Source organism: Oryza sativa, chromosome 11 (assembly GCF_034140825.1).
Source record: "Oryza sativa Japonica Group chromosome 11, ASM3414082v1".
NCBI lineage: Eukaryota > Viridiplantae > Streptophyta > Magnoliopsida > Poales > Poaceae > Oryza > Oryza sativa.
The window spans coordinates 21,484,435-21,556,523 of record NC_089045.1 but is presented as its reverse complement, the minus strand read 5'-3'; the positions used below and the strand labels follow the sequence as shown (position 1 = coordinate 21,556,523).

The following is a 72,089-nucleotide window of genomic DNA, read 5'->3' as shown; positions in this document are numbered from 1 at the left end:
ACCATTATTTGTGAATGGAATGAATAGCAGTTAAGCAATCCACTCTCACTATATTATTGATTAAGTTGCCCATGCTTACGGTAATACGATCTTGACAGTGAGAAAACATTGCAAGTTTTGACCTGAATTTGGGAGTAATTAATATGATGTAAAAATATTCCGATGGCAAGCATCACTGCTGTGTTTGTTACTACTCCACTAGTCAGATCTTCTCTTGCTTGGAAAATATCTGAAGAGTTATCTGACCGTAGGATACATGAAAAAGATTGCTAATTACTCCTATATTACGGGCGACGCTAATGGGCGGGTGATTGCTGCCAGCGATCACCCCCCATCCCCCTGTACGTCCTCTCCCCTTTTTCTCTTCCTACTACACCATAAATTTTAAAATAATAAAAAAACAAATTTAGAAAATTTTATATATAAAAATACTATATATAAAAAATATTTGAATTCAAATTTAAATTTGAATCGTATATAAACTTTTTACTTATAAACTTTGGGTCTATAAACTTTAGGTGTATAGAAATACTATATATAAAAAAATGAATTCAAATTCAAATTCAAACTTGAATCGGGTATATAAACTTTTAACTTATAAACTTTGGGTCTATAAACTTTAGGTGTATAAACTTTAGATGTATAGAAATACTATATATAAAAAATATTTGAATTCAAATTTAAATTTGAATCCAAATTTAAATTTGAATCGGATATATAAACTTTTGACTTATAAACTTTGGGTATGTAATATTTAAGTGTATAAACTTTAGATGTGTAAATTTTAGGTGTATAAACTTTAAGTGCATAAATTTTCTAAAATAGAAAAGTAATGTGGTGTAAAAAAAGGAAAGTGGAGAGAGGGGGGGATTGATCGTCCGGAGCGATTTATCGCTTGTTAGGATTCTCGCTATATTACTACTCGTATTAAAGATTTGGGAATGGTTTATGGTTCCAACTCCCAAGTCGTTCGTGCATCATTCGATTCCGACATCCTCGATATTTTCAATAAATGGGATTCTTCTGATGTTCTTTTCTTTAAGAAGAGTACTGCTGCATAAAATTTAATTATACAGAAGAGTATGGGAAGAAATCCAGTTTCATAACAAAAAAATTATGTTAAGAGCCCTATGACCATAAGTTCCGCCACCTACCCATGCATAATTTATAAATAATCAAATCAAGGCAATGAAAATTTTAAAAACAACATTCAATTCTGATACTATCAACAAACTGATGGAAGGGATAAGTTTTAAAAGAATACATTCTAGAGCAAAATTAGTTGAGTTTTTTTTTCTCTCAACCAACATTTCCTTCAGTCGATAAGATTGATTTTTTTTCAAACTCTTCAGCTGAAGACAGCTATTTTCATGCATGTGTCCAGAAAAAAAAAAGAAGTTCCTTGTGTGATTTAATTGGGAAGAAAATTGGTCTAACAAGAGAAAAGAAAAAAAAGTCGCTTTACCGGTGCCATTACGGCCCTTTTTGGGTACCTCATGATAGTGGCAATATTCAATTTGGTTCAGAGAACTTAATTTCAAGTTAATGAACTGGATGCCTCTGTTTGTCATCTTGCATCTGCAGGATTAGAAAGATAGTCTATTCGGCACAGTCTAATTCTAGGTCTTGATATTTTCAACACTCACGAAAACAACTTATATATACAGTTGATTTTTTTTTCCAAATAATGAAAATGATACATTCAATTGATATGGACCGTATTTCATCACCATGAAAAGAAACTGAATTTTGACCACACCATCTAGACTTGAAGAACTTTGGCGCGCATATGGTTGCAGCATTGTTTGAAGCAGAGAAGATGACATTTTTTTGGAAGAAACATCAATTTCCAGTCAATTGTAGATGCGAAAATTGTCTCGAGAAGAGAAAAAAAACCAAACCTTAATGGAATCGCTAGTATAAACATCGTCCTCCAAAAAAAAAAAATTTTTATACTACTTCTAAAAAAGTAGTGGTGGTGGTGAGTCTGCCAACCACCACCACCATTGACATGTGGACCATAGTATCGATATAACTTGTGAGTGCTCAGTCAGCTTTATCATGTGCTGGTATGGAGTCATTAGCTGCTCTTGCTACAATACAGTTTTTTTAATTTTCTTGCCATCATGATTTAAAAAACTTACAAACTTTTTAGGTTTTTATTGCAGTTTAAAATGAGATAGACAACACAATTTATTGACAAGTACATATTTTATAATAATATGAAAATGGGATATCGTTAACACATATATACAATCATCGATTTGTACAAAAAATCTAGCAATGGCATTTTTCTTTTTGCTTTTTCAGACAAAAAGTATTGTTTGCATCAAGTAGAAGCTAATATTTTTTTTCAACAAGGACGTATGCGATATTCTTTTTCTATTTTGAATAATCCGTTGCAACACACAAGTTTTTGGCTAGTAAAAGGAATAGACAGAAATAGGGAAGCATCATCGGCGTGACAGTACGTAGAATATGAGTAAGCTCTCGTCTCAATCGTGAGAATTTAAATTTCTGATACTCACGTTTACACACATAATTAATTATGATGCCAGCATATTTACCACTGGTTATATGTTCGTTAAGTGTATATTAACCAATGTTTTAAATAGCGGGCTAAGACATTTAGAGTTGATCTTCTCAAACAGCTATAGCGGGCTAAATGAAGCTATAACGGCTAAATTGTACTCCCTCTGTCCTTAAATATTTGACGCCGTTGACTTTTTTAAACATATTTAACCGTTTGCCTTATTCAAAAAATTTAAGTAATTATTAATTTTTCCCCATCATTTGATTTATTGTTAAATATACTTTTATGCATACATATAGTTTTACATATTTCACAAAAGTTTTTAAATAAGACGAACGGTCAAACATGTTTAAAAAGTCAACGGCGACAAATATTTAGGAACGGAGGGAGTACATATAAGCAAATAGCTAGAACTCTTCTCAAACATCTATAGCCGAAGATTTAAGACCTTGATATTAACACGCAATAAATCGCTCTCTTTATTTTGAAAATATTAATGCTTGACTTCTGAATATTAATTGTTTGACTATTTGTCTTTGTTAAAAATATAGGATGTAATTGTATACAAAATATAAGTCGCACATAAGGGAACTTTAATAATAAGAATGTTAAAATACGAATAGTCAAATGTCTTATGTCCAAAAGTTACCAAAGAGAAAGATAGTGTGCTCACGCGAACGACTATTCACCCTAGCCAAATGCCAATACGTGCTGGACAATCCATCCATCCATCTGGCGAACAGAAAAGGTAAAGCACTATGGAAACACCAGTGATACGGTAATACGGCAGTAGAGTCGTGTGAGTATATGGCTTTCAAATTCCAGTGCTCACGAATATTAAATATATATATAGGTAAATTTTCAATCAGATATTTTTAATGAGATAAAAGATGTGTTGTTGGTTTATGTCCCTGCATAATGTTGGAGAATATATTTGCAGGGTTTGCAATTTCGGAACTTGTGTTTTTGTCCATGGGGACCAAAAGAACCAAAATCACCGAAATCGGAATTTTTTGGCCAAATTTTTTGAATTTTTACATGTTTTGACCAAATTTACAAATGTTTGGCAAAACTCGAAAATTTCGGAGAGATTTTGACCTTGCCGGTGGGTGCCGAAATTTCAAACCATGTATATTTGTGGATGTGTGAGTGTGTGCTATTACGTGTGTATGTGTATGCCATGTAATCGAAGAAAAAGAAAAGGCAAAGCACTCACACCAAACCCTAACACGCGCCCCCATTTTGATCGCCTTTCAAACAGAATAATATATGTAACACATCCGTAAAAGGCGCGCGCAATCTGCAGTAGCCATCGCCGGGAAATAAAGGCGCCAATCATGGCGCGCACACCGCCTCTCCCCAACCAAACCGATCGAAGGCAGCTAAAGCTGGCCGGATGAGAGGACGACGACGGCGATCTCACCCCCTTTCTTGTGTGATCAAGCAGTTGGATGGCCTTCGCCGCCGCCATCGACGCCGCCGATCGAGGCTGCTGCTCCATCAGTAGTGTGAGAGCGACCTCTGCCCATGGTGCTCACCTTTCTGCTAGGTGGCAACGCGGTCAGCACGCGTACGTTCGAGAGTCGTCGTACGTTGAGACTTGGCATGTTCATGATCGATCGATCGATCGATCTCACGGCTAGCTACAGCGATGTGCACTCAATTTGCAGATGCATAGATCGATCGATCTGTTAAGTTTTTTGGCAAACTTTTTGACTAGCTAGATAGAGACGACAAGAACAGAGCTTCCAGTAGCACTAGCAGGTGTGTACAGCAGCTGGGAACACGATCGATCTCAACTTCTCTGAAGCAGACCGGCTCGGACCGTGTCTTCGCTAATCGATTCCTGCAGGCGACGTAATGTAATATTCTCTAGATATTTGATGCCGTTAATTTTTTTAAACATGTTTGACCGTTCGTCTTATTAAAAACTTCTGTGAAATATGTAAAACTATATATATACATAAAAATATATTTAATAATGAATCAAATGATAAAAAAATTAATAATTACTTAAAATTTTTGAATAAGGCGAATGGTCAAATATGCTTAAAAAGGTTAACGGCGTCAGATGTTTAGAGACGGAGGGAGTAACTCGGTTTGGACTTTCTTCCCTTCTTTCCCTCTTTTGCTAAATTATCCATTTATGAACTTCCATTAAAAATCTAGAATTCATCTTTAAACTTTATTCCACAGAACAATGTTTAAACATTATTCCATACCATTCACTTTCCATCCTTGACCAGATTCAAAGTGGTTTTGGGTAGCGTGAGACATTGTGACTCGAGACTGAAAAAACTTTTCAATTTTCAAAAATTATAGAGAAATCAGAAAATTGTTAAAATATTATGAGTATCACTTACTCTACACGGTGTGTACAACCTAAATTATTTTTCAAGCTATATAAGAATAATTGGCCTACAGAAAATAATTCTACCTTATATGAAAGTAAATATTTTTATGCTTGAAATAACTTTATTTATGAATTTTCTCATTTATTTAGATTCAATATGCAACAGAAATTCATTTTTAGATTTTTATTAGTCTCTAGTATTATAAAAATTGAAAATGTTTTTCTGTTGTTTTGGTACGTCATACATATTTGATTCGGTTGTTAAGTTTGCTCGTTTTTTGAAATACAGATCCATAAGTTGGATTTTAAGCTTGTTTCTTTTTGGAAGTATAAAAGGAGTTGTATAAGAAATCTTTTAAAAAAACTCGCATGCTAACTTAAGATGAAATACGGACTCTTAATTGCAGCTCATGATTTTTTGAAAAAATATTCATGCAAATTCCTACGGTGGATTTTACCGTAGCTAAACTATATAACAATAATAAAATTAAAATAGCATTTATCTATTACAACGCACGGGTATTTTTTTCTAGTAAATTATAAATGTTAAAAATTCAAATGTAATTTCAGCTGTCCGGGAGGATTAAATAAGTTTTGATTTTAGAATTTAGTAGACAGCTTTCAAATTTTGTGGAACAATTTCCACTAGCACATGGGGTATTTATAACTTAATGAATATCGTTAGAGTCAATAAAACACATATAATCTGCAAAAGGTACTTTTGAAACTAACTAAAAAGGTTTTTCCATGGGCCGAACTAAGCTTTTTTTTTATAAGGAAATGTAATGGGAGTTTTTTTTTGCGAGAAAGAAGGGTGCCTTATTCATAGTTACAAATAATATAGTTATTATGATATTTGAGACTAGTGAACAAGATCTTGAACGCAGATGGGAACATGCTCATGTCAGACCACACAATGCCTCGTTCTAACTGATGCAGTACTGTTTCATTGCACTCTCTTTCGACGTGATGAATCGAAGTGAAAGCATTTATCCTTCCTACTCCATATACTTGTGCAATTCCATAAAAAAATCAGATTGTGTAATACATACGCTCCATATTTTCTTATCACTTACTTTCTTCGTTTATAAATATAAGTATTCTATAATTTTAAGCAAAGAATAAAATTAAGCGAAATGACTCTCATTCAATTATTTCATCGATCAGATTTCGAATTACTTGCATTCTTCTTCTCCTACACCTGATCAGTTAAAAAATGCTTGAATTTCGTGTGCATCAAAACAATATCATCGAAATATCTACTCTTTTCGTCTCACAATATATCAACATAAGATTGAATAAGATATATTTTAGTACCATGATCTAGATTTATACTTCTACGATGAGATACGTTAAATACTAAGATAGTTATATCTAGAGACGATGGAAGTAACAAAGGCAGACTTGTGTTCCTCAGACAAACGAGTCCAAACTCACCAATCATATCCCAGTTTCTTTTGGAACCCGTGACCCCTGCTGGTAGTACTACATGCTAGTGCACATATTTATCTCCTGGTTTCATCAGCCTGAATTTTTCTGTTCACCACATGCACGTACGTTACCACGAGATATCCCTAACCCTCGATCGTCTCGTCTCGTTTCATCCCAAAATATCCCATATCTGCCATTCGGTGGCAGCGCACCATGCATGCGTGCAACCGCGAGATGTGGTGGCCGGATTCCATTTGGTGCCCAACCCCAACCCGACACAATATCTCGGGCATGTTTTAGATTGGAGCTAAAATAAATCTTATCAAGTTTTGATAATACTAAAATTTTAACAAGATGGTAATATTACCAAAATTTTGATAGGATTTCTTATGTATTGATCAAATTTAATAACAAACTAAACGTAGATATTTTTTATGGTAACTTTGCTAAAAAAAATAGTATGGTTAAAAATAGCATCAAAGTGAACATACTGACTCCAACTTCAATTCAATTCCTAGCTAGAACGGCGGCGAAGCTACGAATTCATAGCTACTAGTGCTAAATACTACTCCCTTCGTCCCATAAAAAATCATGACAGAATATAATGGTTTCTGGTACGAATAAATTTGGATATGTCTTTATCTATTCAAATTTATTATACTTTGTGACGGAGAGTAGAAGAGATAGTATCTTAATCTAGATTGGTTTTTTTATAGAGAGAGTAACTACATAGTAGTACGGTAAATTGTACTGGTAGCAAGTCAGCAGCTGCAGCTTGTCTACGAGTAGAGCATGTGATCGGTCTGCTCACATAGATAGATGCATGGGTTAACGTGAACCATCCATTGTAACTCTATCCAATTATAAAAACATCACTGTTATTTATAAAATCGGCTAAGTGCTATTTACTTTTTTCTTAAAATTAAACCGTGGTATTATTTATGCCTTGGACACAATTAGATCAATTTTTTTTGCATATCGTATTTTTTGTAAACCAATATTATCCCTAACTCATATAGGATAATATTAGTGGGACTGGGTCGACACATCTTTAACCTCAACCCTTCCTCTAGTTCGGCAAGGCCAACTGCTTGTTGGGAGCAGGATGAGGCCAAGGCGTACGTGCACCGGTGTACGGGAGCTCATGAAGCGGCGACCAGCGCACGTGGAAGTTCGTTGTGGCCAGCAGCGGGACAGGAGCTTGACGAAGCAAGAGCTCACGGTGTGTTTAGTTCACGCTAAAATTAAAAGTTTGGTTGAAATCGGAACGATGTGACAGAAAAGTTGGAAGTTTATGTGTAGGAAAGCTTTGATGTGATGGAAAAGTTGGAAGTTTGAAGAAAAATTCTAGAACTAAACTTGGCCTGAATCAAGATCAGTTTACAATGATTGGGCCGCCCGCTAGGAGCTTGAGGAGGCTAGTGGCGGGTCAGGATTTTGTTGAGCTCCTGCCCAGCCGTCGGCCACAACAAACTTAATTCCACACGTGCTTTGAGTAGGGGTGTGTTTAGTTTCACCTTAAAATTAAAAGTTCAATTAAAATTAAAATGATGTGTGATGAAAAAATTGAAAGTTTGTGTGTGTAAAAAAGTTTGATGTTGTGATGTTTCCAGGGGTTCAAACTTTAGAACTAAACTCGGCCTAGGCTGGCGGAGGGTCAGGAGCTCGATCGAAGAGGCCGGTTGCAATAGCTAGATTTAGTCTCCCGCCGGTTGTAGTAGCCACCGGCCGGCAAGCTCCAATGTCGATCGGGCCGCCATAACTTGCCTGCCACCGACCCCGCCATCACTTGCCTATACCACACACATGATAAAATGCTTGAGGTTAAAGGTAGGTCTAACAGATGGGTCCCGCTCATCATCCGGCTGGAGGTATTTTAGTATATTTGAAAATACGGTTTGTAAAAAACTGGTCCAACTATGTCGTCCGAGACGAATATAATGGCATGGTTTAAATTCTTACAAAATACTAATAACAGTTAGCCAATTTCGTAAATAGTAGTAATATTTACAATTCGACAAAATTATAATGGCATAGATCCAATTAACCACGGATAGATTGACTCAACAGATAGTATATTATTTTTTAAAACATAGCATATCTCACAGACAATCATATACACATGTGTACACTAATCTCTATAAACATATACCATATTCCTATGAGCATCTCCAAATACTAGGTCTTGGTACCTTAATATCGACGAACTCATCATAGACGCCTCATTACGGTATGTCAAATACCACTAAAAAAATATGAGTATAGGTTTCACCACAAGAAATCCAACCAGTTAAGGTACGTTCAGTTCGCACCATTAACCTAGGTGGATAGGTTTCATCATAAGAAATTTAACTTAACCAGTTAAACTATGCTCGGTTCGTAATATAGTACTCCCCCCATTTCATATTACAAGTTATTTAACTTTTTTTTAGTAAAAATTCTTTAAGTTTGATCAAGTTTTTAGAGAAATATAGTAATATTTTTAATATTAAACAAACATTGAACCAAAATTTATTTAATGTTAAATATAATGAAACTAATTTGGTATTATGGATATTGCTAGTTTTTTTTTAATTTTGATCAAACCTAAATAATTTTGGTCAAACGACTTTAAAATTTAAAATATGATGAAACGGAGGGAATACGTTATATTATTAACATGGCACTTGTAGCCACGGTACCTCCTTAATTACCCTTATACTACAAGAGAATCGCTATTGAAAATGAGGAGTACGTCGACCGGCCGGGTATACAAGGAAAGAGCATGCCATTGTGTAGAGATAATATTCTAACATGATCCGTACGATGAGGCGTATATGCATGGAAACTATATATTGACTATTGTACGTACGTACGTATATGTGTTGTACGTACGTGTATGTATGTGCTTGGTTGAGGATACGTACAGGAGACGTACATGGACTATGTGGTATGGTTCCACACTCTGCTGGTAAGCTTTTGACCGATGAAATCTTTAGAAATAGTGGAGTCTATATGGATGAAAAATATCAAAATACACACAACACGCAATCATGTTTGTTGTAATATTTAACACTTATTCCTATATTAATAAAGTTTGATCGGGGCTTGTCTTTCCCGCCCACACCCGACGAAAAAAAAAATAAAACCAAAATACAACTCCAAGAGTCTATACATATACATACATATACATACATATATATATATATATATATATATATATATATATAGTTTAAAAATATCAAATTTTGGATTAAAAAACACATTAACACGAGAGTACATGCAAAAAAAATGATATGAGATTTAATAAAATCGAGAATATATAAAATGAAATCTCAACAATTTGATTTGCAGACAATTATCCACAAAATATATGAAAGTAGGCTTAAAAAATAAAAAGAACAGGAAGATGAGTCAGTTTGGAAATAATTCAAAATTTTGGGGAAAAACTAAAAACAACGATTCTATTACATTATGATCCACAAAGTAAAACAAAAAATATCATAAAATCTAAGTACAAAACTAAAATGATAAAAATTGTAAAAAAAATGCCATTACCAAATATGTACCAGGAAGAATAGTCCATATCAAAATGCAATTTATATATAGCAGAAATTTAGACTAAAACTTCATTTTGTCTAATTTTTCACTACGTCATTAAAAGAAACAGAACCTCTAATATATTATAGATACCAGTTAATTAAAAAACTGTACTTATAGTATATCATAGGTGCCCCTTACCAAACCGAGCCATTCTTTATTTTCAGATTGTATGCGTAAATATAAAAAAAAATACTCCGTTGTTTTTATTGTATAGGTTAATATTACAAGTCAGTTTTGCCTGAGATCGATTGAAATTTCAATGTATTTGTAACATATTATTGAGTGGATTGTTAATACGAATTATTTATTTAATTATAACTAGAAATTATATATTTTGAAAATTATACTTAATAAATAAATAGCTTTACAAAGTGATCCAAAAGTAATAAGTAAAAGAATTTCTTTTAAGAAAATATAGTTTTTGAAGTGTGAAACAAATAATTCGTTTTTTACTCCCTTATTTTAAAATATAAGGCATGCACAAAGCATCACTAACGAAAAAGCCAACAAAGAATTTAATCACCTTATACCTGCAAGTAATGTGATTGGGGGTTTGATGATAGAGGATTTATAACAACACGAATTTAGAGGAGAAAATGGTGATAGATAATGTATGCATGCATGTACGTCTAATATTACGATAATACATGGAGAAAAAGTGGTTATGTTTGAGATGGAGACACCTATAATATTAATGCCGGTTTTTCCTATTGAACCGGCACATATAATCCTTTGTAAGATTGTAAGACTTTCTAGCATCTATATAAATGTGGGCAATGCTAGAAAGTTTTATATTCTGAAACAGAGAAAGTATTTTTTTATCACGTAAAGATAAGGAAAAGCTTATAGATACTGATTTTAAATGAACCTACACCTACTCGATTTTAAATGAACCTACACCTATGGAACGATACGTACGGGGATTTTTATAGTGGTGATGGGAAACGTTGTACTGTTCTCCTCAAGATTTTTAGTCCGTGCTCAAAGAGAATAAAAAACGCGGGTTCGGTGATTCTTGTACTGCTACTAGTATACTCCTCTGGACAGTACTGAATGAGTGAATGCCCCCACACACGGGAAGTCGTACAATGCAGGTAAGAATGCAATTACTCTCCTCGATCGAATGGATTGACCTGGTAATGAGAACATCCATATCCCAGTGCCGTTTCCAAATTAATTTTGCTCGAGGAACATCGTAGTGTATAATTAAGGACATTAACGAAACTTAATATCCTTTTTTTCTCTCACGAGTATGTGTTTGATTATGATCGATGGTGGCTCAATTTATCTGACAGCCTTACAAATGATAAGTTAATTAAATTTCTCTCTCTACATGCAAAAAATGTCTCTATGTCTACAGTTTTTGAACGGAACGACTTCTGAAATTTCAGAGTTACCAGCGCGTCCTTGTACGTTCAATGTGGCTCTAGAAGAAGAAAACATGGTTCCTTTACTTTGAAAATTTATTGGGATTATAATTTTATTTCCAAAATGTCATAATTATGATTCTTAGGTGGTACTCCCAGCTCCTTCTCAAATTGATAATCATATAATAGAATTCAAAATTTCTTAAATTGATCATCATATACATACATTGTAAGAGAATGTTATGTATGGTGTTTTGATTGATGTAATTTAAATTATCCTTCGTCGATTTGGGAATAAGTGAGTATTTGAGATAGAAATTAAGATGAATATGAAGACAAGGCACGCAAAACAAAAAAAATCATTAGCGCGTAATTAATTGAGTTTTAATTATTACAAATTGAAGAAATAAATTTATTTGATATTTTAAAGAAACTTTTATATATAAGAAAGTTTTTACCAGAGATACATTTGTACAGTAGTTTAAGAAAATAGTGACGGAAATCAAAATAAAATCTACATCATAATTGGAACAAAATTTGAAAAATAAGATTTCAAGGGAGTATTGTTTCTTAAATAGTTTTTAAGAAGAAACTGCGAGCGGGGAATGAAGACAGGATATCAGGTTGAAACCACACTTGCACTTTCTAAACGGCACAAAATGGAGCCTCCCTTTTCTATGCCGAAACGTAAAAGTCCTGAATGCTACTGCACAGGAGCACGCGCCGCCAAACGCTCGACAACAAAAAAAAAACGCATCCTCCAAAAAAAACAATAAAAACGTATATACGGAAAGCGTATATACGTACGTACACCAGAGATACCACCACTGTACTGTACAACGACGCTGCAAAATACAAAAACCTGAGCTACCCGTACTCTTCTGTGGTCCGAAACAGAGCAGTCCAGAAAAAACGAAAGCGAAGGGAAAAAATGGCAAGTAAATAGATAAAACAAAACACGAGCCCAAATTCAGCCCAAGAAATATATTAATTTAACGTCGTTCGTTTCCGCGTCAGCCGCCGCTTGACCGCAGAATTTTATTCCCACCCAAAAAAAAAAAGAAAAAAAACGAAACGCAGCGCAGCAGCTACTCCCTTCCTACCCTAATATGGATTTTAATATTTGCTTGTACTATTTAATCATTTATTTTATTAAATTTAGAATTATTATTTATTTTTTACTTATTTTATTATTATCTAAAGTGATTTAAGCATAATTTTTTTTAATATTTATATAAATTTTTTAATAAAACGAGTGGCCAAACATTAGTCCAGAGCGTCAAAGAGGGAGCGAGTAGTGCAGAGTGTAACGCAGCAGCAGAGCAGTAGACGCGCACACACGCGACGCACCTACCCCACGAGCCGACGAGCGGCCTGAGCCGACGACCATGGCGACCATGGCGACTGGTAAACGCCACACACCCCTCCTCACCCACCTCACCTCCGGTATATATACCCGCCAGACGCCCTCTCCCACCCCACCATCCTCCATTCCTCCTCCACCCACACGAATCGAAACCGCCATTGGAGGGAGCAGCTGCCGTTTCTTGGTTTCATTTCTTGGGAGTTCAATTGGAGAGCGCGCTTGAGGTGTTTGTTGTTGTTGCGCCATGCACCATACCAGGGCTGGCGCCGCCGATGGCGCCGGCGGCGGAGGAGAGGACATCGTGGAGGCCGGGGCGGAGGCGCCGCCGCCGCAGAGGGAGCGGCTGGTGCCGCACAGCGGGCCACTGAGCAAGAGGTCCGGGATGAGGAAGAGCGCGAGGTTCGCGGAGTCGGTGTCGGCGCCGCTGTCCGCGCCGTCGGGGGTGGCGGCGGCGCGGCGCGCCGCCGCCGCCGCCAACGACGACGACGAGGAGGACTACGTGGAGATCACCCTCGACGTGCGCGACGACTCGGTGGCGGTGCACAGCGTGAAGCCGGCGGGCGGCGGCGGCGAGGACTCGGACGTGACGCTGCTGGCGCGGACGCTGGAGAAGCGGTCGTCGTCGTTCGGCCACTCGGTGATCCGGAACGCGTCGTCGCGGATCAAGCAGGTGTCGCAGGAGCTCCGCCGCCTCGCCTCCGTCAACCGCCGCGGCGGCGGCGGCGGCGGTCCCCGCTTCGACCGCTCCAAGTCCGCCGCCGCCCACGCCCTCAAGGGCCTCAAGTTCATCAGCCGCGCCGACGGCGGCGCCGGCTGGCCCGCCGTCGAGAAGCGCTTCGACGACCTCGCCAAGGACGGCCTCCTCCCCCGCTCCAAGTTCGGCCAGTGCATCGGTACCATCTCGAACACCTTCTCCATCGTCGTCGTCTTCTTCCTCTCATCAACTAATCAATCACTCTCTCTGGCTGGCTTCAGGGATGAAGGAGCTGGAGTTCGCCGGCGAGCTGTTCGACGCGCTGGCGAGGCGGCGGAACATCTCCGGCGACAGCATCAGCAAGGCGGAGCTGCTGGAATTCTGGGACCAAATCTCCGACACCAGCTTCGACAGCCGTCTCCAAACCTTCTTCGACATGTAAGTATTTAGCAACCACACTTCATTAATTATTTGTTTAATCACCAATTAAACCAACAGTTAATTTTTGACTAATTAACTCGTCAATGGCTGAATTAATCAACTGTCTTGTTTGGTAATTAATGGACCAGGGTGGACAAGAACGCGGATGGCAGGATCACAGAAGAGGAGGTTAAAGAGGTAATTCAAACATACCCAGCTTTTTTGTCCCTCCAAGAACAGAAAAATTTGCTGATTTTCTCTGAAATTCCAAGCGGTTTTCGATCAGTTTCGATCTCTGTTTCTTGTTCTAGTTAAGATAGTAGTAGCTTGGATAGCTTGAAGCTCAATTTCTTAGTTGGCACATGCACATCAGCATCATCGACCAGTTCTCCACAACTGCACATCCTGCTCTCTTGAGGACAGCAAAGTTCTTGCTTGACTTTTTTTTTTAATGTGACTTCTAATTCAAGTTCTTTTCCTCGTGTCGTGTCTCGATCGCAATGGCCAACCAGACTCGCATTCTTAAATTGATTATTGTTACCGGATCAAATTTTGATAGAGAAAGATCGTGTTTCTTTTCCCTCCCCTTTTGGATCAAGTTCTTGTTTTCTTTTGTAGAAAGATTCAATCCTTTTTTTTGACTAATTAATTAGAATTATAATTAAAACTATTGTGTTCTTCCTTCCAGATTATCACGCTGAGCGCGTCGGCCAACAAGCTGTCCAAGGTGCAGGAGCAGTCCGAGGAGTACGCTCGCCTCATCATGGAGGAGCTCGACCCCAGCAACCTCGGCTACATCGAGGTACATATATTCAAAATTCAGTCAAATTTCACTAAATTCTCAAACAATTTCGGTCCAGAATCGACGTCACCGTCAATGTCGCCGGCAACCATGGCCGATAATAATTTTATGATTTTGCAGCTGTACAACCTGGAGATGCTGCTGCTGCAAGCGCCGAGCCAGTCGGTGAGGATCGGGACGACGAACAGCCGGAACCTGAGCCAGATGCTGAGCCAGAACCTCCGGCCGACGGCGGAGCCCAACCCGCTCCGGCGGTGGTGGCGGCGCGCCTCCTACTTCCTCGAGGACAACTGGCGCCGCGTCTGGGTGCTCCTCCTGTGGCTCGCCATCTGCGCGGGCCTCTTCACCTACAAGTTCATCCAGTACCGGCACCGCGCCGTGTTCCACGTCATGGGCTACTGCGTCTGCGTCGCCAAGGGCGGCGCCGAGACGCTCAAGTTCAACATGGCGCTCATCCTCCTCCCGGTGTGCCGGAACACCGTCACCTGGATCCGCAACCGCGCCGCCGTCGCCCGCGTCGTGCCGTTCGACGACAACCTCAACTTCCACAAGGTGATCGCCGTGGGGATCACCGTGGGGGCCGGGCTGCACGTCATCTCTCACCTTACCTGCGATTTTCCACGGCTGCTCCATGCCACCGACGCCGAGTACGAGCCGATGAAGAGGTTCTTCGGCGACACGCGGCCGCCCAACTACTGGTGGTTCGTGAAGGGGACGGAGGGGTGGACGGGGCTGGTGATGCTGGTGCTCATGGCGGTGGCGTTCACCCTCGCCACGCCGTGGTTCCGCCGCGGCCGCCTCCGCCTCCCCCGCCCGCTCAACCGCCTCACGGGGTTCAACGCCTTCTGGTACTCCCACCACTGCTTCGTCATCGTCTACGCCCTCCTCATCGTCCACGGCTACTACCTCTTCCTTACCAAGGATTGGTACAAGAAAACGGTACGTACCACTAAACCTTTATCTATTAGTCCATTGTACATGCCCTCGTCTCTCTATCCTACGTGGCGGTGCTGATGGTGGGTGACGTGGACGCAGACGTGGATGTACCTGGCGGTGCCGATGTTCCTGTACGCGTGCGAGAGGCTGACGAGGGCGCTCCGGTCGAGCGTGAGGCCAGTGAAGATACTCAAGGTTGCGGTGTACCCCGGAAATGTGCTGTCGCTGCACTTCTCCAAGCCACAGGGTTTCAAGTACAAGAGTGGGCAGTACATCTTCGTCAACTGTGCCGCCGTCTCGCCGTTCCAATGGTAAGCACACCGATCGATTTGAGCCGTCCGATCGGATTATCAGAATATATATATATATATATAATGGAAGTAGGATAGTGCATAAGGATGCCTTTTGGACTAATAATTAATTAAATCACCTGTGGGTCTAGTTGATTTGATTAAGCAATTAAAGTTCCTTAAGTGGGAATGCTTTGAGCATCATCTTTTATATAATTATTAGGACGGCTAAGCCAAAGCAGAGGAGATAAGCTGGATATATGTGTATATATATATAATCTGTGATAAGGATGTGATGCTGACCATGTGACCCCACCTGCAGGCACCCATTCTCCATCACGTCGGCCCCACAGGACGACTACGTCAGCGTCCACATCAGGACGCTCGGTGACTGGACACGGGAGCTTAAGAACGTCTTCTCAAGGGTACTCCGCTAGTCCCATCTCACCATCTATTTGTCACAAATCTCACAATCTTATCCAACCTTAAGCCCCTACAAATCTCCTCCTCATCATCATTATTATTATCATCGCTGTCACGGTTACTATCACTAATATTTTAGCTTAACAAATGACTTGTACATTTTTTTGCAAAGTAAAAAAGAATTAATCATGACAATATTATGTTTTTCAGGTCTGCCGGCCACCGACGGAAGGGAAGAGCGGGTTGCTCCGGGCGGAGTACGACCGCGACGGCGCCATGACCAACCCAAGGTGAGAACACAACCCCGAACGCAAAACAATCCCCCCTTCTTCTTCTTCCCCGCTACGAAAATTCCCCGCATTTCCCTCAAATGTCAACCACATTTTCCCCCTTTTTTTCAAAAAACCACATAAAAGAGACCAAAAAAAAAAAGAGAAACTAGTCGGCATGGTCCAACATGATGGGGTCCAGCCTTACAACGAGCGTGTGGAAAGTGATTCAGCCGGTGAGGTGAGGTGAGGTGGGTCGGACCGGACCGGGTCGCCGGTCAGGGTTGCGACCGAGCGATCGGGTCAGCTTGGTCACACATTTACACTTGTGTGGCTCAGGGTAGGTTGGTGGTTGGTAGTAAGTGTTAGTGGCCGTGTAAACATAATTACCACTACTAGGTTTTTGATTCACACATGATGGGGATTAGTGTAAAGTGCTAGTGTGATATGAGTTGGTAGCCACCATCTCTGACCTAAAATAATTGTTCCTTTCAATGGAATATCTGTCTAAATAGTTTTTTTTGTGCGTGTATGTATATATGCATGGTATGCATGATCTCTGACCTAAGCTTGCACTGGGTGTGAGAATGAGATCATCTCTTGCATCAGGCATGAGCAAAATGTAGTAGTAATAGTAGTAGTACAAAGCATGCTTTCACATGGCTTGTTTAATTATTGTGTCCCTTCTGTTGGTGACACTTGTGTTTGTTATCCTCATCATGTGTGTGTATATGTAGTTCTTGTGTAGTAGGGGTTGACCTTTGCTGTTCTGCAGAGCATGATCTTTGACATTTGTAGATAGGGTGGTGATAATTTAATTAGTCGGTGTAATGGTAATTAATTTGGTGAGATGGTGGTAGTACTAGTAAGTTAAGTAGGTTGCAACTAACTGAATAATGATGATATGAGTGTGGAAGAGAAGATAAATAGAGTTTTTTCTGTGTTGTGGAAGACGGCCCTTAGTTGAGGATAAGGTGAAGGGGGGATGTTTTTGCCAAGCCATATATTCCATTGATTTTGTTTTTCTCTTTGTAGAACAAGAATGGAATATTTCTTGTCTTGTAGGGAAAAACAATGAAATCTTTTTGGTGACTAGAGAACAAACACATATTCTCTGCTCATGTTCTATCTCCATCCTAGAAATGTAAAATGTAGGACTAAAGATTCCCATTTTTTTTCTAGCTGAACAACAGTGAAGTATCCGTCTACAAAACCGTACCATTTCAATTTCCTTATCAAAATTAATCAAAGATAATATCATAATATGGTAATAATTTAGCTTAATTAATAAAATTTTAAGAAAATCAATTTTTTTTCCTACTGCAGCTTCCCCAAGGTGCTTATCGACGGGCCGTACGGCGCACCGGCGCAGGACTACAAGCAGTACGACATCGTCCTCCTCGTCGGCCTCGGGATCGGCGCCACCCCGATGATCTCCATCATCAAGGACATCATAAACAACATGAGGCAGCTGGACGGCGACCTCGAGGACGGCGACGGCAACGATAACTCGGTGTCGTCGTCGTCGGCGGCGTTCAAGACGCGGCGCGCCTACTTCTACTGGGTGACGCGGGAGCAGGGGTCGTTCGAGTGGTTCCGGGGGGTGATGGACGAGGTGGCGGAGACGGACAAGAAGGGGGTGATCGAGCTGCACAACTACTGCACCAGCGTGTACGAGGAAGGGGACGCCCGGTCGGCGCTCATCGCTATGCTCCAGTCGCTCAACCACGCCAAGCACGGCGTCGACGTCGTCTCCGGCACCCGCGTCAAGACCCACTTCGCCCGCCCCAACTGGCGCAACGTCTACAAGCGCATCGCCCTCAACCACCGCGACCAACGCGTCGGTAAGCTCCACCACCACCACCATCATCGTCGTCGTCATCATCATCATCGTTGTTGTTGTTGTTGTCTAGTTCTCCCAACATTCCGTTAAGTTTCGATCAGAGTCGCATCTCGAAAACCGTAAAAAATTGGGTTTCAATTAAAATTGCATCTTGAAAACCGTAAAATGCCGGGTTAGAGACTTTACAAGTTTTAAATCAAATTTGCATATTGAAGACTGTGAAAAGTCGGGTCGGGATATTTTTATTTTTTAATCCCCAACCGATAATTTTTTTTTCGAGCGAGTAGGGGAAATTTTAAATCTATACTACATGCTTTGGGAAATTAGACTTCTTGATATAGTAGGCTGAGCTGGTTTTGAGCTGCATTGGGGTTGGCATAAGTTGCTTCTGGGGATCTAGCTGATGGGGACAAGCATGATCAGAGTTTTGAGGTTGAGTGTTCAATTGGAAGTAGTGATGGACTGGGTGCAGCAGTTATCAAGGTTGAACAGGAACCTGCTGGTGAGATTAGGGAATGGGGACAGATCAATCACTGTTAGTTGTCACTGATAATTAGATTGCAATGAATGTTGAGTAACATTTTTTCTCTAAAAAAAATAGAAGTTAGTGCTTCCTGGTAGTTTCAGCTAATAAGTAAAGGAATACTAAATACTTCTTCGTCGAAGCTTTTGACAAGCAATACATGCATAGCATTAGCAACATCAGACTTTTGAGATTTGTTTATTTATGCACTTAGTTTGTGGATTGGGGAGAAGTTTGTTAGGTTGAATAGGAATCATATTAGTACTATATAATTTATGGATTGACCAATCATTGTTACTTGATGATAGTTACAACCGCTTGGCATACAGTCCCTTTAGGCTCGAGCTATACATTAAACAATACATAGTCAGGTATCCTAAAATTCTTCACCCATAAAGTTCAGTTCATATGCACAAAAAGATTCCCAAGATATGCCTGTGCCATGTTTTCAAGAAGTGCTCCCTTACCTAACTGTATCATTATCAGGCATGATGCTATCATCTCAATCCAATCCTATCATGTCTTCATGCACTATTGGAATTCTGAATTTTTACACTAAATTTGATTCTTCTTTGACATTACAGGGGTGTTCTACTGTGGCGCGCCGGTGCTGACGAAGGAACTGCGTGAGCTCGCTCAAGATTTCTCGAGAAAGACGAGCACGAAATTCGACTTCCACAAGGAGAATTTCTAGTTATCTGGAATCAAAACCAAAGTTTTCGCACGGCCATGTTTAGTACATACAAAGTTCTATACATATGACAAGTATGATGACATACATATTGGAAATGTAGAGGGATTAGATCAAAGTAGGTATTGCTTGATTGTGGCCAGGCTTGGCCAGATAATTTCATCGGTTTTTTGCTCTGGAAGAATAATCCAATGCCCCCCTTTGTACAGATCTTCTCCCAGATAATACTTTGTAATACTTAGAGTAGCCAATTTGATAAAATCAGTTTGTATCTAGTAACATGTAGAGAGTTTCATGGAGGCCTAATCAGGTCAAAAATATCACAAATGTTTGGCCAAGAACAAGAAAAATCATGCCCATTGCAAGAAAGAAATTGCACTTTTTGTGGCTGGTACTGAATTGCGGACCTGAAGAACACACCTGATATTGGAGCACTGCACATGGTGGTGACCAACAAACAAGAACAACCTCATGTCCTATGTCCACAACCAATGAGCACTGCCAACATATTAGGGTTCTAGAAGATGATGAGCATGATGGTACCCTCCTGGCCCACATAGCAACTAGAGTAGTTGTCTTTGGTTTTTACTTTTTGGAATATCTGTTCTTTCTGTTCCTTCAATTTTATTCCATTGTATTCTGTGAAGTGCATGATAAAGAGGGGATTACGCAAAATAATACTTTTTGCAATTCATGGCTGTAAATGCACTGTTGAACAATAAAAATCTGAGCTTTTTTTTTTAACTTTAGTTCCATTTAACTATTTCAACAACTATTCTATCTGATCCTGATCCGGTTATGAACTTGTCTCAAATTCTCCCAAGAAAAAATTGTCTCAAATTCTGCCAAGTGTGCCGGATAATCCAAACTTGATGTCAATTTTTTAGTTGTTTATTACCGAGATCAGATAATGAAACATATTTTTCATATACAGTTATCTTGGTCAAGATTATGTAGTATCATACTCCTTTTGCCATCTAAATCTCATGATAAAGAAGTTTCAGCTTGACTTTGTGGGAAAACCAAGTACTTGACTAATCCAAATCTTGCGTATTTTTAATAAATAAATTATTGCAATGCGAAGTAGCGTACTCTGACTGTATTTACATTAATAACGATGTTGATGATTCTATAGCAATTACGACAGAACCACATATAAACTGACAAATTCCTGTTTGCAGGATCAACTTGGAGACTGCTAGTTCCTGAACATCAATCATATTTTTTTATTTAAAATATTTTTATTAAAAATAACACTTAGGTTCAATATTTTATGTTTTAATGTGCTTTCCATTCTTACTACTTAAGAGAAAAAAAATTGCACACCTTTGGTTGATCTTTGGAGAGTTGGTCAAGCCTAGAAATGTTTCTCATCCATCATTTAATTAGTAAGCTCTTCAATAATCTGGTCTTCTGTTGTTTAATTCTTGATCAATATATATTATTTAATACTACGGTCTTCATTTCAATCTTCCTCAATTTTTTGCTTGTGAAAACAAGAAAAGCCATTAATCATGGAAAATCACTATCAGCGAGGAAATATGTCCTGGAAGCAAAACCGACGTTTCAAAATCCTCCAAAATTTGCACCCCAAGATGTCAATGATGAAGAATTCATCCCTGAAAAAGATGGAGGAACCAAGTCATCTACTAAAATGAAAAGCAGAGACATGAAGTCCACAAGTTTCTCCAGGTGACCACCTTCCACACAAGACCCACTTTTACTGTAACTGATCAAACAGAAATTAAAAATAAATCGCTTGACAAGAACATGAGGGACTCAAAATTGATGTTATCTTCTATCTCCCAAGACAATTGATCACCTAACAAGTTATCCACACATTCATGTGTGGCAGCAAATCAGCAATATAGCACAGTGACCCTCAATGATTAACAACATCAGTTACAGCACCATCTCACAAAGCAGTGTGTGGCATATACTTCCTCTGTTACAAATGTAAGGTATATTTTATCTCGTTATGACGAGGCTTAACCAACAATTATTACTCTATTGGGATATTATTTATGTTATTAAAAGCACATAACTAAATATTTTTAAATACGAATATAATAAATTCTATTTCATATCACAAAATTATACTATAACAAAGTTATTATTGGTCCTAACGAAATAAAATATGCCTTATATTTTGAAATAGATGGATGGAGTATATAACTAGCCAGGTGCCCAAGTTGCCTGGCTTAATCAGAGAGAGGAGTTTTCAAGGGTGAAAAGGAAGGCATGGAAAAAGAAAGAGAAGCTCCTCACTTTCAAGAAGCAAAAGGCAGTACTAATTACACTAAACAAATGGTGTTGAGTTCCACCGAGTAAAGCAAAAGGCAAAGGAAGGCTACTTGTCCAGAGCATGCCAAACTTGCCTGGTGATGATGAAGCAAGGAGGATGGCTTGGCTGTTGCTTGACGCACTTTTCACGTCACAATTGACATCAGACTGGACACTGCAATTGGGCTTGTGAGTGAATAGTGATGGCAATTGTGCCCGTTTGACCGTTTACCCGTGGGTAAAAACCCCATTAGGGTTGGGTTTGTTCTCCATTTTATACCCATGAGTATCTTATTGGGTCAAAAGCTATGCCCGATGGGTAAATGGGCATGGGTATGGGTAATCACTACCCATGCCTGCTTTGCCCATTTACCTGCGAAATCGAACTTACATGTAGGCTAGGAGCAAAATCCACTAGAAACATAAGCCACGTTCTTTGTTTTTTACAATTTCCCTTTTATTTCCCTTATTATTTCTCTCCCCTTACTCTATCGCCGCCAGAGGAGAGACACGACACCGAGGCGGAGAATATTTGATGTTTTAAGTTCGATTCGAACTTAGAAGCTTGTAGACTTTTTGTCAGCTGCTTTTGTTGTGGCGGGTAAACGGGCACGCCCGCGGGCATAAGGCGCCCGCGGGCAATGGGCATGAGCAATCATTCTTACCTGTCATGTAGTAATGGGTATACCCACGGGCACAGATAATCTCATGGGCATGGGTATGGGTAGGCACTACCTGTACCCATCGCGCCCAATTGCCTTCACAAGTTGTGAAGAACAAATGAGATGGCAGACAGATAGAGATAAGGCATAAGATCTATGTTTTAGCCACCTGTAGGGGGATAATATATAAAAAATTTTGGTCTTAATCCTTGTGTGGTGAGATGCTGATCTTTCATACTCAGGACCACAACAGCTAGAGAAATGAATCAACTGCATCACATAGTACAAACACTGTTATACACCAAACTGACTGAAATCGTCAGATAGAAACTAGAAAACATCATCCATCTAGCAATTTCATCCATGTTGTATCTACTACTATATTGAATAACCCAATATGATCAGTAAAACCATGGTGAATCAACACTACTACTGTCATCCATTCCCATATCTCTGAAACTCAACATCCTGGCCATCAGCCCTTCAGCTACCTCTGAATCTGGCGCAAACATCGCATGGGTGATCCCAACAACACCAGGGTTCTGACTGTTGAGTACCGAAAAAGTTGTCGCAAGGCCAAAACCATAGTTCATGATGAAATGGACCAGACCTCTGGGGAAGATGAAGACATCCCCCTCAGCAAGGGTCTTCTGAAACAGCTTCCCCTTGGTGTCAAAGAAGCCTGCCACCACACTTCCACTGTGAACAAACATCATCTCTGAAGCTCTTGGGTGGGAATGGGGAAGCACCGCCCCGCTGACCGCGATGTCGGTCCGCGCCATTGAAATGCCAAGGGTGTTCAGGCCAGGGAACTCGGTGGCGGTGATGATGTTCGCCGATGACCGGACCATGTTGTCCAGGTCCCCGGCATGGTTGAGCAGCAATGTCTTGAAATCAGAGGCCATTATGGTGCTTGGGCTCTTGCAGAAGAAACCATTCATGAAGAGTTTCCTCTCACCCTGGGGTGCCATAGGGCATACATCCTGAAGAGGAGGGCTATCTGATATGATTTCTGGAGCAAAGAGACCAAGGAGAAGAAGGTAACAACACAGGACAGTGGAGAGCTTCATGTCATGGAATTGTTGGACAAAAATACAGTGAAGCAGAACATGGGTTAAATACTGTGTTGAGACAGGAGTGCAACCAAAGTCAGAAGACTGAGTATCCTGTGCAACATTCTTGGAGTTCACTGCATAATTTGCTTTGGATTGTGGCTAAAGAAGAGTATATATATATAAAAAGGTGTGATACAGCTGTTCTACATTGCAACAGCAGAAACAGTTCTGAATTCTGGTCCATTAGAACACTGAATTCTACCAAGTCATATATGGGTTCAGTACAAGTAGGGAAGGAAATCAAAACCGGTTTCCTTAGATATAATTTAACAAGAAAATCCTAGACCACCGTAACTACCCAACTTAGATGTACAGCATATGAACTTCTACCATGTTTGCAAGGTGAAACATCTGCATGTGTCAGAAAAAGAAAAGCTTGATGGCAGAAACAAGACAGTAGCTGACTGCGCATCTGCTAAATGCCCCCAAAACAATGGCATGAAACAGACAACATAGTTTACTATAGTCATTGACCAATGTGGAATAATCTTGATCTGCATCTACTCTAAATGTTTGATAATTCGTAGTAGCTCCTCACAGTAATATGCAAGAAATTGTGATGGTCACCTCCTTTTCCTAGTTTCCCCAGAGTTGGTATTTTCAGACACTGCCTTGTCATCCACATTAGCCTTTCCATTAGTAGATGAATTTTTAAGCTCTTCAGGAATAACAAGGGCAGAAGAATATTGCTTAATCCTCCACGAAATGAGAATGCTAGACATGATACCAAGTACTGGAAACAAGTAGGAGTATATCCGAGACTTCTCAGATCCTGTGGTTGAGGCAACTGCAGCACCAGCAAGGCTAACAATAGAAACATTCTGTAGGATCATCGGTAAGCAGCCAACAACTGTGGGAAGTAGAAAATCTTTGAAAAATCCAACGTCGGTGGCAGATAGAGCATAGTTAATTATGTAGGAAGGTAGAGGAGAGAATCTAGCAAGTAGCACAAATTTCCAGCCATCACGTTCAACCCCTTTAACCACAATATGGAAGTACTTGTTACTCTTTAGCCAATCCATTGCTGAAGTAAAGAGTCTGAAAATTGCCCTGAAAATTTTAAGAAGATACATTAGCAAAGAGAGCCAAGACTAAAGGTACTAACCAAGAAATAGTAAGTATTTTAAAAACAATATTGCAAGGGAAAATATATGATGCATGAATGATAACAGCACAAACCCATGGGTACAGCCATATAGAAGATGATGGACAACTGAGAAATGAACTGACCTATAAAACAATTTACCTAACCACACAAAGATGGGGAAATTACTTTCTTTATCTAGGTAAAAAAATTGTGATCCAGGACAAATAATAGGATGTACATCCAAATCCCATTACAGCGTTATACACTAGACGGGTTGACGTAATGATGTTATTGTGCCTGAAAGAGCATCAGTATAATTGAAGATGCTGACTGCATGGCCACTTTTAACTGTATCAATATTCAATATGGAACCAGCATAACTGCAAGAACCCACTTGCATGGCATCACAAAGCAAACTATAACACTAATTTTTAGTTGCCAAGTTCACTTATTCAAAACATGTAAAATGGGATTTTACTTTCTTTGTTTAACCAGAAAAAAAAAAGTATCCAGGACATATTGATGATCAATCTGCAAAATAAAGCAGATCATAATATCAAGTTATCAACATATAGTGGGCCTTATATCTAGATGTCTAGATTCCTGCATAGTGTGATTAGGATGGGCTAGAGTAAAGAGATTATTATTTCTTATTAGCTGAAATTTGACCTCATTTATTGATCCAAATAAAAAGCAAAAGTGTCAAAAATGTCCATAATGGGCTATTCAACTTCCATGGACAGAGGAACAAGTGAACCCGAAAAAGTTTACGTACTTCGCAAAACATGAGAATGTCTGGATTTGCTGCAAAAATCATGTTAGTGCTAAATGTTATGGCAATAAACAAACAGCATATACTTCCTTCTGACCGTCGACAACTACAGCCACTTCATGTGGGTGGTATTGCTCCCTATCAGAAATCCCGATGGATCGACGGATAAAACTTCGAACAAACACAGCACACGCGAACTGTAGATGATCCAAAAAACAAGGAAGAACTTTTGTGCTGCATTTAAAGCCAGATTCTTACAAGGAAATAACGGCCTAGAGTGATTCTCAAACCACGCTTAATGCCGCGTCCATCCCCATGGCGCACGTCATTCATCTCGATGAGATGTCGTGCGTAGATGTGTAGATTGTGTAGATGTCGTGCATGTTAGTTTTGGTGGAGGGCATTCGAGGCTAGCTCATGGCTGCCCGCATCTCTCACCATGATTGAGACAAACGACATGCGTTGTGGGGATGGACGTGGCATTAGGCACAACGTGAAAATCGCTCTAGGCGGTTAATTCTGGTTGTAAACAGAAAAATTCATCCTTGTTTTTCGAATCATCTATAGTATGTGTTTTGTGTTTGTTTAAAGTTCTATCCACCGATCCATCGGGATTTCTGACATGAGGCCCTTTGGGCTGCTTTAGGCCATTGGGCCGAGCTGGCCTCAAAGGCCAAACACATGGAGCTAAAGGAACCTGCGAGGATTTCCCCTAGCTACCAATAGCCCTCCCAATCAACATAACCTGTAGTAATACTTGTTATGTGTTATCACAATTATATTGTTGCCATGCTAGTTGTATAAATAATATCAGTGCTTATTTGTTTATAAGGCAGCAGAAGTTCTTGTCTCTTTTACTTCCTTGGTTTATACAATTTGGATTTTTTTTCATGTATGTAATCAAATTCTGAATTTAATATGCTCAAATATTGCTTCATCAGCATTCCTCTAAAACTATCCAAACAACTCTCTTTAAAATGGTTCAATTGAACATAGTAAACTAACCATATCTGAAAGTTATCTTAAGTATAATTTAGTAGAGGGCAGGTCGGTCTTGGAGCAACTTGAAGAGATACAACTCCATGGGGAGGACCTTGACAGTATGACTGCAGCCTTCTGGAGAGCATTCATACATGTGTTGTGTTGGCAAAGTTGCCACCATCTTGAGTGATTTTGTGGCTGCTCATAGATGCCAATTGACAGAAGCAGGTATCTCTCACTAAGCTAATGGATGCGATTAGTATCGAAGAGATCACTGAGATGACAGCAGCTATAGATGCCAAGGAGCAAGTGAAGCAAAACAAGGCTTACAAGTGCCAGATGGACCACAAGGTTAAGAAAAATAAGGGTAAGAACTTTTCCCAGAACAAGAAGGGGGCTATTGGAATTGTAAGGGAACATATTCTGCGAATTATTTGTAACCTTTTGTAAACACAACCTTAATATGGTCAGCATGACCGCGTAGAGTTGATCAGGGAAAAATTCTTCCGCTTCTTGTCTTAAACTTGTTCATTTGGGACTTTTAACCCTTTGTTTTTTTTGCTTGACTTGCTCCTTGACAGGGTGGCTCTTCGATACTAATCGCATTCATTGCCTTAGTGAGAGATAGTTTGCTTCTCTCATGTCTATGAGCAGCCACAAAGTTACCAAAAAAGGTGGAACTTTGCCAGCACTACATATATTTGAAAGTTCTTAGGCAAGCTGCAGTTATACCTCTCAAGGTCCTTTCCGTGAAGTTGTAGCTCTTCAGGCTGCTCAACAACCAACCTGACCTCTACTATCTATGGTTAAGATAACTTTCAGGTTTGGTTAGTTTATTAACTTACTCAGAATTAACATGTTCAATTGGAGCCGTTTTCTAAGTAATTGTTTATTGGATTGTTTGAAGGAATGATGTAAGCAATATTGGAGCGCAATGATTCAGAATTTGATTATGAAAAAATTCAATTATACAAACCAATCAAGTGCAATATGACTAAAAAGTTAGTATTATAAACAATAAGCATTGATCCATCATTTATACATAGCATGGCAACAATATAATTGTGACAGTATGTAACCAGCATCATCGCTAAAGGTATGTTGATCGGGAGAGCTCTCAGATGTTGGGCTGCCAAATTAGAGGCCTCCTCACCACAAAGGTTTATTCTAATTAAAGTTACGTGTGACAATCACATGTTTATATCACAAAGGATCCATTTTCTTATTTAATCTTACCAAAGATGTATGATATCAAAGATTAAAGTATCAACCTAGTATTGTTCTGTAGTTATAAACAAGGTGCAACTAAACATATGATATCAAAGATATCGTATGATATCAAAGATAAATGACAATGTATCCTGGGAACAGAACAGGCCATATCCCCTAGCATTTCAATGGAACTCCTTTGTTCCAAACAGGAAATTTCAACCAGAATCAATCAATGGGCCATATGCTAAGTTACAGCGTACTCTTGGTTTCTGTTCCCAAAACCATTAAATTGTCCTCCTGAATCTCATGTTCAAGTTCACTTAGCATTACTACTCCATTAACTATCACCAGTGTACAAAAGTACGCTTGTACACACAAGATTGCATAGCTGATTAGCTTTTCATCCCAGCAGCTCCTGAATTTATATATTCTTATACAGTTTAACAGACTAAGGATGAGAGTTTCCAATTTTATTTGCAATTTTCAGTTCTTGAACCTACCAACCACCTTTCACCCCAAAAAAAAGTGCAAACAAATCAGTCTTCCTTCGGCCGCAGTATTTCTCTAACATCATAACCAGATTCCATATAAAGCAAAAAAATTCCAACAATTCTACACAGACAAGCAAAGAATCTCGCAACGTTCCTCCTCGAAGGACACGAGAAAGCACAAATGCCAGCCTATTTTTTTTCCTCCAACCCATCTCCGATCATACGACTCTCATCACAATTCTTGTCAGATCTTCTCGATCGTGCGAAACAGGAATCAAATCAGGGCACGCACGAACTGAACACGGTATGTCTAGATCTCGACGTCTACAAATCCCTGCTCAACATCCACCACGAGCGCTACGAGCAACCGAAACGGAAGCGAAGAAAGAGGAGGAGGAGGAACTCGTCCCGTACCTCCCGATCCAGAAGGAGAGCGAGGCGCCGAGCACCTTGGCGGAGAAGACGCAGGCGACACCCGGGAGGAAGCCGAAGAGGAGCGCCGCGGCGCCCTCGAACAGGATGGCGTAGGGCGGGCACAGCGCCAGCGTGAGCGCGTGCGCCGCGACGTACGCGGGCGCCGCCCAGGGGCCCAGCGCGTCCCTCCGCCCCCGGAACGCCGCCACCGCCGCCTCCCCGTCCCACCCGTACCGCCTCCCCACCGCCACCGCCGCCGCCACCGCCGCGAACGCCACCGCCCCGCGCGCCCACCCCTTCCTCCTGCTCCCCCTCGCCATGTCGCCGCTGCTCAGCTCGTCTCCCTCTCCTCGCCGCGTCGCGTCGCATCGGGTCGCGCCGCGCCGCGCCGCGTCGCGTCGTTTTATTGGCGGCGGCGTGCGGCGAGATGGGAGGAGGAGAAGCGGGGATTTTTTACTATTTGCCATCTTCTCTCGCAAATGCCATCTTCCCAAAAAGTTTGGGGAGGCGGGGGACACGTGGCCGCGTGGAGGTGGAGGTGGAGGTGGAGGTGACGTGGCTGGGGCGATGTGAGCGGTCGGATCTGGATCGGACGGTGGGGAGTTGTGCCAGGCTGTCCCTCGGGGGGTGGGGCGAGTGTGAACACGTGGTGTTTATCCCTCGGGGAGTGGAGGTGGGCCCGGACTGGAATGGGTCAGTTGGGCCTACGATGAATCGGCCCATGAACGATTTGTCATAGGCTGCAATGTTACCGGAAAGGCTAATTCGCGTGTGAGCGTTTCCGGCGCGCACGCCGGCCCACAAGTCCCATGCACGTGCGCTTGCGCTTCTCTCTTTTTTTTTCTTTTTTTTTACGCCCGCGTTTCTTCTTTTTTCATTTTTTTTTCACCGTTTGTTTTTCCTTGCCGTACGAATAAAAAAAATCGTAATTAGTTTATATTAGTTTCCTATTTTTGTAATTTTTAAATCTTAACTTTAAAATTTTCAAATCTCAAGTTGAAAGTTTCAAAATTTTAAAATTTGGACTTGAATGTTTTCGAATCTCGAGTTAAAAGTTTTCGAATCTGAGTTGAAAGTTTTCAAAACTTTTAAATCTGGACTTGAAAGTTTTCGAATCTGAGTTGAATGTTTTTAAATCTGAGTTGAATGTTTTCAAATCTGAGTTGAATGTCTTCAAAATTTAACTTTAAAATTTAAATCTTAAATCGAAAGTTTCTAACTTGAAAAATTTTCAATCTGTTAGTAAAAATATCTCCAAAAAAATCTTTAAAATCTTTCCTAATTATTGTTATTAGTGTTAAGTAATGTTAACTAATACTAGTATAGGTGGTTAGATGGGGAAGGTGCGCGCTAGCGGCGCATACGCGCCAGCTAGGCGCCCCCCAATGTTACGGTATGTTTTCCCTTTTCTTTGAATAAGTTCACTTTAGGTTCCTTATCTTAAAGTCGAGTTTAAACCGCAATACCATATATATAACGCATCCTTTCATCTTTTAAAACCGATACAAATATAGTCCCAAAGCACCAGAGGAAAAAATAAAAACATAAAGTAAAAAGGTATGTAGATCCCACATATCAGTGAAACAAGTCTTCTTCCCTCTCTCCCCCTATCTCCTCCCATCTCTGTCCAAACCTCCAAGCCACGCGACTGATGAGGAGAAGGGAGGCGACCAACGAAGAGGAGTTGGGTGGCGGTGGCGGCTACACCATCGAGCCTGACCGGTGGTGGAGATGTGGAAGCTCAGGTCGGTCGCTGCTAGTCCAATCCTCATAGGTTGTCATCACACCATCGTGAGTGCCTCAGGCCTCAACACCAAGAAGATAGGAGAGAACAGAGAGGGAAAGATAGGGGGAGAAAGGAGAGAGATGGAAGCTAGGAGTCATTGTCGTCAGCAATGCGATGAGGGGAAGCGCGGGCTCGATGAAAGCAGGGAGGTCTAGGGAGCATGGCATTGCCTTGGTACCGCGGGCCTCCTCCGCTCCTGCCATACTCCACCTAGCCTCCAAATCTATGCGCCGCTTCGCAACCGGCACAACCACTACTTCTGCCAGTCTACACCGCTCCCCGTGGTGTCTTCTACTGCTTGCTGGTGCAAGAAGCGGCACTATGAGCAAGCCCTCACGATGGTGGGAAGAGCGGGTGACATCGACTCCTGGATTGTAGGCGCGTCTCCGCCGACTACTGGGCCTCCTCTGCCGCCAGCCGGGCACATCGCACACTAGTTAGTGTCTCCTCACCTCCTAACTACCCGCGCACCTCCACCACAACCACCGCTACCAAGACCAAATGATGGGAGAGATAGATAAACAAGGTGGAATATATTGTTTCAGTGTCATGTGGATTCCATGTGGGTTTTAATTTTTTTATTTTGCTTCTATTGTGGGTTTTAAAAATTTTTAGTTTGCTTCTATTTTTAGAAAAAAAGGGCATTTTACAAATTTGCCATTGGTTTTTTTAATTTTGTAAGAATGCCACTTGAGTATCAGTTCTGGTGATATTTTTGCAATTTTCTAGCGGCAGTATTGTAATAACGATTCAAACCATTGGCAAATTTGTGATTGCCTCTTAGAACAAAGGATATTAAAAATGTGCAAGCCAAGTACATATTTATTACAAGTATATAATAATCTAAACAGTAGAAAACCTATCACAATACTAATCACTTTGCTGTTTAAGTCAACAAAAGTACAAAACTACATACTGGTTTGTTCGCCCTTCTTAGCAGCCAAGCAGCTGCTTGTAGATGCAGCAAAACAACTTGCGATCAGCTGCCTTGGGTTGCCTAGCAGCCGTTGTACTAAGCAACCGAACAAGCCCTTTAAGCACTAATTTACTTGATCAAAGCGATACACTATTTTAGAAAGCTCCATAAAGATAACGAAGTTAGTGTCATTGAGACTACGGTGAAAACAATGAGCCTTTATAGGTGGATTCGGTGTGGAGTCCCATAGAAAGGCTGCATAGGCGACTGAAACTGGCTCGAAGCTCAAAGGTTAGAAAATAGGCTAAGAGCAAGTTCAATGATACAGCCAGCTGATAACTCTAAAACATGCCGCCTCAAATACGGTTTGAGTTAAAATTATTTTGTACAATAATAAGATGTACTACTATAATATGATCACATTTTGCTTGCATGCGTAATCCAATTGCTGCTGCTGCATGTTGTCTTGGGAAGCTCACCATCCAATCACAAGTCACATGCAGGGAGAAATTAGATGCAGTAGCTTTGGCTCGTCTTGGAGGGCCGACGACAATTTAGTCGTCTGTTCATATTCTCTCTCCTTACTATTTCACTTATTTTCGACATGAATATGTTACAACAGTATATCATTTCTCTCGGCTAATAGTGAGAGATGGTGGGTATAAAAGCCCAATCAAAACTGATTAGAAGGGGTTAGTTTTTCAATAATCAACATGAACTAGGTTTGCTAGCTTGAGAGCTCCTAACTTTATATGGACATTTTTATCAAATAGGAATAGGGTATCATCTTTCAGGAGGTCCAAACATATAAACATATATAGGAGTACTTGTTCGCGTCCTTTACTCCCGAGCATGTTTGAATGCCTTAAACCCCTCCACGATCCAAGATCGTGGTTTCCCATGACAGTTGGAGCTTATCCCTCCGACACATTGCATACGTGCAGGACAAATGGATCCCTTTTGTAATAAACGATATAAGTTATGTTTTATAATAAAATCATATGCTATTGTTTGTAGTTATCTAAAACGCCTAGCCAATAGCCGATAATTTTAACAAAAAAAATAATTGTAGCTTTCTATAAAAAAATGTTTTACAGGATATCGAAAGTATAATATGATCAATTTTTTTTTTAATTTTTTTAATTTTATTAATAGTCATTTAAAAAAATATTTTCAAATCTAAACCTTTTGGCGTGGCCAAATAACTCTGTGCTGGCGTGGCTAAACGACGCTCAGTTTTTTTTTGAAAAATGGAAATGAATACTAATAAAATTAAAAATTAAAAAGGTCAAAAAAAAATCAATAGGACCATGGTTTTCAATAGGATTATGCCTCTTAGTGAATCATAAACAAACTGTCACCCACGCAATATAAGATGCGACAAAATCAAACCCCAAATCTCCAACAAAATAAACAAACAAGGAGAAAGCGAGAGACTCGTGGAGTAGTAGTAGTAGTACAAATGTACAATCATCAACCAAGCATGAAGTCATGAAACCCTTTCGTCTTCTCCACTCTGCTCTTCTCCTCCTGCAACCAAATCCCTCGTTGTCTCCCTCCCCGCCTTCCCGCCAGGTGTCAGCCATGCGGGAGCCACGTCGCCCTCTCCTCCCCCTCCCCCTCCCCCACCTCCTCCTCGTCTCTCTCCTCTCCTCCTCTGCCGCCGCACCGGGAGCAGGAGCAGGAGCACCGCCAAGAACCGGCGGCGGCGGCGTCGCGAGGAGCATCGCCGACATGGTACGCGCTCGTATACCGTATCGCCTCCCCCTCTTCTTGGATTCCTCTAGCTAGCTTTGCATCCCCACCACCTGAGGATCGGTATTCAGTGTTCTTCTCTGAACTTTTGGCTGTCCTAGTTTTGGGTTTACCTCTATGATCCTGTCGGTCAAAGAAAACGGTGGGCTGTGAGGACAGTGATAATCTGACTAAGATAGGTGGCTTTACCTACCAAGTAGATTAATTATTTAATTTCACTTGTGTGCTGGAATTTCTGACTAGGTGTGTGATCTTTCGAGACTATTGTTTGACTAATGGCATAGAGGTGTTCAGGAATGGCCTTTGGCCAGAAGCCCAGAACTAGTTATTCATATTCATATGAACTCCTGATTTTTTTTCTTAACTCTGCATCTTTTCCTGTTACTTAGTTCTTAAGGGATTCACTTTGCCAAATGTCAATTGTATAGATTATTAGGTTGCAAATTATTACTATGGTTATTTATTTGCTTTTGTTTTAAACACAGGCGTGGCCAACAAAATGCACATGGTTACCCTGGCCAACCTGTGGGAAGAGCCATTCATATACTCTTGTTTCCAAATACCACAAGATCTGGAAGGCAAGATTGCTCTCCTTTTAATATTCAGTTTATTTTCATTGCGACAATTTTTTTTTTAGCAATTTGTCTGTTCATTTTCAGGATACAAAGGAGGCTGTTTCTGCAAAAGATGTTTCCAGAAAAGAACCAATTACTGGTGTGATTGCATTGAAGGCTTCCATGAAGTACTTCGATGCTGATTTTTTCAACGATTCAAAAGTACTATCAAAATGTTATTTGAAGTTTTCACAACCAAGTAGTTGCATTAATATCTTTTTTATCTACACTTCTATCTGTTCTGTTAGCTTCGGGAGATGGAAGATGGTGCAAAAGAATTTAATGTACCTGCATTTAGAGACAACCGGAAATTGGTGGCGTTAGAGAATGGTGGATTGCATAACCCGTCTGCATTGGTCTTTAAATCATCATGGAGCGATGAAAGCAAAATCAGTGAGAACAAAAGCTTTCAATATCCCCATACATCTTCAGTACATCGCCCTAGTAAAGATGAAGATATTGCTTTTATGTCGGTCAGTTTATTTTTTAACAATTGTTATTATACATTGGTTACAAACTTCATATATATTTATTTCAAACTTCTGATCTTCATATCAGATAATTGAGCTCGGGGAGCTTATAAGGACAAAGCAAGTCACATCGCGTGAACTTACTGCTGTGTTCTTAAGGAGATTAAAGAGGTTAGACCCCTTTTTCTGTCTTCCTCATTTGTTTCAGTCTTTCAGATGGACTTATGAGAGGCTCAGAAGTATTGTTTTTAATCATGTAACTCCTTGTATGTTTATAGGTATGGTCCTATAATCGAATCCGTTATTACTATCACTGATGATTTAGCATACAAACAAGCGAAAGAAGCTGATGACTTGCTGGAGCAAGGAAAATATCTTGGTATGCAGTAAATCTTCTTGAAATGCTCAGTGATATATCTGTTACTGCAATACAATCTAGTCTTGATCTTGTTTCTCTCCTTTTGTTGGTAATATATTATGGCCATAGCAGCTTCCTGTCATAATTGATGCTCGTGGAAATTACCCTACATTTTTTTATTATTATGCACCATTGAAGCTTCATATTTTGCGATGCAATCACTTTTATTAGCCTGAGAACCTGTGGAACGAAATGTTAAACAACTGGTATTTTTTTAGTTGAATCCATGTGTGTGTTACAAAGGGGGAGTTCTCTCCTTTGTTTGCCTTTAAAAAATCTCTCAGTTATACCATTAGTAGGGTACTCTTTAGGTGAGTCGTACTAGAAGAAAATGTGTTACATATAAAACATTATGCTCAAAAGTAAAGATTGCATTGACAAATATTGATATTAGGTCCCTTACATGGCATTCCGTATGGCCTTAAGGATATAATTGCAGTACCAGAATACAAAACTACCTGGGGCTCAAGAACTTTTGAAAACCAAATTCTTGATGTCGAAGCCTCTGTCTACAAAAGGTTTGTTTCTTCTCAGTTATGTGTGAGTCATGTGATCAATTCTAATTACGTCTCCTTATGTGTATGCCGTCCTCCTTCAGATTGAAGTCAACTGGGGCAGTCCTTGTAGCAAAACTTGTAACAGGCTCGCTCGCCTATGATGATATATGGTTTGGGGGGAGAACAAGAAACCCCTGGAACATTGAGGAGTTTTCTACTGGTTCATCAGCAGGGCCAGCAGCTAGCACCTCTGCAGGTTAATTTATACAACATGTTTACATGTGTAAGGAGATGAAGTATATATGGTCAAGTACTCAGCGAAGTTTTTTCATTGCACTAGGAATGGTTCCTTTTGCAATAGGTTCAGAAACTGCAGGTTCCATAACATATCCTGCCGCTAGATGTGGAGTAACTGCTTTGCGCACAACATTTGGAACAGTTGCACGGACGGGCGTCATGAGCATTTCAGAGAGCTTGGTATTTCCATTCAAAAGTCTTACGCTTTCCCAGTCATATCCAAATCAATCTTTTAAACAATTAGTATCTTGGTCTAAATGGCAGGATAAACTTGGTCCTTTCTGCAGAAGCGCGATAGATTGCGCAGTTGTACTTGACGCAATTCGCGGCAAGGATGCCGGCGATCCATCATCTCGTGAAGTTGCTATCGAGGATCCCTTTCATGTTGACATCAGACAACTCACTGTTGGATATCTTGACAGTGCTGAGATGGAGGTAATTGAGAGCTTTTTTACGTGCATCAGCCTGGTTATCTGTTACCCATTCCTGATCTGATCCTTCGATTTGATCATTGCTACAGGTTGTTCATGTTCTTTCCGCTAAGGGTGTTAAGCTAGTGCCTTTCAAGCTGAACTACACCGTTCAATCGGTCCAATCCATACTGAACATCACCATGGATGTTGACATGCTTGCGCATTTCGACAACTGGCAACGCGAGCGACACGACGACGACTATGAAGCTCAGGACCAATGGCCAGTGGAGCTTCGCCGCGCACGGTTAATCCCCGCAGTCGACTATATACAGGTGCTCTACTAACCATATCTGAAGGAGTGTACCTGTCTATAGGATCGCGAGTCACCATAACTTATATTCTTGTTCTTTGATCGATGAACAGGCACAACGAGCACGGGGTAAACTGATCAGAGAAGTCAGGGAGAGCTTCACGGTCGATGCATTCATCGGCAATGTGACCGACTGGGAGCTCGTCTGTCTTGGAAACCTTGTGGGGATGCCGGTGGCTGTGGTGCCGACAGGCTTGAAGAGCATCAAGAACCCACCAGAAGGCGGCACGCGGAGAAGAACCACCGTGACGACGGGCATATACGCTCCTCCTGACCATGACCACGTTGTAAGTTCTTTCTCGTCTCAGGACATAAACATTTTATGTGTTGACATGAAGAACAGTGATGATGAGTTGATGACCTGTCATTTTGATCCGTGCATTGGGGAGCAGGCTCTAGCTCTGGCAATGGCGTACCAGTCTGTGACTGACCACCACAAACAACGCCCAGCGATCGACGATCTAGGACCGGGAGATGACATACAGCGGTAAGCAGTGGCTGGATGACGATGATGGTGTATTTTCATGAAAGCTGAAGTTCCAGATGATTGACCACTGTGTTAATTTCCTTGAGAAACATGAGATGTAATATATATGAACTTACAGAATTTGTCTCAGTTGCGAGTCATTTGAGAAAGTAACAGGACTCATCAGATGTATACACAGCTTGATAGTGAATTTTTTTTATTTTTAATTTTTTTATTAAAAGTTTTACAAAAATAATTTTCATTTTGAAAATTGACAGAAGTGGTCGCCTACCGCCCTCTGGGAGGGCGATTTTTAAAAATCGCCATCCCAGAGGGCGGCGAAAGTGACGTGGCAGACGGCCGTTCGCTCTCGGGCGACGGCCGTCAACGAAATTTGCAGGCGGCCCCCTTGCCGCCCTCCGCTAGGGCGATTTTGTACTGTGCGGGGGGCCGCCTGCAAATGGGCGGCGGGGGGCCTGGAATTTTGCAGGCGGCCCCCTTGCCGCCCTGGGGGAGGGCGAATTTATACTGTGCTTTATATTTTTGTATAAATATCAATAGTTATCAAATCTTTTTATATTGAAAACTATACAAGATTAAAATCTCCAAGACTGGTAAAATACAATTTTATTATTTTTTAGGGCCTATTTGGAATGTTACCGTACAAATATTTTGTTAGTGCCAAAATATAAGCAAGTTTTGGCACTACCAAATATTTGGTAAGGTAAAATTGCATTTGATCATATTTGGTTTGCTGCCAAAATGTAAAATTGTAGTGAAGAATGTTCTACATAATCTCAAATCTAGATTACGTATTACCAATGAATAGGCTTCAATCGAAATCAAAAACAAGTACTATTCAAAATTTGGTAAGGTAGGGCATGTTTTTGGTAGCAATCCAAATAGGCCCTTAGTCTTACGCATACAAAAAATCACCACCATAATTAAACATTGTAATGATAAAATAGATAAGAAGTGCCATCGATACACGGTACAAATTTGTCGATCTCGACAAATCAAGCATGCGGTAACCTATCGGCACCTTCTAGGTCGGTCAGAATGCATTGCATTCTCGTGGTCCTTCAATCGTTGATACTCTACTTGTGTTTCTGACTCTGTTATCTTCTGGCCATGATATGATGGAGTGACATTGTCGATCCATCGAGTAAATCCACCCATCCTTGGATTGCCCTGTAAAAATAGTAATGTTATTCAGTTTGGGTAGTAATTTTGTGCAAATCATAGCGGATTTTGTAAATGGTTAGACATACAACGAAATCGTTGTCTACATTGGGGCAGACAAAATATCTCCTTCAAAATGTTTGTTCAGCAAAGGATGTAGCCACCTGCCAGCGATCTCTGCACCCACACTTTGGACGCTCGGACCATTTAGGTAACCCTAATGGATTGTTCCTCCAGTCTAAGCTTGCAATTTCCACCCGACGTTCGTACTCCATCCAAGCATGAATGAACTGTATGGTCGGTTCAGGTTGCGTTATCGGCCCGCCACTTGAAGTAACTCTGACTGTGTCAATCCATTGTACGAATTGACATTTCCTTACATCCTCCTATGTACATCCATTTTGGGATAGTTAAGTTAATGATAGTACTGAGGAGTGATGAAAAGAATAGTTGTAATTACCACGAAATCATCGTCGACAATGTTTGGACACACGAAACACCTTTGTCCTCGAGTTCGGTGCCTTACGGACCTTATGACCTGACAACGGTCACCACAACGACACTCCGGACGCTCACGCCACATGGGGAGTCCTAGGGGATTTACGTGCCATTCTAAAGCCTCAGCAGCAATTCGACGTTCATGCTCATCCTTCCACCTTAGGTAGTCCGATCTTGTTTCACTACGTGGGTAAGCACGGGTTCCGTCGTTTTGTGGGTTCTCCATGTCTACCCACTCGATGAAGTTGCACATTGGACGATATGTCTGCGTAAGATGTTACAATTGTGTACGAAGAAGTTAGTTTTTTTTTATCCATTTGAACTTCGAATAGATGAAGCATACCTGATCAAAGTTCGCGCATTGGAAGAATCTCCTGCCCCGAGTTTGTATCATGAGGGAAGACTTGAGTATGCATCTATCCCCACTATCGCACAAAGGACGGTCACACCATGGTGGAAACCAACCAGCAAAAGGATCGCTTCGCCAGTTGAGACGCTCAAGGAATGGCGCTTCCATTTTCGTGTGTTGTGTGCTAGTGGGAAAGAAGATATGAAGAGGTTGCCTTCAGATTGTCAATTATATAGCGTCGTTTTCACTGCAATATATGTGAACTCAATGAGATACATTATTCATTAGATGTGACAAGACGATCACGCGTGGGCGTGATTCACTTTATGTCAACAGGCAGCGCCGAAAGTTGATAGTGACAACTCGAGCTGCCGCTTTTCATGTGTGCTGTTGTGGACTGTGCGCGCTACTGGATCTGACACTACCGTGAAGCGCCGAAAGTGTGTTGTCATGAGCATAAGTTGTTCTAGCACCATATGAACGAAAAGAACTATGTAGACGAGACAAACACAAGTAGTACTGCAGTAGTAATAGCAAAAGTAGTACTGCTTTACAAGTTTGTAAGCCAAAAGAAACGGTCACATAAGGACTGAAGAGGTAGAACACTACTGACGAGGCCTCTTACCCCTGTCCCTCCTACCCTGCGCCCTAATGTGCCCCTGGGAGTACGTGAGTCGGTCCGGGGGTACGGCACGGCCAACCCGTCCTGCCTGTACAGGTGTGACCTCTGGCTGCTCCTGAGTGTGCGCCTCTGGAGCTCCTCCAAGCTGAGAGGAGCCTAGTACGTCGTGGTGGTGTGCACCGTGCAAGTTGTCGTCGTAGAACTGGCTAGTAGGACCAGTCCTACCGGCGTGAGACGAAGAGGCCCCAGTACCGAAGATCCCGGCTGCAAATCCTGCTGGACAAGGACCATCAGTTTCATACAGGTATTTAATAGTATTAATAAAAAGTAAAGTACCGTGTGGGCGAGGGATCGACGCTCCGTGAGAGGAAGAGCTGGCGAACGCGCCCGAAGAGGTGGCGAACGCCCCTGCGGAGCTCGCGGAAGCGCCGGTCGTGCCTGCGAACGCGCTCGAAGGCAGACGAGGTCCTGCGATGAGGAAACGTGCCGTTAAAACATGGTGACATATTCGTGCAAAAGCTGAAACAAAAATGAACTAATCTCTGGGCTGAACTGTACCGTGCGAAACCGGTGCTGTAGGTCGCACTGCTCCGAAGCTAGGGGCGCTCGAAGGCAAACGAGGTCCTGCGAGAATGGAACATCAAGTTACGACGGGGTGATGTTTTTGTACAAAAACAGAAACAAAACTTAAGAAACCTCTGGGCTGAGCAGTACCGTGCGAAACAGGTACCGTAGGTCGAGGTCCTGCTCCGACGGTAGGCGCGCGAGGCCGTGGTTGTACCGGACCAGCTGGAGGTACGACGTCCACGGCGCTGCGACAGGAGAAGATGCGCATGACCGCACGCATCTTCTCCTGCATCCGGTCGAAGGTCATCCTCTGCTCAACGTCAGTCAAGTGCAAACCTCTGTTCAACCTCACTTGGACTGCGGTGATATCGGCACTGATATCCCGTGCAGCATCAGCCTATGCAAGATGGAAATAAAAAATTCAGTAGTTGTCCTATATTATGCAAGATAAATGAAATAATTGTAAGAACTAATACAAATTCGACGTACCCCCACGAAGTAGTCTCGGTCACGGTGCGTGGGATACGCGTCCGTCACAGCGGCAACGTGCGGCTCTGGGGCGTCTGGAGTGAAGGTCACACGCGCACGAGTGCGAGGAAGGTACCAGCGAAGGTAGTCACGGTAGTTCTCCTCCGTGTGTGGGAAGAGCTCGTTGATCGCCTCCTCTGTAGCTAACACCCAGTCGTCAACGTACTGCTGTACACGTGGAGCCCAAAGTGCGCCTGCTAGCTGTCCCCGTCGAGTCAACCTGTGAAGAGAGGTAAATTATATGGCTCGATGAAGTAATTATCATAAAAATTTAGAAATGAACAATCCGAACTCACGAGTGGTCGACATGGAGGACGGTCGGCTGCACGTTGCCCGGAAACACCTGCCTAAGTCCGAACTGTCTCATCACACGCTGCGGGCAGTGAGGCTCAACGAAAATGTCGAACACCATCGGCAGGATGGTGAGCCAGTAAGCCTGGTCGCGTGTGCACAACGACGAAAGTCCTAGCGGTGCTCTCGCAGCGACGGCCTCTTCTGTGTACGGCTCCCAAATGACGTCGCTCGGCTGGAGACGGTCAAACTCGAACACGAAGTCCGGGTAACCTCGTCTCACCTGGACGTGAGCGTAACGACGCTGGAATAAACATGATCGGAATTAGACATGTTATGTGAAGAAAAAAAAGAAGACGACTGATAAACTTATAACGCAGCGAAGTTGCACTAACCCCACGTCGACACCAGTAAGTCCCCATCGTGGGACCGTCCTCTGGCCACTGCGCGCTGCGACCAACCCCGTAGGGTGCGCTGTCCACCACTGGTCGACCTATGGCAAACCTCTCGGCTGCCCAAAGCTGAAGCAACATAGGGCAGCCAGCGATGATCGCTCCCGCGTCAGTCTTCGTGCACGCCTCACAGAGGGCACGGTACGTGGCTGCTAGCACGGCAGAACCCCAGCTCCACTGCGGCACGTCCTGTGGCTGAGCATCCGCGATGGACCGTGCGTAGTGGACCAGCCGGAAGTCCACAGCGTGCCCGTGGGTGCTAGTGAACATCACCCACCCGAACAACCACAACAGGTACGCCTCAAGGGAGCGTCGGACCGAGTTATCATTAGCGTCAGGGTGCAGAAGGTCCGCCTACAATTAAGAATGAAATGTTAGTACAAAACACTCTGTTGATCGCAAATAAGCATGTATGATAATAACAACTTATTTACTTACAGTGAACTGGAGCAACCAAGCCTTGCTAGGCCCGACTGTAGAGCACGGAGGAAGGGTGTTGGCCGGTCCTAGGTGTGGAAGGCGCATCACCTGCTCGAAGCGCGCAGTGATATCCTCCTTCCACCCAAAAACACCGTCCACGGGACCAACTGGTGCTCCCGCCAGCGGTAGCCCGAGCAGGTACGACACGTCCTGCAGTGTCGGAGCCATCTCCCCACAGGGAAGGTGGAACGTGTGCGTCTCAGGTCTCCAGCGGTCTACCAGAGCGGCAAGGAGTGACCGGTCTGCATCCCACCGCTTCGCTGGGTCACGGTTGTCCGCCGCCGCCTCAACAAGCCTACAAAGTGGTAGAAGGCCTGCCGCACGCAACCTGTATAGAGCAAACTTCAAACATAAGTACAACACAAAGCAAAGTTGAGTTGAAATATGAACATACGCGTACCAAGGAACGTGACGGGGGTCGACACGCAACCACTCGCGCGACGTGCGTGGACGGAAGGTGCCGAGCTGTGCACCCTCGACTGCTGACAGGAACGAGCGGTGGTTCCTGTCAATCCCACGGTTCAACAGCGCCGGTGTGTCGTACGCCATACCTGCATCAAATAGATTGATCAGAAACATATAAATAATTAGTTCAACATAAGTAATAAATGTTCATAAGCGAATTACTAACACATATTAAACAAGAGTACAAACAAACAAAAGTGTCACCATACGGAATATTTCTGATTACAACAATAACTGCAGTTACACGATATGAGTAATTAGTCCGAACACTCATCACGATAACATTATGATACAACACCGAATAGTTCGCAATACTACTAGTACAACAATAGTCGGAGGTACTCATTACAACAACATTCAATTGAAATTACACGATACAAGTATTTAGTCCGAACACTCATCACATCACAACAGCATTTTATTTCCTAAATCGATAGCATTGTTACACCATGGAATCGCCTGCTGCGCGACGACGCCTTGGCCTTGCGCGCCTGCTTGTTGTTCCTTCACCAGGTGGTCGCCTACCATCACTTGCCTGTCCAGATGGACTAGCATCTGCGCCGCTTGGAACTTCTGCATTCTTCGGGCATTTCTTGTAAGTATGGCCGCGCAGATCACACTTGCTGCAGCGTAAAGTCCTCCCACCTGCTTCTGACTCATCAATATCATTTCTGATGCGTCTAGTTTGGCGTCGACCCTTTTTCACCCTTAACTTAGATGGATCTGGAATGTAAAAAACTTGGGCACTCAGCGTTGTGTAAGATCCTGAGATCCCGAACCCATATATCTCCTCACTCCATGTATGAAAGATTGCTTCTTTCCTGAAATAATTTGAGACGTACACATTGGGAGATATGCCACAATCACCGGCAGCAGCAAGAACGTGTGAGCAAGGAAGGTGATGAAGCTTCGGCTTCATACAACTGCAGGTACATCCACCATCCGCCTTCAAGACACATTCCTGCACGGCTTGCTTGCGATAGATACCACGCCTGCTCCTATCAACACACATTATTTCATACCGATGCACTTGTGTGCCTTGAGCAACAACTCTATGTCTCCGTGCCTTTTTGATTTTATCTTCCATGTACTTTGTCACTACGTTGCCAAACACTATGTTGTTATCGGCCATGGACGGACCAATTTTCTTGTATCGATCACTAAAGTACGCTTGCGTGCCGTGAAGGATGAATTCAACAATAGCAACCAATGGAAGTATCCGAACTCCTCGCATTACCCAGTTGTACACCTCTGCCAAATTGGTTGTCATTATGCCATACCAAGATCCATCGGTGTCGAACAATAGAGACCACTTCTCCTTAGGCTCATTCTCAATCCACTGAGTGAAATTTCTGATGGACGACCCTGACCTCCTTCTCATTGTTGGTGGGTCATCATGTAATGCACCAAGAGGTATGGGAGGCTCGTCACCTTCAACTTGTGGTCTGCGAGATTGCTCATCTGTTTGCTTCGTTGTCAACTCATCCAACTTGTCCCACAACTCATTAAATTTCTTCTCTTGGTTCTGTGCACAGAGCCTCTTAAAGAGCTCCATAAGATGCTTGTTCTTGAATTGCTTGTAGAAATTTGCACCCATGTGACGCATGCACCACCGACTCCGAACATCAGGCCACTTAGCTGGATTCTCATCCCAACCGTTCTGCAAGTAGTCAATAGCCCGCAACATACCCGCATGACGATCATGTATAAGGCAAACGTTGGGCCTCATACGCACCACTGCAATGTGCACTCTCTCTAGGAACCAGTACCAGCTTTCAGTGTTCTCACTCTCTACAAATGCAAAAGCCATAGGTACAACCTGGTTGTTCCCATCACACCCAATTGCTGTCAATATCTGACCTCGGTATTTACCTGTCATAAAAGTTCCATCTATGCATAGAACAGGTCGACAATGCACAAAAGCATTGATGCAAGCACCCAATGAGAAAAAGGCTCTTTGCAGCACACTCTTTGTTCGATCATCAACCGATGTAAATGTATGTAGGTCATAGTAAGTATTATTATTCCTCTGGGCAATGGTGGCTAACAAACGAGGCAAATTATCATAAGAAGTTTCAAATGTGCCATACCTCATCTCAATAATCTTTTGTTTGGCTCTCCAGGCCTTTGCATAGCTTATGGTGTACTTGAATTTGTTCTCGATGTGCCTAATAGTTGATTTTGGTTCAAAGCCAATGTTACCAACAACACTGCTGTACATCTCACTTGCCACAAAAGCTGAAGTGATGTTTCGGTGATACTTCTCCACCCCTTGTAAGTAGCACTTGTGCTCGGTCACAATGCTAACTTTCCAATAATCATTCCATTTACCCTTATATGCATGGACACGCCACGGACAATCTTCCTTCATGCACCTCACTTCATACACATAATTTGTTGACTTGACCACCCTAAACTCTCTCTGCAAGGAAACTGCCCAATGCTTCACCGCCTCCTTCATCTCATCCTTATGAGCATACCTTGCACCGTCAATTACCTCGTTCTCCTTATACTCCCAGGGTACATGATCACCCTCTGATATAACAAGTCCAGAGAAGTCCTCATTTGCCCAATCAGTGGCCATTACATCACCTTCCTCATCGGATGATGCGTCATCGTCCGCTTCCTCATTATCCGAATCTTCCCTCTCCATTTCATCAACAATTATACCGACTCTCTCCCCCTCATCCGCCATGCCCATGGCCTGCTCCTCCCTTGGTTGATTTTCCTCATTTTGCATCGATGGTCCAACAACATCCCCTGCATTGATAGGACCCTCTACATCTTCGGTTTGCATTGAAACATTTATATCTTTCTCTTGTACCGACACAAATATAACGAGGGGCCATGACCGTTCAAAAGCCATTTCCACATACCGTCTCCAAGCAGCAGTGCTGTCCATCGGCATTAGTTCCCAAAAATAACCTTCTGTTGCACGACTCACTACAACTGATACTGACATTGTGTAGACTTCTTGGTCTATTCTAAATCCTCTCAACAACCAACTATAAATTGACTGAAATGTTCTCTCCGCAGGCCTATCGATGCCCTTAGATGTCATTACAAAATCTGACAGATCAACACCATCTGGACCAAATCTAATATTTCCTTCACCGTGAACTATCTGAAATGTGACCTTATTTGACATTGTGCCTGATGAAAACAATAACTGCGTTAACCTCGCATTTCTGTACTACGCCCTAAGTTACATTCTCTACAATATTGTTCTCCAAAATTCTAAAAGTAGGTTACATTCTCCAGATCAAACTAAACTACATCTTACAATTAACACTACTGTCTATGTCTCAATTCATACTATTATATTCTATGCTCTGGATCTACACATATGTGCTGTGTGCTACAGATATGCTAAAATATATGGAACTAAAACTAAAACGCAACATATATACTCAAACATAACATATTAGTACAAATGCAAAAGATGTATGGGAGCAAACCTGTGATGAAGTGAGCGAACCAGCAGGGCTTCGCCGCTCCCCTTCTGCTGCCCTCCCCTCTCTCTCTTTCGTTTTTTTTGGATTTTTAGTGAATATAATGAAATTTCAGAGAGGGGGGACTGGGCTTTATAGGGGGGAGGCAAAAATCGCCCTCCCCCAGGGCGGCAAGGGGGCCGCCTGCAAAATTCCATGCCCCCTCGCCGCCCATTTGCAGGCGGCCCCCCGCACAGTACAAAATCGCCCTAGCGGATGGCGGCAAGGGGGCCGCCTGCAAATTTCGTTGACGGCCGTCGCCCGAGAGCGAACGGCCGTCTGCCACGTCATTTTCGCCGCCCTCTGGGATGGCGATTTTTAAAAATCGCCCTCCCAGAGGGCGGTAGGCGACCACTTCCGTCAATTTTTAAAATGGAAAATTATTTTTGTAAAACTTTTAAAAAAAAAAATTAAAAATAAAAAAAATTCGCTGGATAGCCCTGCTAGAATGGGCCAAAAAAGCCCAAATTGTTGTTGGCTGGTCCAGCCAAAAACTCTGGCCTTGTAGTGGTAGGCCAAAGCCCAAATGGGCCACATTGTCTGACCACAGAGGCTGTTTGCTACTGCTTTTGTGCCTACAACTTTGCATTTTGTGGCATGCAAAAATTAATAAGGAATGTCACTCTAAGAATATCAGTATTTTAGGAGTTGGTACAATGCATCTTAAAACGTGTCAAACAGTGAGGCTTTATATAACTGCCCTACTGACTTTTTTATATAGTCGAGACGTTGTTTGGGTTTATAAAACAATTGATTGGATACAATATCGTTGCTTTTGCTCCGTAAGTGAGCATTTTTATTGACCATTATGTTTAGGATTGATCTAGAGACAGAAATATACTACTCCCTTCATTTTTTTAATACTTATATGACAACGTTGACTTTTGCAACAATTTATAACTATTCGTCATGTTTAAAAATTTTATACAAATCTTAAAAATTATAAGTAGTGTTTAAAGTTTCTTTAGTGATAAATCAAGTGACGACAAAAGAAAATATATTTACTTAATTTTTCTAATAAGACGAATGGTCAGACATGATGTAAAAAATCAATGGCGTTATATATAAAAAACGGTGGTAGTATGGATTTAAGGTGTAATATTTAAAAACTAGGGGGAAAAATACGGCATAAATATTGATACAAAACCTTTTGTGATAGATTTGTCAATAAAGCGAGAGTCTTGTAATACTATATGCTTGAATCGACTTTACCATAGTTTATATCAAAGTGCAATTTTGTGAAATCTGCTCTTAACTTCAACTAATTTTGTTTGAACAACTCCTAATTCAATGCCGAGGTATCAGGAAAAATAGTCGAACAAGTCAGTGTTACGGCTATTGTTGTTCTAGAGATATCAGCAGGCATCAAGAAAAAATTAAAGAACTGCTGCTGATTGCAAGAGACCAACACACACAACGATAAGTCGATAACTCCATAACAGTGGTCAATTTTAGGTAACTAATACTATTATCATATATCATCCATGTTGAACCCTGTACAATTGCAACCAACCTGGAGACTTTCAGAGCCTCATCGGTTGCTGGCTTATTAGGAAACAAAAATTAATTTATAATTTATAGGTAAAAATTTTATATATTTGTTCGTAGCGAGTTAAAAGCCAACGCTAATTAAAAAGAAATTATGTTGAAAAATATCTTAAAATTAACTTTAAATATTTAAATTTTGGTTTTTCTTTGACTTGTTAGACCCACCGATAGACTCTCAAAAAGAGGCACAGAGAAATCTAGAGAGAGATAGATGGAGTTGCAACTTGCAAGCTTAATTTGAAACGTAGTCCAAGCACATGCCATGGACCGAGGAGGAAGAAGAAGACGACGGCGACCAAAGTTAGAATAATTAACAAAACAAATCTACGTCGTCCTACTCTTCTAGCAGCCGGTGGATCCGTCGTCCATCCAGTAAAAGCACGTTGCATTCGGGGATGTTTAGGTCCCATCCCAAAATTTTACACCTGATCACATCGAACGTTTAAGCATCTATATAAAGTGTTAAATATAGGCTTAAAAAATAACTAAGTGCACAGATTGCAACTAATTTACGAGACAAATTTTTTTAAGCCTAATTGCTCCATGATTTGATAATATGGTGCTACGGTAAATATTTGCTAATGACGGATTAATTAGGCTTAATAAATTCGTCTCGCAGTTTACTAACGGATTCTATAATTAGTTACTCCCTCCGTCCCAAAATATAAGCGTTTTTAGTTATGAATTTAGACAACTGTGTGTCCAGATTCGTAGCCAAAAATTGTTATATTTTGAGACGGAGGTAATATTTTATTAGTGTCTGAGCACCTCATGTCATACCCTATATAATTCCTGATGTGATACGTCCAAAATTTACACCCCTCATCTAAACACCTCATGATCGATTGATACATGTCATTGGTCAGACTACGAGAGTAGACTGAGCTGTCAGTGCCAACGAATAGTCTGCAACTGTGTGTGATCGATCGATATGCAATATTTTTGCATGGCCATGGATGATGGATACTAATAAATTGACTCCTGATGCGTTATGAACTGCCGTCCTTTGACCAAACTATGCCCTGGGCTGCTTGTAATTGACTTCGAATTCGATAGATCGATTGGTTGGTTGGTTTGATTGGCTGTGATCACTAGCTTAGCTTCACCGTCATTTTCTATGTGCGTGTATGTATCACTAGAGATCTCTCCAGTCCCTATGTGTGTGTTTCTCGTTGCATTCATGTTGGCATGTTGTTGCTGCCTACATAGTTAATTTGATTGTGATTGGACGAATTAATGAGCTAGGATTTCTGCTTGCTTTGTGTGGCTAAGCTAAGTGCCGGGATCAGAAAGGGAAAATGAAAACGAGAGGGCGGATGATTTTCCATTTTATTAGTATATATACATGCATGTGTGGCAGTGCTTTATGCAGAAATTAATGCTACTGCAATATATATGCATATTGTTTGTATTTATATATCCCCTTGTTAAATATAGTTAATATGATTAATTAGTTCTCTTTTATCTCATGAAGCTACGTTATCGTACGTATCGTCTTAATATTGTTTTTATCTTTGGACAACTGTACGAAGCAAATTGTCTCTCATGTCTCCTCAATTCATCTCTCGTAGAACATCTCAAATATCTTTTAGCATATGAATAATTGATCAGATACATATATATTTGGATAGTCGCTGTCCAGATTCGTAATAATAAGATTCATATCATGTATTAGATTTATTTTTTATAGAATGGAGAGGGTAGTTGGTAGTAGTACTATACTAGGAATTCTTTGTGCCGATTTTACGGTGCTTGGCAGGACACATCTCCAAGCCATGGTCTAAAAAAAGAAATAAAGCTCTATTCTTTTTGTGAACAAAAAAGAAACGTAAAATCTAAACTGAGAGGCCTATCTATTTAGTCTTAACGGGAGACACCACATACATCAGAGAAATACTACACATCTATATAGACATGCATGTATTTTTTTCCTTCTTATAAAATTTTCTCTCAAATTACTTATCCGATCTACAATCTGATTACACCATTGTGTTCGTTGCAATTAAAATCTTTACAACAAGATCTTACATGATTATATTACGATGAAAAAATATTTATGTTTGTAAATTACTTTTATTATATATGTAAGTTACTTTTGTTATATATATATAAATTACTCTTAGATTTGATTAAATTATTATATAAAATATTTATTGTTTTTAGTCATCAATTCTATAATTTGTGGGCTTTCAATTTAATTTTTAGATAGACCATATTTTTCTCCCTACAATGAGTTTACTTCTAATATTGTAACAATTTACTTTTATTTTGTGCTAAGTTAGTTTTATGATTGATGTAAATTACTTTTAGACTTTATTGAATTTACTTTCATAAATGTATTTACTTAAAAATCTTCTCTACATTTTGCTCGTGAATTTACTCTCTATAGTTTCTTATTTCAACTCAATCATAATGTAATTACTATAGATCGTTACTTCTATTGCATAGCTAAGTTTTACGCATTACGCATTACCACTGTTGCATCCAACATCTCAGAACATCCCCAATATATTCTTATCGACGTAAAAAATAAAATGCAACAAAAAAAGTATATGACAATCAACTCTAAAATTAACATTTAGAATTTAAATTTTGGTTGCAATTTGATAAGCTGAATAGTTAATAATGGAGCTGTATTTGAAGAGGAAAAAAACAAAAGGTTCTCTTCAAATGAAATGCTAGTGTCTTTCATTCCTTTTACCTCCTTAAACATGGGCATGATGCATAATACTAACGCATATTAATATTCTACTCCCTTCGGGATGATAATATTAGTTGTTTTAAACAAGGGTAAAGTCAAACTTTAAAATCTTTGACTATAAATAATTTCTAAAATATTTATCTTAAAAATATGAAAACCATATGTGTAGATTAGTCTTGAAAAGTACTTCAATAAAATCATATATTTCTTGATATTTCTATATATATTATAATAGAAAATAGTTGTCAAAGCTACGTTTTGAAGACCGTGCCCTTATCCAAAACGATAAGTATTATCAACCGGGAGGGAGTAATTAAAGATGATTCTTCTAGTATGTACTGTATATAACCTGGATAAAGCTAAGCTAGCTAGTGCCACTTGTTAGATAGAGAATTCTCTCTAGGGACTATGCCATATCTCTACCCCTATCCATCTCTGTACCATCTCAATAGTTTAATTAACCCCAAATCAAAGCAACACTATCCAATTAACTTTTCCCTTCTCTCTGATGAGTTCAAACTTGCATTGTGGGCACACATCACATGCCCTTGCACCCCTCAAGAGAAGCATGCAAACAGAAACAAAAAAAATGGATTCATAAGCATTGGTAAAAACAAACAAGCAAGGACTCAAACAAAACAAAATAAAACAAAACAAACAACCGTGTGCACACACACATGCCAACACACCCGGAATGTATTTCAGATTTTCAGTACTTTCAGTTTATTACTCCGTATCACCTTCTCTCTCTCTCTCTGAGTTTTGTTTTTTGTGCATTGTGATGTGTTTGTCCTAGAGGGTAGTAGAGAGTTGCTGCCATGGGGAGGAGCAAGCTCCTAGATCGAGTAGTTGGAATCCTTATTTGAAAAGAGGATTTCAAAAAGGGAGTAGTAAATTTTAATCAGATTCCGTGTGTACGCAGGGACGCATGCAGGGGTTGTGAAGCTCAAGGTCTAGGCACGGTTTTATATATATTTGAATGACATTGTAAAAGGGTATTTGCGCACACGCATTCGTGTACGTACGTATGTGTGACGCTGTTGTTGGACTGTGAGCAAGGGAGTACATTCAACGCAGCATTGCTATTGGTGATGGCTGGCTATCAAATCAAAAAAAAATTAACCATTATATATCAATATATGCTTGCCGCTTATTGGCGCATATATCTTCATGTTGTTCTTTTGTGCTGGATGGCTGAATCTCAGAATGATTTGTAATAATGATGGCCAAATAAATGAGTGAACTATTATCACTGGTGGAGAAATGTTTTTTAGTCCCGGTTCGTAACCCCCTGTAGTCCCGGTTTTCCAACTGGGACTACGAATCCGGGACTAAAGATCGCTATCTTTAGTCCCGGTTCAAATAACCGGGACTAAAAATTAATCTTTAGTCCCGGTTGGTAACATTTTTTCTTTTTTTTTCTGCTTTTAATATTGAATATTGATTTCACACCATCCCCTCCCATATCCAAATCATCACATATTACAGAACATCTCCAAATCCTCAAACAAATCATCTCCAAATACATCACAAACTCTTAAAAAAATTACATCACAGGGTTCTAAAAAATTCATCACAGATTCACATCTCACACAAAAATACATCACTGTTCACATCTCAAAAAAAAAGAAGAAAAAAAAATCTGGCCGGCAGCCACTGCCGCCTCCCCTCCTCCCCTCCGCTCCGGCCGGCCGACGCCGCGCCGGTCGCCGCCGAGCGGCCGCCCACCACAGCCGCCGCCTCCGCGCGGCCCCCGGCGCCGCCGCCGCCGCGCCGGCCGCCCACCGCCGCCGCCGCGCGGCCCCCCGCGCCGCCGCGCCGGCCACTGCGCAGGCCACCTCCGCACCGTCCCCCGCGTCACCGCCTCCGCGCCGGCCGCCTGCACTGTGGTGAAGGAAAAAAGGAAGGAGAGGAGGGGAGTTAGAGATAAGGAAAGAGATAAGAAGTTAGAGAGGAAAAAAAGAGATAGAGGGAGGAGTTTGTTGTGTGGACGGGAAAAGAGGATCGGTACTATGGATTATATAGTGTGTTTTGATTTTTATTCCCGGTTAGTAACACCAACCGGGACTAAAAACTAACACCAACCGGGACTAATTGGTGTTACTAACCGGGACTAAAGATCATAGGGCCCTGACACGGCCTGACATGGAATCAACCGGGACTAAAAATAAACCAACCGGGACTAAAGATGATTTTTAGTCCCGGTTGGTAACAACAACCGGGACTAAAGATCTTCCTCTTATTAACCGGGACTAAAAATCATTTTGTCCCGGTTTTTAATGGAACCGGGACTATTGTGGATTGGGGTCGACCGACCAAAGATGGTTTCTCTATCAGTGTATGAATTATGTTGAAAATTGGACTTTAAAACAGTTTTGCAATACATTTATATATAGAAAGCATTCTTTAAATCGTACTGTTAATTAGTTCGGAGAACATGCCTATTCATCCATTTATCCGTTAACCAGTAAAGAATATGGCAGCAAGGTTAAGATGATATATAAAATTGGGAAAAAGTGTGTGAAGCAAGTTTAAGTCGTTTGGAGAGGGAGACTCGATTGGGTATTTAAGGGAAAATTTCACAAGATTAATTTTTGAATAAATTTCTACCAAATTTGGACATTATTTAAAGAAACCTTCACGAATAGTACGAATTTAAATTGCTAAGGTCCAACATATTAAGACCGTATCTTGCGACCTTGTTTTTTTTTAATAGAAATGACTTATAAACCCATCAAATCCTGAACCAATCTTCCATTATTAGAGCAGCGAAATTCGAATTCGGGTACCACAAATGTGCATATGGATACATGAGAATCATAGTCTAATTTGAATTTTCAAAGTCGATTTTATATTACTCTTGATGTTTTTCCCATCGTTTTTCACTTTTCATCCCTGACTTTTAAACCGCTGAAAGTATAAGCATAAAAATCCTATTGTAGAATTATTTTTCATTGCTTTGGTCACATATTATGGCCTATAAACCACAGCCAAAAGAAAATCTCAGCCTTCAGACTATTTACCATTAAAAAGGATAATACAATACTATAGCCAATTTAGAGCTCAGTAACTATACATCTGGTCCATCAACCATAAGCAGCTGGCTAGCAACCTAGGAGATGAAAATGGTGACGGAATTTTCAGATTGGTTTCTGTAAAAGTGGTACCATTATCGCCAGATTTGAATCCTAGCTATATACATAGAATTTATATCCTCTAATTTTTCATAGAAACAATATTGTTTCTGGTCGTTTATAAGCATTTTGATCCCAATTATAGCACACACGCATGAAAATTTAGTAATATATTCTATCCATCCAAAAGAGTTAGATATATTACTTTTATCACCATGACCAAAACTACATGTAATGTAACAAAGATCAAAGAACACTCTCATCGGTTCAATGTTGCAGAGGCAGATTTTCAGCAAAAGTCCATCGGTTAGCTTATTGGGCTGATTATGCATCAGCCATTGGTAGTGGGACCAATCCTTCCCGACACCTTTCTACGGCCACATCGCTAGGAGACCAACCTCGATTCCCCACTCCCCTCTCTCGAACCCTACCTCTCAACGATCACCATGCCACAGAAGATCCACTAATCAGCCATTACTCTTTATAAGCCAAACGATGGAAACGCTTATACCGATAAACATCAGTCTGCTTATGCTGAAACGCAACAACATAAGCCAACCGATGAAGGTGTAAGTGTATATAATGCAATCGATGAGTATTGAATGTGTATTTGGGTTCCGGTAAATCATTTAAATTTCAGATATATACATGAAAACTACAAGGTATGACCCATTTACTTTGAAAAATCAAAATATAAAATAATTCTAAGTCTTATCGGCTTGTTTGGTAACTCGAGGGAAGGGGATTGAGAGTTTACACAAGGGAATTTATGATGAGATTAAGATGGGAATTTGATTTTTAATCCCAGTATCTTGTTTGGTTGGAGTGATGGAAACTGATAGGGAGTTTAGTTGGAGATTATGTCATTAATAAAAATGGATAGTTGAGATTTGCATAGACAAAGTAAAGGAGGAATTCCCTCCCAATCACCTGCCCCTACCCAGGTATTGAAAAGGAGGGAGTTCCTTCCTCAATTCCACATCCCCATCCCCATCCCACCAAAATTCTCATGTCTCCTAAATAAACATGTGGAGATTATGGATACCCTATATCTACATGGCGGTCATATTCTAGCTGGGTACAGGATACCGAATAAAGACAGAATATCTTCATGAGGACTCGGGTTAGATTCTAAACTTGTATGTCAAGGAAATACCCGAGATCCTAGTCGGTTACGATTATATTTTATCTGTAATTCCATGTTCTTTTAGGATATGGACTGTATTTTGTAAAGCGGACCCCTTCCCCTATATAAGGAGGGGTCCGGATGCTTATCGGGGCACGGTTTTTTGACCTAGATTATACAATCAATAATACACTCGGCGGAATCATCCCCGGACAGGAGTAGGGTATTACTTCTTGAATAAGAAGGCCTGAACCTGTATAAAATTCTTCGTCTCCAAACCCATCCACTTTCCTAGCTTGATAGCCACCCCCTTTTAGTATTGCCGAAATCTTGTTTCGACAGTTGGCGCGCCAGGTAGGGGTAGCGTCAAGTTTTTACCGGCTAAGTGCGATGGGTTCCGTTTCTGGCATCGACGACTTCGCCTTCCCTCCCGGACAGGCGTTCCGGTTCGGCAGCCTCAACTTCATCACCAACGACTTCGGCAAGATCTCTCTCCTAACTCGGATTCGAACTAGTCGGGGAGAGATCAGGTCCCCGCGCCGTTCGGTATTCCGAACTCGGCCGAGGCCTACTCCAAGATCATCTCTCCCGAGTCGGCTTCAAACCACTCGGACGAGATCTAATCTACTCCTCCGCGACCAGATCAAGATGACGGGTCCTATCCCTCAATCCTGATAAAACTTCCTGATGATTTGGCCGCTGTCTTCACAGCCAAGACATCTCCTGCTCGAAGATCTAGGCGAGCTCCGGCTTCGGCCCCGATCCGATCTAGATCCAGGGAGGTTGGCGTTATACTCCAACCCCTTGGGACAGTCTCGACGGAAGAGTTGGATGGCTACCTTAGCTCCCCCGGTGTCAGTTCTCGACCAACCGAGATCCTCGACTACGACGACTTCGGCTACCACTACGACCACGACGACTTCGACAACTTCGACGACAGCTATGAGGATAACTACACGCCTCTCTTCTTCGGCGTATTCGTGGCTGACAACGAAACGGAGGAACAACGCCGAGCCCGAGAAGTGGACCAAGAGCGCGCATGGCAAGAAACTGAACGTCGCCAACTGGAGGAAGAGCGACAGCAACAGGAGCGAGAACGACTACAGCGTGAGCAACAAGATCGCGAACGGATTGCAAAGGAGGGTGAAGATCGACGGCAGCGCGCCTTGGAATTTGGGCGACGAGCGAGAGAGCTCATTGGGCAACAAGACGTCGATGGAACAGCGGTTTTTCGCACCCCCAGCAGAACGCGGTTGCAGCAATCACTCTCCTCGACACCCTCCTCAAGGAAGACGTACTCAATCAAGCTGATCATGTTGTAAACATCTTGAATCAAACGAAGACCATGATCGTTGCTTCGTTTCCAGCCAACTCCGCAAGCGCCCGCACCCCGACTGGTAGCCGAGTCCCTCACCTTCGATCTCAGGACTATCACCAGCCAAGCCTCAGCATTGACGGCGCCAGATCTAGTCGCAGGAGCAGGGGACATGATGAACGGTCTGTTCGTTCGCCTCCCGAACGATACAGGGAGCGTCGAGTTGAACGACCACACTCCCCACATCGAAGGCGCCCCATCGATCTTCGTGACACCATCAACCAGCACCGCGCAGCAAGAGGCCATCATTCACCGGATCGCTACGACGACGATGTGGACGGAGTTGCTGCCTTCACAAGCGATCTGCGTCGAGTGGATTGGCCAGCTGGCTTTAAGTCGACCGGAATCGAGAAATATGACGGCACCACCAACCCTGAGTCTTGGCTCACCGTCTATGGTCTCGCAATCCGCGTAGCAGGAGGAGACAGCAAAGCCATGGCGAATTATCTACCTGTGGCCCTAGCGGATTCTGCCCGGTCATGGCTTCACGGGCTACCCCGCGGCACGATCGGATCATGGGCAGAGCTACGCGACCACTTCATCGCCAACTTCCAAGGCACTTTTGAACGGCCTGGTACACACTTCGATCTCTACAACATCATTCAGAAGTCTGGAGAATCTCTTCGAGATTACATTCGACGCTTCTCTGAGCAACGCAACAAGATCTCCGACATCACCGATGACGTCATCATTGCCGCCTTTACTAAAGGCATTCGCCACGAGGACCTAGTCGGCAAGTTCGGACACAAACCTCCCAAGACGGTCAAGCAGATGTTTGAAAAAGCCAATGAGTATGCCAAAGCCGAAGATGCTATTACGGCGTCCAAGCAGTCGGGCACCACTTGGAAGCCAAAAAAGGATACGCTTCGCCTGCTCCCTCCCCGTGTCCATTAGCGCTCCTGTCCAGAGCGAAGAGAAGGCGAAAAAGCGCCGCCGAAGCAGCATGAGCAGGCTTCTATTGCTACGCAACAATAGAGCAGGCGCGCCGCCCACAAAATGTTTGAATGATCGGGTAAAGAGCGAGCTTCTTATATGGGATCCGATGCAGCCGACCGCAGGAGGGAGTGGAAGTAACAACCACAAGGATCGCAAGCGTAAGCCCGAAGAGCTTGTGGCAACAACCTCTCCATCTTCCCGACAACGTTCCCGCGTCAACACCTTCGACAAGATAATGAACTCCCAATGTCCGCATCATCCCAACTCCAATCACGTGGCGAAAGATTGCTTCGTCTACAAACAGTTTGTAGAGCAATACGTCAAGAACGCACGTAAGCCCTCAGACGGAGACCAAGGCACATCAAAGAAGAAAGATGGTGAAGACGATGTCCCACTTGGTTTTCAAGATCATCGCAAAGAACTAATTCACATCTTTGGCGGACCCCTGGCTTATGAATCTAAGAGAAAGCAGAAGCTAACAGAACGGGAGATCAATGCGGTTCAGCCTAACACGCCCCAATACCTTCGGTGGTCAGAGATAGCAATTAAGTTCGACCGCTCGGATCATCCCGACCGAGTGGTCCACCCGGGGCGGTACCCCCTGGTACTATACCCAGTGGTTCGTAACGTCAAGCTCCAAAGAACCCTCATCGATGGTAGCAGTGCACTCAACATCCTTTTCGCCAAGACTCTGGACGATATGCAGATTCCTCGAACGGAATTAAAGCCGAGTAATGCACCCTTCCATGGTGTCATCCTAGGATTATCCGCTACACCACTCGGCCAGATCACTCTTCCGGTTACCTTCGGCACTCGGGAAAACTTTCGCACAGAAAACGTTTGTTTTGAAGTTGCCGATTTCGAGACAACGTACCATGCTATACTTGGACGACCGGCTCTAGCCAAATTCATGGCCGTCCCACATTACACCTACATGATGATGAAGATGCCTGGTCCTCGAGGAGTCATATCACTACGGAGCGACATCAAGCAAGCCGTCACATGTGACAAAGAAAGTTGCGAAATAGCCCAAACCCACGAGATCACTCTCGCTCGCGAAGAGATCCGATTGGCTGCCACTACGGCAAGCGAAGGAGAGGTGCCTACGACCAAGCTGTCAAAGACCGAAGAAGGCGACGACAAAACTAAGAAGATTCCACTAGATCCCTCCGATCCTACCAAAACTGCTGTAATAGGCGCTGAGTTAGATTGTAAATAGGAAAGCGCTCTCATCACCTTTCTTCAGAATAATAAAGATATTTTTGCGTGGAAACCATCCGATATGCCTGGTATTCCCAGAGAGGTGATTGAGCACTCTTTACATGTCAAGGAAGACGCCAAACCCATCAAACAACGACTCCGCCGCTTTGCACAAGATAGGAAGGATGCGATCAAAGAGGAATTAGCCAAACTGTTAGCAGCAGGCTTCATTAAAGAAGTCCTCCATCCCGACTGGCTGGCTAACCCAGTTCTGGTTCGGAAGAAGACTGGGCAATGGCGCATGTGTGTCGATTACACCGACCTCAACAAGTCTTGCCCTAAAGATCCTTTCGGGTTACCTCGCATTGACCAGGTGGTTGACTCAATGGCCGGCTACGAGCTACTCAGTTTCTTGGACTGCTATTCGGGATATCATCAGATCCGACTGAAAGAATCCGACTACTTGAAGACCTCGTTTATAACGCCCTTTGGGTCCTACTGCTACATCACCATGTCCTTTGGATTGAAGAACGCATGAGCAACCTATCAACGCATGATTCAAAGATGTTTTTCAACTCAGATCGGTCGCATTGTTGAAGCTTATGTTGATGATGTAGTCGTCAAGACCAAGCAGAAGTATGACCTGATCGCGGATTTAGAAGAAACTTTTGCAAGCATTCGTGCTTTCAGGATGAAACTAAACCCTGAAAAGTGCATCTTCGGAGTACCGTCAGGGAAGTTGCTCGGATTTATGGTATCTCAAAGAGGCATACAGGCCAACCCGGAGAAAATCAACGCCATGCTCAACATGAAACCGCCAAGCTCACAAAAAGATGTCCAAAAGCTGACTGATTGCATGGCGGCGCTCAGCCGGTTCGTTTCGCGACTCGGTGAACGGGGGATGCCCTTCTTCAAGTTGCTGAAGAAAACTGACAATTTCCAGTGGGGACCCGAAGCACAAAAAGCCTTTGAAGACTTCAAAAAATTTCTCACTACACCAGTTTTGGCCTCGCCACATCCACAAGAGCCGCTGCTGTTATACGTGTCGGCGACCTCTAAGGTTGTGAGCACGGTCCTGGTTGTCAAACGTGAAGAGGAAGGCCATGTTCAAAAAGTCCAATGACCAATATACTTCGTTAGCGAGGTTTTGGCCGACTCCAAGACGAGATATCCTCAGGTTCAAAATTTATTATATGGCGTCTTAATTACCGTTAGGAAATTGTCTCACTATTTTCAAGGTCACTCGGTCCGGTGGTCACATTGTTTCCACTCGGGGATATACTTCATAACCACAAAGCAAACGGACGGATAGCGAAGTGGGCCTTAGAATTGACATCTTTGGACATATCTTTCAAGCCACGAACTTCGATCAAGTCATAAGCTTTAGCTGACTTCCTCGCCGAGTGGACCGAGTGTCAAGAAAACATGCCAGAGGAAAAGATGGAATATTGGACTATGCATTTTGATGGGTCGAAGAGGCTTACAGGCACTGGAGCTGGGGTTGTTTTAATTTCCCTGACTGGAGAAAGATTGAGCTACGTATTGTGGATACATTTTTCTGCGTCCCATAACGTGGTGGAATACGAGGCGTTGCTCCATGGATTAAGGATTGCCGTCTCTTTAGGCATTCGCCGACTAATCGTCCGAGGAGATTCTCAGTTGGTCGTTAATCAAGTCATGAAAGAATGGTCCTGTCTAGATGACAATATGACCGCTTATCGACAAGAGGTACGCAAGTTGGAAGATAAATTCGACGGACTCAAGCTCACCCATGTCCTCCGACATAATAATGAGGCAGCAGACAGGCTGGCCAATTTTGGTTCAAAACAGGAAGCGGCTCCTTCAGATGTGTTCGTCGAACATCTTTACGAACCAACCGTGCCCAGAAAAGAAACAATTGAAGCCATGGATACTCAAGGCGTAAGCATGATTGAAGCCGACTGGAGAGAACCTCTCATAAAATTTCTAACCAAACAAGAACTCCCTCAAGACAAAAATGAAGCCAAGCAGATCTCCAGGCGCAGCAGACTCTATGTCATTCATGAGACCGAGTTGTACAAGAAAAGTCCATCAGGAATCCTGCAACGCTGTGTATCTTTGGAAGAGGGAAGACAATTGCTAAAAGACATTCATTCAGGCATCTGCGGTAATCACGCTGCTGCACGAACCATTGTTGGCAAGGCTTATCGGCAGGGTTTTTTCTGGCCCACAGCTGTTTCCGACGCCGACAAAATTGTGCGAACATGTGAAGGTTGTCAATTCTTTGCCCGACAAACTCACTTACCAGCTCAGGAGTTACAAACCATCCCGTTGTCTTGGCCGTTCGTGGTTTGGGGGCTTGATATGGTCGGTCCATTCAAAAAGGCAGTCGGGGGTTATACTCATCTCTTTGTAGCTGTGGAAAAGTTTTCCAAGTGGATTAAAACCAAACCGGTCGTCACCATCACCGCAGACAAAGCTAGAGATTTCTTCATCAATATTGTACATCGGTTTGGAGTACCGAATCGTATCATTACGGATAACGGCACTCAATTTACGGGCGGAATATTTAAAGATTTTTGTGAAGACTTTGGCATTAAAATTTGTTACGCCTCTGTGGCACACCCCATGAGTAACGGGCAAGTCGAACGCGCCAATGGCATGGTACTTCAAGGGATCAAAGCACGAGTTTTCGACCGACTGCGTCCCTATGCTGGCAAGTGGGTAGAACAGCTGCCGTCTGTACTTTGGTCTTTACGCACCACCCCCAGTCGGGCTACTGGCCAGTCGCCGTTCTTCTTGGTTTATGGCGCAGAAGCAATGCTGCCGAGTGAGGTAGAGTTTGAATCCCTCCGATTTCGTAACTTCCGGGAAGAGCGCCATGAAGAGGATCGAGTGGATGACATCAACCGACTGGAAGAAGCCCGTGAAGCAGCCCTAATCCAGTCAGCTCGGTATTTACAAGGGTTACGCCGTTATCATAATCGGAATGTTCGATCGCGAGCCTTTTTAGTTGGCGACCTGGTTCTGAGGAGAATTCAAACTACATAGGATCGGCACAAGTTATCTCCCTTATGGGAAGGACCATTCATAATCGCTAAAGTCACTCGGCCAGGTTCTTACCGACTCAAGCGTGAAGATGGTACTCTTGTCAACAATTCTTGGAATATTGAACACCTTCGTTGTTTTTATGCTTAGGCATCACTTCTGTATTTTCCTCTTCGACTGCTAACATCAAGCCTTTTCTTGAGTTGTCAGTCGGGGGCTACTATGATAATGGAGTGTGATCTTTATCAATTCAATTCGCTTACTTGATTTATCATTGCTCTGTTTGATTTTTTGGCTTAGTCAATGAGGACTGAAAGTTTTTTAACAACTTTTGCGAGTTTTAGGCTCAACAAGGTTTGACAAAAACTTTTAAGAAATCAGGAGCTAAGTTTGAAATATCATGCACAGCATAAATTTATCAGTATTGTACAAATTGTACCTCCATCATCGTCATCATCATCATCAGAATCACAATTACAATATAACATCAATCAGTGTCAGTTTTTTCATCGTCGGAATTATCAGACCCAGTCGGCCGAAGGTCGCCATCCTGGAATCTCTCAACTATGTCAGCAGCAATCTTGTCAGCGGCTTTTTGCGCATCATTGATGAGGTTGAGGGCTGTTTCTTCGCTTGTCCCGTCTGCAAACCCATCAACGGCGTCAATATCGATTTTGGGGTATAAAGATTTGGTCATAGCTAACGCCATGCTTGCTCCCATACATCCAACCTCCCTAATATTCTTGAAGTAAGTATCCGGAGCGACTCTCAGCTTGTCGAAGATCTCGGAAGCGTCAAGTGTACTCGAACCGGCGTTATTGAAGAACATGGCTTGGATGAGTAGGGTAGCGGCATTAGCGACTTTATCCCTGGCCCCTTCAAGCCTATTGATCTTATTGATTAAGACATCAAACTGTGCCTGGGACTTGATTTTGCGATTTGCACGAATAAATTTGTATCAACAGGTGGCTATAAGAGCATGGGGAACTAGTTATCATTACCTTCAACATCTTTTAAGGCCAAGTCCCTCTGCTTTGCTAGTTCGGCCTTGTCCTTCTCCAGAGCTTCGACCTGCCTCTCTAGGTCGGAAATCCTGGCGGCTTGCACTGAAATGCTCTTCGGTTAATCGATATGACAAGGAAGGTTTCACGAATATGTCAGACGGATATGGTATTTACCTTTGGATGAACCACTCAATTCATAGTTAGATTTTTGAAGCTCAGAGATTCTATTCCTCAGATCATGCTCAGTTTTCCTCGCGAGCTCTCTGACCTCATGTAACTGGCTTTTGGTGGCTTCAAGAGTTCCAAGATGGGGAACTAATTTCTCAAGTGTCGTGGTCTTTGCCTCATTCCTGAGATGGATTCTCTGCAATAAGAATTTACCGGCGTTTTCAGCAAAATATGAAGGGGAACAATTAAAGCTATGCGTAAATGGACTTACATTCACAATGCGAGTGGCCTGGCTGAGTGCCTTTTTCAGCAAGCATACTTCCTCATCTTCTTTTTGTTTGTTTATTATGATTCCTTGAGGTTGCCTGTCATCGTCCCACCACTTGACTAAGATAGAAGGGTGCGAGTCTTCAGCTGCTTGTATACGGGGAATTTCTTCTTCATCACCAATCATTGGTCCTAATGTATCCACTGACAAAGGTTAGACAATTGATCAGAGTTATTTGGATCAACACGATTTCAGGCAAGGTGTTTACCTGTGATGATTTCCGGACGGGAACGAGTCGACTCTTGCACCTTAATGGGAGACCCTGGCATCGGGTCGTTGCTGGCGTCTTGTCTACGAGGGCTGTCTGCCCGAGCTCCAACTTCTGGAATCTCTTGGCTTGGCCTAGTGTCCGACTGGTTTTTAGTCGGGGGCTCCTGATTAACTCCGGCTCCAGCTTCGGCCGACTCATTCTCAGTCGGGGGTTGATCACCAGATCCTACATTATCGGTTGCTGGCTGGCTGTGACTCGGCTGATCCTCGTCAGTTGGCTCGATTCCTTTTAAGTTTGTTTCCCTGCTAGTCGGGTCAGAGTCTTTTCCAGAAGGATCTATATCAGATGGTTTCCTGCAAGTTTGGTTGTCAGTATTATTTCTGCACTGGGTGCACATCAATGCAAGAGAGATCGTTATATGATTTGTACCTGGAAGACTTCCTGATCTTTGGCACAGGACAACTGGATGTTTTCTTCCTTGGAGTAGCCTGCTTTGGCAGTTTCTTGGTTGCCTCTCGGTCTCCAGGCTTTCTAGCAGTATCGCTTTCGTCATCACTTGACACCAACTTCCTTTTGCGTAAATCTGGCTGGTCAGTATTATTTCTGCACTGGGTGCACATCAATGCAAGAGAGATCGTTATATGATTTGTACCTGGAAGACTTCCTGATCTTTGGCACAGGACAACTGGATGTTTTCTTCCTTGGAGTAGCCTGCTTTGGCAGTTTCTTGGTTGCCTCTCGGTCTCCAGGCTTTCTAGCAGTATCGCTTTCGTCGTCACTTGACACCAACTTCCTTTTGCGTAAATCTGGCTGGATTGGAAGTATTTGGCCGGGCTTCAGAACGGGTCTTGGGACCCCCGCTCCCTTGACCGGTTTGGCGGTGGGGTGATCGGCATTGGACGACTGGGGGGTCCGATTTCATCAAAGCAAATTCCTGGTCGTAATATCATTCATTGTTAATTGATTCAACAAAAAGACAAGACTATATTCTGTGAAAAGTTGAAATGTTTGATTACATATCGGTGGAGGAGGATTGAAAGCATTGAATGGCATGACTAGCAGCAAGTGCGAATAGCTGACGACGATAGCATTCGAGAAGATCTTGTACATCCTTTCCTTCATAATCTTAAAGTTAAGAGAGTCTGGATCTTCACGATTTGGATCATGTTTGCCGTCAAACTCAAAAGCTGTGCGGGACCTCTCTTTGATTGGAGCTAATCGGCTTTTTATGAAGTGCCAAGTGATCTGTTCTCCCTGCAAACCTTGCTCTTTCAGCTTTATCATGCGCTCCATTAGTTCTACAGCCTGGGCTGCCTCATCTCCTGTAGGCAATGAATTCCATGTATCTTGGTAGACTGGAGGGAGACAAGAGTACTCGGGAAGGGCTGGTTTAGGATTTTGAACATAGAACCAGTTGGCGTGCCAGCCTTTGTTTGAGGTCTTGAAGGGCATGGAGAAATATTTTTGGCTTAGTGTTCCCCTGAGTTGGAAACCAGCACCCCCAACAACGCACAGTTTGCTCTTGTTTGGCTAGGGTTTGAGGAAGAAGATGCGGCGAAACAAGGCGAAATGAGGCCTAATGCCCAGAAAAGCTTCGCAAGCATGAACAAAATTGGCGATATGCACTATGGAGTTTGGATTCAGATGATGCAAGCTAATTCCATAGAAGTTCAGAATTCCCCGGAAGAATCTTGAGGTTGGAAGAGAAAATCCGCCATAGAAGAAGTGAGAGAATACCACAATCTCGTGTGTGTCGGGGGTCGGGAATGCTTTGCCGAACGCTGGTCGCCACCCGATGATTTCCTTCGTCGGAAGAACGCCGTGCACCACCATTTCTTTCAGATTCTCTTCCGTTACATCGGAGGGAGCCCACTGACTCTCGAAACTTTCTCTCTCCTCCGCCATGGATGCGAGTTGCATGGTTAGATTTGGTCCAAGATATAGCTGGAGGGGAATGAGGAATTGGTGCGGTGGACACGCGGAGAAGTTTCGTGGGATTTTTTGAGAATGGATTGGGACGGATTGATGAACCCTAGTTTCGACGGTGCGGTTTGCTACTGTAGCAAGGAGTGGGGAAATGGCGAGAGTCTCGGTGGGGAAGACGAAGCGATGCTTGGACTTCGGTGCTTTGTTAGGGTATCGGGAGTACTAATGGGCCTGGGTCTGTACAGTACTTCAGCCCAATATTATAATCAGCGTGGCCCGTTGTGATCCCTAGGGACTTAGGTGCTTTTTGCTTTGGCAATTTGTGCTCACAATGATGTGGCCCGATGCTGCTAAAATCCTTTTTAACGCGGTTCGATAATTCTTTGGAATTATTATGCTGCAAATAAAAAGGTGCCCGACAGAAAGGTGTTATACCATTTTTGTCAGCTTTATTAGGCTGCAAAAGTTGTTTGGGTTGATTTGAGATGACTGGTTTATTAATAGTCATTCTCTTAGCATGTTATATGCACATTTTGGTTATGATGAGGGCCATAGCCTAGGCTATTAGACTCGTTGATTACCATGATTTTTTATCATATTTGATGGGTTGTCTTTAGAGTTTTTACTCGGATTCCTGTCAAATATGTCTATTTGAGGACCTTTTGAGTGTTTATCACTCGGGCCTTTTCATATTTTTTTCTCGATGTATTGCAGCTAAGAAGCAGACGGCTGGGTGTTTTACTGACTACCACACATGCTTTGCTATATAATGTTTGGTTGTAAAACCACTCGGTTCTTGACTACATGTTTAGTTTTTCAACTAACCACATAGTCGGGGGCTACACCTAATTAGGTGCATCTACTCGATGCACCATGTTTTCTTTTCGCCCTTCACAGTCTTTGATTTTAGCACTCGGCAGGCTGGAGCAGGTTGAATTGAAGCACTCGGATTATTGTTTTTTGTTCTGAGATGGCTATTTCGTCGACTGCAAAGGTCTCGGGGGTTACTGTAGAGATTATGGATACCCTATATCTACATGGCGGTCATATTCCAGCTGGGTACATGATACCGAATAAAGACAGAATACCTTCATGAGGACTCGGGTTAGATTCTAAACTTGTATGTCAAGGAAATACCCGAGATCCTAGTCGGTTACGATTGTATTTTATCTGTAATTCCATGTTCTTTTAGGATATGGACTGTATTTTGTAAAGCGGACCCCCTCCCCTATATAAGGAGGGGTCCGGATGCCTCTCGGGGCACGGTTTTTTGACCTAGATTATACAATCAATAATATACTCGGCGGAATCATCCCCGGACAGGAGTAGGGTATTACTTCTTGAATAAAAAGGCCTGAACCTGTATAAAATTCTTCGTCTCCAAACCCATCCACTTTTCTAGCTTGATAGCCACCTCTTTTTAGTATAGCCGAAATCTTGTTTCGACAAAACAAAACACTTAGGGCCCCTTTGAATCACAGGGTAGAAAAAACGGAGGAATAGGAAAAACATAGGATTCTGACAGGAATTGAAGTGTAAAATAGAGGATTGCAAAACACAGGAAAAACATAGGAATGGTCGTTTGATTGGAGCGCAGGAAAAACACAGGAATCGAATGAGAGAGATAGACTAAAAGGAAATTTTCCAAGAGGTTGGAGCTCTTGCTAAATTTCCTCCAAAATCCACATGCAATGTGCCATTCCATAGGAATTTCATAGGATTTGGAAAGCTTCAATCCTTTGAATCAAAGGGCCAAATAGGAAAATTTCCTATAGGATTTAAATCCTATAAAATTCCTACATAAATTCTTTGATTCAAAGAGGCCCTTAATAACATCATCCCTTTAAATTCCCAATCTCTCCTAAAAACTCCCTCCAACCAAACGAGCCGTATGAGAATCAAGGGAGTACTTAACAAGACAGAGGTGGACCACGACGGTGCAGAGGTTCGTCTAGGCAGGCAAACCCAAACCAAAGAGCAGCAGCCAGCCACTGCCAGTGCCACAGCTGCTCTCCCTGCTGCAGTGCACTGCATCAGCTGCGCGCAAATATAATCTTTAGGGGAAGAAAGAAAAAAGAAAAGGTGGTGATCGATGAAGAAGAGGAAGAGAGGGGCCGGGGGACCAACAAAGGCGTTGAACGAAAAAGGAGGTTGGAGACCAGGCCATTCGGACGACGACCAACAGGCGCACGCACGCTCACGTTAGACGTAGACCAACGCCAAGCAGACGCAGAAGCTTTGCTCCTTTCACCGCAGTAAAAAGCAGTACTACCTGTACTACCTGGAATTCTTCGCCACTTGACCCGGGTAAAAATCGAACCTCCTGTTTCATTCTCAGGCCTGGTTTAGATAAAAAAAAATTTAACTAAAAACATCACATCAAATGTCTGGATATATGTATAAAGCATTAAATGTGATAAAAAAATCAATTACACAGTTTGCATGTAAATTGCGAGACGAATCTTTTAAGCCTAATTACACCATGATTTGCCAATGTGGTGATATAGTAAACATTTGCTAATGACGGATTAATTAGACTTAATAGATTCGTCTTGCAGTTCACAAGCGGAATCTGTAATTTGTTTTGTTATTAGTCTATGTTTAATACTTCAAATGTGTGTCCGTATATGTCAATTTTTTTTTGCCAAAACAACTAAACACGGCCTCACTCCATCTTTAAATAGCTCATATTAGATAAATGTGTGTCCACGTTCATAGATAATACTAGTTGTTATATTTTAGAACGGAAATAATAATAGAGTTAACATGTATAGTAGATAAGTTATAAAGTTATCTCTATTTTTCTTCTCCTCTCTATATCTCTCGCCTATACATTTAATATATTCATGTTGAAGTATGTGAATAGTCAGCTCTTCCATCAAAGCCAAGTACAAGTTAAATAATAGAGCCTTCAATTTTTCTTCTCCTCTCTCCTTTTCTCACTTATGTATTTAGTGTATTTATCCAGGAGCACGTGTTAAGTGAACTCTCATTTATTTTTTTAACTCTCTCCTCCACATAAGTATAGTTGACTTATACTCACTATTATCCTTACTCTAACCCTTTTCAATTTTTGACTTATGCTTGCTATTATCCTTACTCTAACCCTTTTTCAATTTTTAAATTCCTTCTTCTCCACATAATTTTACAGTTGGCTTATAGCTACGCTACTATATACTCCTTTCATCTTATTTTAAGTACAGTCGTGGGTTTTCATGTCTAACGTTTGACCGTCCATCTTATTTAAATATTTATGATTTGTTTTTTTTAAAGTCACACATAAAATACTATTTATGTTTTATCATATGTCATAATAAAAATATTAATCATAAATATATTTAAATAAGGTGGACGATCAACATTACATAGAAACCCACAACTATACTTAAAATGGGACGGAGGGAGTGTTAAACTCGGAGCAAGTTTAATAGTATAGCCAACTACTAACTCTAAATTATCTATAGTCAATTTAATAGTCAATTCATATAATAGTTACCTATAAATAAAAACTACACTATTAATATCTGGTCACATCTGTCATACACACATTGTGTCTTAAAGTCCGTACTACAGTTGGCTATAAATCTGTAGCCACATGCTTCTCTCTCTTTTTTTATCATCTCGATATACTTTTAAAGCTGATTTATAGGCTGCTAGTTTACCTGCTCTTGGCTCTGTTCGCAAGAGGGTGTTCCCAACTCTCCCCTCTCGTTTTTTACGCGCACGCTTTTTAAATTGTTAAACGATGTGTTTTTTTTAAAAAAAACAATCTATACGAAAGTTGATTAAAAAATCATATTGATCTATTTTTTAAAAAAACACTAAAACTTAATTAATTACGTGATAATGAACCGCTTGTTTTCGGTATGGAGGGAATGAGTTCCAAAGCACCGGAAACGAACGCACCCTACTCTGTGTGAGAGAGAGAGATGGCATCATGGTCTTCTCATCTGGGTATTACTCGGCAGCCTTGTGCTACGCGCACGTACGTTAAAAAACACACACACAGACACAGATACCGTAGCTCTCGTGGGTCTCCGGGTCTCGATGCACTGCTCCCAGCTGCTGCAAAAGGAGCGCCATGGCCGGCCCAGCTAGCTCCTACCCTACTCCTGCTCCTACGTAGCATCTACGCCTCGCCGTGGCCGGGCAGTGTGGGTCAAAGCGCCGCCCGGCCGGCCACCGCGCCGGAGGAGAGGGAGAGAAGGAGGTCTCGAGGCAGGCGTGCAGTTGCAGCGAAAGAGTAGGTAGCGTAATAGTTGCCGTCACCTGAGTAGCATTTTGAAATTTTAAGTTTAAATTTTTATGAAAGTAAATTTTACATTGGGTTGTTTGAAAGGTCAAGTTCTCAATTTTAAGAGCCCCTTTGAAACAAAGGAAAAACTATAGGAATTCTATAGAATTTTATCCTATAGAGTCTTTTGAATCTAAGGATTATTTCCTACTAATCCCTTTAAAATTACTATGGAATTAACCTTGCTAGAACAATTTTAGAGGAAAATAACATGAGGTCTCACCTCATGATTTTCTCTACGTGTGTCTAAAATTCCAGTATTTTTCCTGTATGTTAATCAAACGATGGTTTGAAGACTTTCCCGTGTTTGAAAATCCCATAGGAATCCAATAATCATGACATTCTATTCCTATGTTTTGTTCTATTCCTGTGTTTTCTCAATCCTGTATTTTAAAGGGGTCCTAAAAGCTTACATATATTCAATTGGATGTAAATGATAGGCAAAAAAAAATACTCCATCCGTTTCGAAATATTTGACGCCATTGACTTTTTAGCAAATGTTTGACCGTTCGTCTTATTCAAAAAATTTAAGTAATTATTAATTCTTTTCCTATCATTTGATTCATTGTTAAATATATTTTCATGTAGACATATAATTTTACATATTTTACAAAAGTTTTTGAATAAGACGAACGGTCAAACATGTGCTAAAAAGTCAACGGTGTCAAACATTACGGAGGGAGTATATCATTCTCTAATAAAGATCATGGAAAAGAGTACTGCCACTACTATACTCCAGTGTTGTCACCCGTGCATTTCGATAGGACGACACTGCGTGCGTTCGCTTTTTGGTTTGGTTAATTTGCTTTTTGACTCGAATTATGTTCATTCAATTCGTTCCGAAAAAAGGAATCACTCGAGTAGTGCACATGAAGTAAAGGGCCTTCTGTTTTTCGTACGTCCACAGGTCGATCGGTTGAAGCAAAAAGGAGGGTTTGAAACTTAGATTAAAGGTGTGGAGTCATGATCCGAGATCTGTTTGGGTGGACGAAATTCAGATATCACGGCAACCTTTAGGAATGCGAACGAAACCGGATGAAAACTTTAATACTCTAGACAATTTTGCTGCTTCTATTTTGTAATTGCTACTAGAGTTTTATCGTCAAAATACTTGTGACATAACACTATTCCTACGTACTTCCTCCATCTCATATTATAAATCATTTGACTTTTTATAATTAAACTTTTAAAGTTTGACTAAGTTTATAGAAAAATATAGTAGTATTTTCAACACAAAACAAACATATTATCAAAATATATTACTTTAATATTTTATATATTGTTAATTTTTTTGTAAATCTAGTCAAATTTAACAAAGTTTGATTAGGAAAAAAATCAAACGACTTATAATATGAAATGGGGATGTATTAATTACCAGGGAAAGAACAAAAGTATGATGGTGGACCCAACCAGGATTAAACCCCTGTGATAGTAAGTGTATGTGCACTTTTTGTTAGGATTTCTATGAGAGGATTTACGACTGTGGTCTCCATGTCTTAAAACTTGTGTTGGGGCATGTACAAACGTGTGATGTTTGGTGTATGGCCGCTAAATGGTGGTGGGTTGTGGTTGGTATTAATGGCGAGGACAATTGACCATAAAAGTTTTATTCATAAATTATTTTTCGTTTGCAACTATGCCGTTTGACTTATTCCACACATAAATTATTTTTCGTTTGCAAATATGCCGTTTGCCTTATTCCACAAATAAGCGAAACAATAGGGTGGGAAGAAGGGAGAGGATGGCGATAAGGCGCGGCAATGGCGGCCAGGGAAGGAGGGATAAATAATTAGAACAATTACTCCAAGTCTAAAAGAGCTATAGAAATCTCAGAGCAAATCACTGTTCCCCCCTGAAAACCACTGTTCCACCCATTGGATAAACAGGCGAAATAGCGGACAAAATCACTACTAGCTGTTCCAAAATGACTGAACCTGTGGCTAAAAACTGCACCCAAATTAAGACAATGTAGTTTCCATGGGACCAACTAGCTGACAACAGCAAGTGTTAAGCCTAGAGACAGTGGGTTTGGTTGGAACTTTCAACACTTGTGTGGTTGATCGATAGCAGCAGCAGCAGTCTCTGGTCCATGCAAACGCTAGCTTGGACTCGATCCTTTGACAGATAGTACCGAACCTAACGACACACATGATTGTTGCTGCTGTGTTTGCTGCTGGCTTTGTTGTTGTTGTTGTTGTTGGTCCAACGCCACAACACCAAACCTAACAAACAAATTAACTTTTAGGAGGAGTAGTAGTCTTTTACTGTTGATGATGAATGCATGTTTTGGAAGGAGGGTGATCGATCTGATGATATGATAATATGCATGCATGATGATGATCAGAGAAATTCAGAGCTGGCTAGCTGCAGAAGATGCATGCATGCGGCCGGACTGCAGAGGAGTGTAGTAGTGACGATCGGACTACGGTTGAACATCATGCGTCGACAAATTCAAATCCAAAACCAAATTTTGCACCGCTTTCTTGGACCTTTGTGGTAGTAGTTCTTGCTTGAATTGTGCTTCTGTTCGTTCTAGAAGAGGGTCTGAGTTGTTCTAGAAGGCATTGATCATTTGGTGATCAGGTTAACTATTGGTAGCTTTATTATTCTAATGTAAAAGTTTGGTATCATTTAGCGAGTCCAAACTTTCGATGTGACTGGGTGAAAAAATTGATCTAAACAAGTCCAGAATCAGTATGTCAACCGCCTATTGAATTGCATTGCTATGCTAAACAAAATGAAACTTTAGCATTTACATACGTACGTGCCTCCTTAGTTTATTATCCATGTTGATCGTCCTTTTTTTTTTATGTCACTGTAATTTTGTAGGGGACTTTTCCGGCAAAAATTTTGTAGGGGGCTGATTGTTCATTTGTATCTATGCATATCATAGGAGTGAGAGGTTGTTCCAACAAGAATTGAGAAGAGTAAACAAATGGTTATATTTTTTTTTGTCTAAATATTGTGAGAAAACGAGTATAGTTCATCTTTCTGGTCCCTTGATGAACAGAGAACTCTAATGTTGGCAAAGTTTAACTTCAACATTTCTTGATCAATCTAGCGACTTTGCTTGTTGGCAAAGTTTAGTAGGCCATAAAAAGTTTGTTGATGATCATGTGCTCTACGACAATATTACTATGGCTAGTGGATATAATCATTTGTCGTACTATAGCGGGTTAAGAGCTCGACAACAAAATAACTTTAACCAAATATTGAATCGCTCGTCACATTTTCATTTCTAGAGCTCCACGACAATAATACTTTAACCAAATTCCAAAAATGCTTAGCACAATTTAGGCAAACTAGCTGGACAATTGACGAGGATATATTTTTATCAGAAACTTGATTTATTGGCGCAAATACAACTTTAATATTTTCTTGGCCACACACCATTGATTTTTTTTTTGGTAATAAAGTGCCACATGACCTTATTACTTTGAACTTGTCACACACTTGAGTCTTCCAAACATTAAACGATAATAATACTTTGAACCGAGCGCTACAGTTTTTAATTTCATGGAACAAGTGTTACTTCAATATTTTCTTGATCAAATTAACTAGCTAGAGGCGCCTCTCTTTGGCAAAGTTCAGTGTGCCATAAAAAATGTTTCTTAGTGATCCAGTGTTCTATTCCAATATAATTT

General features: G+C 41.8%; 4 protein-coding genes and 1 long non-coding RNA gene across 5 annotated transcripts; 2 read left to right on the top strand and 3 right to left on the bottom strand.

Annotated features, from left to right (window-relative positions):
* The first annotated feature begins 12,746 nt into the window (after nt 1-12,746).
* Nucleotides 12,747-20,267, top strand: LOC107278041 (respiratory burst oxidase homolog protein B). The gene is made up of 10 exons (XM_015761443.3): nt 12,747-13,525; nt 13,608-13,764; nt 13,896-13,944; nt 14,435-14,548; nt 14,669-15,487; nt 15,584-15,795; nt 16,097-16,199; nt 16,408-16,487; nt 17,793-18,310; nt 19,417-20,267. Exons 1-10 carry the CDS (start codon nt 12,877-12,879, stop codon nt 19,524-19,526), a joined length of 2,811 nt encoding a protein of 936 aa, XP_015616929.1. The 5' UTR covers nt 12,747-12,876; the 3' UTR covers nt 19,527-20,267.
* Nucleotides 20,268-22,609: 2,342 nt separating this feature from the next.
* LOC4350656 (germin-like protein 11-1) lies at nt 22,610-23,570 on the bottom strand. The gene has a single exon (NM_001423413.1). It carries the CDS (start codon nt 23,536-23,538, stop codon nt 22,870-22,872), a length of 669 nt encoding a protein of 222 aa, NP_001410342.1. The 5' UTR covers nt 23,539-23,570; the 3' UTR covers nt 22,610-22,869.
* Nucleotides 23,571-23,676: 106 nt separating this feature from the next.
* LOC9269964 (Germin-like protein 11-1) lies at nt 23,677-28,917 on the bottom strand. The gene is made up of 2 exons (XM_015762562.3): nt 28,541-28,917; nt 23,677-24,633 (listed from the first exon to the last, which is right to left on the bottom strand). Exons 1-2 carry the CDS (start codon nt 28,858-28,860, stop codon nt 24,147-24,149), a joined length of 807 nt encoding a protein of 268 aa, XP_015618048.1. The 5' UTR covers nt 28,861-28,917; the 3' UTR covers nt 23,677-24,146.
* A 3,816-nt stretch (nt 28,918-32,733) lies between these two features.
* On the top strand, nt 32,734-36,798 carry LOC4350655 (uncharacterized). The gene is made up of 13 exons (XM_015759691.3): nt 32,734-32,979; nt 33,483-33,575; nt 33,657-33,773; nt 33,860-34,084; nt 34,170-34,252; nt 34,360-34,460; nt 34,894-35,017; nt 35,098-35,252; nt 35,337-35,473; nt 35,558-35,728; nt 35,814-36,038; nt 36,130-36,363; nt 36,469-36,798. Exons 1-13 carry the CDS (start codon nt 32,734-32,736, stop codon nt 36,565-36,567), a joined length of 2,010 nt encoding a protein of 669 aa, XP_015615177.1. The 3' UTR covers nt 36,568-36,798.
* A 2,274-nt stretch (nt 36,799-39,072) lies between these two features.
* Nucleotides 39,073-39,827, bottom strand: LOC136354250 (uncharacterized). Its single transcript, XR_010737919.1, has 3 exons — nt 39,752-39,827; nt 39,530-39,661; nt 39,073-39,466 (listed from the first exon to the last, which is right to left on the bottom strand). It is a non-coding gene; the product is annotated as an uncharacterized lncRNA (long non-coding RNA).
* Nucleotides 39,828-72,089: the final 32,262 nt, after the last annotated feature.

Bases quoted from the DNA above. Each gene is read 5' to 3' on its own strand.
- LOC107278041 (XM_015761443.3), top strand. From the start codon at position 12,877: ATGCACCATACCAGGGCTGGCGCCGCCGATGGCGCCGGCGGCGGAGGA. The intron at 15,488-15,583 runs GTACGTACCACT...ACGTGGACGCAG, and splicing joins AGGATTGGTACAAGAAAACG to ACGTGGATGTACCTGGCGGT. The intron at 16,488-17,792 runs GTGAGAACACAA...TTCCTACTGCAG, and splicing joins GGCGCCATGACCAACCCAAG to CTTCCCCAAGGTGCTTATCG.
- LOC4350656 (NM_001423413.1), bottom strand. From the start codon at position 23,538: ATGAAGCTCTCCACTGTCCTGTGTTGTTACCTTCTTCTCCTTGGTCTC.
- LOC9269964 (XM_015762562.3), bottom strand. From the start codon at position 28,860: ATGGCGAGGGGGAGCAGGAGGAAGGGGTGGGCGCGCGGGGCGGTGGCG. The intron at 24,634-28,540 runs GTACGGGACGAG...TAAAATTTTCAG, and splicing joins CTCTCCTTCTGGATCGGGAG to GGCAATTTTCAGACTCTTTA.
- LOC4350655 (XM_015759691.3), top strand. From the start codon at position 32,734: ATGAAACCCTTTCGTCTTCTCCACTCTGCTCTTCTCCTCCTGCAACCA. The intron at 33,774-33,859 runs GTACTATCAAAA...CTGTTCTGTTAG, and splicing joins ATTTTTTCAACGATTCAAAA to CTTCGGGAGATGGAAGATGG. The intron at 34,253-34,359 runs GTTAGACCCCTT...GTATGTTTATAG, and splicing joins TTCTTAAGGAGATTAAAGAG to GTATGGTCCTATAATCGAAT.